This window comes from Diadema antillarum, unplaced genomic scaffold, assembly GCF_040938485.1.
Source record: "Diadema antillarum isolate AM-2024a unplaced genomic scaffold, OU_Dant_1.0 seq00001148_RagTag, whole genome shotgun sequence".
Lineage (NCBI taxonomy): Eukaryota > Metazoa > Echinodermata > Echinoidea > Diadematoida > Diadematidae > Diadema > Diadema antillarum.
Genome location: NW_027271960.1, coordinates 205,530 through 277,618, shown reverse-complemented (window position 1 = coordinate 277,618; position 72,089 = coordinate 205,530). Strand labels below are relative to the sequence as shown.

General features: G+C 36.6%; 1 protein-coding gene across 1 annotated transcript; it reads right to left on the bottom strand.

Annotated features, from left to right (window-relative positions):
• Positions 1 to 17,159: 17,159 nt before the first annotated feature.
• LOC139744232 (protein artemis-like) lies at positions 17,160 to 71,842 on the bottom strand. The gene is made up of 14 exons (XM_071654675.1): positions 71,796 to 71,842; positions 70,344 to 70,488; positions 66,793 to 66,848; positions 64,194 to 64,295; positions 63,524 to 63,596; positions 62,210 to 62,247; positions 57,849 to 57,951; positions 56,896 to 57,003; positions 55,417 to 55,508; positions 54,011 to 54,065; positions 46,912 to 47,000; positions 45,780 to 45,904; positions 19,296 to 19,951; positions 17,160 to 17,390 (listed from the first exon to the last, which is right to left on the bottom strand). The coding sequence occupies exons 1-14, from the start codon at positions 71,840 to 71,842 to the stop codon at positions 17,160 to 17,162; spliced, it is 1,920 nt and encodes a 639-aa protein (XP_071510776.1).
• Between the last annotated feature and the right edge of the window lie 247 nt (positions 71,843 to 72,089).

The window sequence follows — 72,089 nt, the reverse complement described above, 5'->3', positions numbered from 1 at the left end:
ACTTCTCCTTGAGACTGGTGCACTTTTGCTCAACTAGGTCAAGGCGCTGGACAAACTTTGTTGTTTGTTTATTCATGGCTTTCTCAACAGCTTTTTTGATGGCTTTAAGGAAATCAGGACTCTGGATATACTCTCCAAAAGCCTGAATGATTGCTTCAGTACTTGTGGCTTTCCCTTTGCGGGTCTCCATATTGGGGTATCAGGTGCGACAGACAGTGTGACAGTAGTACTGGAATCTGGAGTGATGACTATTAGTACGGTGCTATACTCAGTGACGAACAGAAATGGCGAGGTCAGGCATACTGACTGCAGAGAAGCAGCCAGTGGACTGTAGCTGTATTAAATCCACATTGGCACTCTGAGACTATGATTGTAGAGCATAAGTCAATTCATCTTCACTTCGAGGTAGGTCTAATACTCTTATATACCGTCACGTGAAGAACACTTGTGATAGTCATTTGGTGATAATCACGGGAGGTTTTGAGTTCTGAGAAGATGAGGCTTAACTTCAGATGTCACATGAGATACTCAGTATAGTCTACAAGCAGTACACTGTGTAGCTAGGCGACTGAAGTACGTACAACTTGCTTGCACATAGCATTCAGCACCGCTACAGATATAACACGTATGCACAGTACACAGTTCGGGTAGCCGTAGGACATGTATATGTAACAGTAACACTCAGTATCAGTTTATCCAAGCACACTGTGCATTGACATTGATTAAGTTCAGGGTTTCCACGGATATAAGGCTGAGAGACACAGGTCACTGTAGCAAGAGGGCATGTAATATTGGTCCTGTGGTGTATGCAATGTCAGAAAAAAACTTACAGCAGATCGTCATTGTCACTGCAATTTCTGCATGATGAACTGGTGGTCAATGACACGAAGATGAATGTGTGGGACTATAGCGCGAAAGACTGTTGTTTGCAGCGGTGTTTGCAGCAGGGACAGAACCACAAAATTCATGTTCAGCAGGTCCAGATGCATGAAATCACAGATAAATCAGTTGCATTATGTCTTTAGCTCTCAGAATGTGAGGCAGAGGCACAGCGATGGCATGTCCATCCGTGAGATTGTGATTTTCTGGCATACATAGGCATACACAGGCATACATAGGCACACATACGGTTAATATGGTGAAATCGGTGAAATTCACCGAAAAGGGAACATGTACGTACGTGAGCTACTGCTCGATAAAGACAATCTGTCCTCCGTAGACAGACGGAAGGTACCAGTACCTATTGCTGTGTGGATATTCTTAACCACTGTCTCTATGGAAAATTGGGTGAGGTACCTCACCCTTCTCGATTGCGTCTAATTCACTGCCCTAGGTCGGCAAATTTAAGCTTGTACAGTTAAATCAACTATTCAAGAATAGACTTCACACACCACATTAATGAATAATCCAACATTTCGGTCGAATTTTCAACGTAAAACACACATCAACCAGCCTGTTCCGTCGTCACGTTCAAACTTGTTTGAATGTAAAAAAGCTGTCAGAAATTTGGTTTACAACGACGTTTGATCTGTGCGCGATGCTCCACACAGGAGCCGGGATCATTGACTTCGGTCTGTATACGGAGGGGATCCGTGATACAGACCGATCTTTCGGTCAAGTATTCACCAAGATACAGGATGAAACACTAATTTACATACCCAAGACGGTGTCCGATCAAGTAGTTGTTTTTTATGAAATAATGTACGTGACATGAACTAAACATGTGCATAATATGGGGGCGATAGGGGCTGGTGTTTTTTTTTTAGTTATTGCAAAGAAAGTTGCAGAAAGAAAGAAATATCTCAATACATCGAAGATAAGCTTGAATTTCAACCAAGTTTTTTGACGTGATCCCGACATCGTATGAAAAAACAAAAGGAACATTAACGATAGCCCAAAGTCTCAGCTACAACATATTAAAATTTGGGAGAAATTTACCAAAGTATAAGTGAGCTAGTGCTCGATAAAGATAGTCATATCAATTTTCATTTCCAGAAAAACTGCACTCCCATAGAGATAACACGTAAACTGGTCAAATTTGACAAGGTGACTTTCAATCCATTTTTACGAGGTGATGCCGTCATCCAATCAAAATGTTGTAATGATATTAATGAAAGATCATTTAATAAGCTACAACATACTGAAATCTGGGTGTAAATTGGCAAAAGATAAGTGAGATAGGCTCGAGTGAACTTTAAATTTGATGACGTCATTTTGAAAATTTACTTTTTTTACTTTATTAAGAAATTTGATATCTTTTAATCATTTTGCCAGCATTGCCAACCCATGAAATAACATGTCCAACTCATCAGCTTTCAGAATATGTAAAGAAAATGGGGGGTTACCGTCCATCCTGACGAGTAAAATCGGATTTAAAATTGGCGTTTTTTTGGCATAGTTGCACTGTATATCGCCATTGACGCGCGCGCGGAATTTCAACTTTGACGGGCCCGTATGACGTCATATTGAGTCGGATTGACTTGAAACTTGGTAGAAATATTTCTTGACATTTCAGACATCCGATGAGTGTAAAAAAACGGGAAATTTCTATTGCGTATGAGCTGTGCGTGCGTATATGCGCGCGCGCGTACGCGTCCGTCCGATTTTTTCAATTTTTCAAAAAATGCTCTAAATGGTCTGAAACGTGTGCAAAAAAATTTGGAGCTCGATTTGAGCATACAAATATTTCAACGCGCGCGTACGCGCACGTTTTAAGGGTATAGATGAATTTTGAAAACACAAGTAGAATCAACTTGATTTGAACTATATGTGACGTAAATTTCATTGAAAAATTCCATTCCATTAATGAGATATGAATGAGAATGTGTTTTCATATAATGACGTCATAGTGACGTCATGGTCGACTGATCACTATGATTTTATAAAATCTGTCGTCTTTGGGACATGATACATATATGGTATGATTTTGAAATTGATAGGAAGAGCACTTTCTGAGCTAATCGATGCACAACTTTTGAGGAGAAATAAAGAAGAAGAAGAAGAAGAAGAACCAAAGAATCCGTACAGATACAGAAGGTGATCCGAGAGGATTCTCGGATCACCTAACTAGAACCGGAATTTGTCAACACTGACAAATTAGGTGATCCGATCTCTTCGAAAATCAATGATTTGAGTCCTGATCCAAATATTCATGACCATACAGGTTTCATCTGTGTTGACGGGACATTGGCCGTGTGATGTTTGGATTCTCATTTAGAAAAGGGAGTGAGACCTGCCATCTTTGGTACCGAATTCCGTATACACTAACGGAAATACAGAATGAAGTATATTTGACCTTTGACCTCACTTTGCACACCCAAGATGGCGTCTAAGCAAAAAGTGATTATCTTATGAAATGATTCTTGTAACATGGTCTTTGCGTGTGCAAAATATGGGAAAGATAGGACATGTATTCACCAAGATACAGGATGAAACATTTATGACCTTTGACCCTAATTTACATACCCAAGATGGTGTCCAATCAAGTAGTTGTTATTTTATGAAATAATGTACGTGACATGTACTAAACATGTGCAAAATATGGGATTGATAGCCATTGTTGTTGTTCATCTATTGCACAGAAAGTAGTAGAAAGAAAGAAAAATAAAGAAAAAATTATGTTATTTTATAGAAATTTGAAGGAGAAGCATAAAAAAATCAGAAAAAGATAAAGTAAGGAAAGGGAGATTAAGATTAACTAAAGAAAAAGAAGAAAAAAAAGTGTTTAAAAAAATTTAAAAAAATATATTGGCAGGAGTGAGCCTCGAACCAGGGACCTTGGGATTACGAGTCGGATGCGCTACGCAATGACCTATTTCATTCTCCATAGGCCCTGTGTATTAAGCAAAATGACGCTGCATCGAAGCCTCGTGCCATTTTCAACCAAGTTTTTCGACGTGATGCCGACATCGTATGAAAAAATAGAGGGCACACTTACGATAGCCCAAAGTCTCAGCTACAACATACTAAAATCTGGGAGAAATTCACCGAAGCATTAGTGAGCTAGTGCTCGAAAAAGAGAGTCATGTCAATTTTCACTGCCAGAAAAACTGCTCTCCCATAGAGATAACACGTAAACTGGTCAAATTTGACAATATTACTTTCAATCCATTTTTACGAGGTGATGCCGTCCTCCAATCAAAATGTTGTAATGATATTAATGAAAGATCATTTAATAAGCTACAACATACTGAAATTTGGGTGTAAATTGGCAAAGGATAAGTGAGATACGCTCGAGTGAACTTGAAATTTGATGACGTCATTTTGAAAATTTACTTTTTTTACTTTATTAAGAAATTTGATATCTTTTAATCATTTTGCCAGCATCGCCAACCCATGAAATAACATATCCAACTCATCAGCTTTCAGAATATGTAAAGAAAATGGGAGGTTACCGTCCATCCTGATGAGTAAAATCGGATTTAAAATTGGCGTTTTTTTGGCATCGTTGCACTGTATATCGCCATTGACGCGCGCGCAGAATTTCAACTTTGACGGGCCCGTATGACGTCATATTGAGTCGGATTGACTTGAAACTTGGTAGAAATATTCCTTGACATGTTAGGCATCCGATAAATGTAAAAAAACGGGAAATTTCCATTGCATATGAGCTGTGTGTGCGAATATGTGCGCGCGCGTACGCGTCCGTCCAATTTTTTCAATTTTTCAAAAAATGCTCTAAATGGTCTGAAACGTGTGCAAAAAAAATTTGAGCTCGATTTGAGCATACAAATATTTCAACGCGCGCGTACGCGCACGTTTTAAGAGAAAATATGAATTTTGAGAATATGAGTAAAATGCCCATAACTTGAAATGTATGTGACGTAAATTTCATTGCAAAATTCCATTCCACTAATGAGATATGAATGAAAATGTGTTTTCATATAATGACGTCATAGTGACGTCACGGTCGACTGATCACTATGATTTTACTTGATCTGCCGTCTTTGGGACATGATACATATATGGTATAAGTTTGACATTGAATGGCAATGCACTTTCTGAGCTAACCGCTGCACAAATTTTGGTTAGAAATAAAGGAAAACTAGAGATTGTAATTTGTCATCACTGACAAATTAAGGTGATCCGATTTTTCTTTTATCAATGATTCGAGTCCTGATCGCAATAGGCATGACCATACAAGTTTCATCTGTGTTTAGAGACATTGGCCGTGTGATGTTTGCATTCTCATTTAGAAAAGGGAGTCATATCTGCCATCTTTGGTACCAAATTCTGTATACACTGAATAACGAAGATACAGCAATGAATACATATGACCTTTGACCCACCTTTGCACTCCCAAGATTGCATCTGATGAAATAGTGGTTATTTTGTGAAATGATTCTCGCGACATCGTCTATACGTGTGGAAAATATGGGAAAGATAGGACAGGTATTCACTAAGATACAAGATGAAACATTTATGACCTTTGACCCTAATTTACATACCCAAGATGTTGTCTGATCTAGTAGTTGTTATCTTATGAAATAATGTACGAGACATGAACTAAACATATGCAAAATATGGGGGTGATAGGGCGTGTTTTTCTTGAGTTATTGCAAAGAGAGTTGCAGAAAGAAAGAAATATCTCAATACATAGAAGATAAGCTTTAATTTCAACCAATTTTTTATCGTAATCCCGACATCGTATGAAAAAAGGAAGGAAACAAAACGATAGCGCAAAGTCTCAGCTACAACATATTAAAATCTGGGAGAAATTCACCGAAGGGTAAGTGAGCTAGTGCTCGATAAAGACAATCATGTCAATTTTCACATTAAAGAAAATTCCCTCCCATAGAGATAACACGTCATAACGAAGATACAAAAAGAAGTACATATGACCTTTGACCTCAATTTGCAACGACAAGATGGCATCTGAGTAAAAAGTGGTTATTTTGTGAAATGATCCTTGTAACATGGTCTTTGCGTGTGCAAAATATGGGAAAGATAGGACATGTATTCACTAAGATACAAGGTGAAACACTTATGACCTTTGACCCTACTTTACATACCCAAGATGGTGTCCGATCAAGTAGTTGTTATTTTATGAAATAATGTACGTGACATGAACTAAACATGTGCAAAATATAGGAGTGATAGAGGCCGTTTTTCTTGAGTTATTGCAAAGAAAGTTGCAGAAAGAAAGAAATATCTCAATACATCGAAGATAAGCCTGAATTTCAACCCAATTTTTTGACGTGATTCCGACATCGTATGAAAAAACAAAGGGCACACTTACGGTAGGGTAAAGTCTCAGCTACAACATATTAAAATCTGGGAGAAATTTACCGAAGCTTAAGTGAGCTAGTGCTCGATAAAGATAGTCATGTCAATTTTCATTTCCAGAAAAACTGCACTCCCATAGAGATAACACGTAAACTGGTTAAATTTGACAAGATTACTTTTAATCCATTTTTACGAGGTGATACCGTTATCCAATCAAAATATTGTAATTTTAGCTTTGAAAGAACTTTAAATGAGCTACATCATACTGAAATCTGGGTGAAAATTGACAAAGGACTAGTGAGATACGCTCGAATGAACTTGAAATTTGATGACGTCATTTTGAAAATTTACTTTTTTTACTTTATTAAGAAATTTGATATCTTTTCATCATTTTGTCAGCATTGCCACCCCATGAAATGACATGTACAACTCATCAGCTTTCAAAATATGTACAGAAAATGGAGGGTCACCGTCCATCCTGACGAGTAAAATCGGATTTAAATTTGGCAGTTTTTTGGCATAGTTGTACTGTATATCGCCATTGACGCGCGCGCGGAATTTCAACTTTGACGGGCCCGTATGACCTCATATTGAGTCGGATTGACTTGAAACTTGGTAGAAATATTCCTTGACATTTCAGGCAGCCGATAAGTGTGAAAAAACGGGAAATTTCTATTGCATATGGGCTGTGCGTGCGTATATGAGCGCGCGCGTACGCGTCCGTCCAATTTTTTCAATTTTTCAAAAAATGCTCCAAATGGTCTGAAACGTGTGCAAAAAAAATTTGAGCTCGATTTGAGCATACAAATATTTCAACGCGCGCGTACGCGCCCGTTTTAAGATATAGATGAATTTTGAGAATGTGAGTAGAATGCGCTTGACTTGAACTATATGTGACGTAAATTTGATTGAAAAATTCAATTCCATTAATGAGATATGAATGAAAATGTGTTTTCATATAATGACGTCATAGTGACGTCACGGTTGACTGATCACAATGATTTTACAAGATTTGTCGTCTTTGGGTCACCATACATATATGGTATAAGTTTGACATTGATAGGCAATGCACTTTCTGAGCTAACCTCTGCACAACTTTTGGGGAGAAATAAAGAAAAAAAAGAAGAAAGAATCCGTACAGATACAGAAGGTGATCCGAGAGGATACTCGGATCACCTAATAAAAAGAAGAACAAAGAATCAGTACAGATACAGAAGGTGATCCGAGAGGATACTCGGATCACCTAAGAAGAAGAAAGAATCCGTACAGATACAATAGGTGATCCGAGAGGATACTCGGATCACCTAAAAAGTTAGATGTTGATCCAATTAAAAATTTGGTGTTACCTACACTGCATCAGAATGAAGAACGATTCATTGGTGGAAAGATTTCAGAGAAAGAATGTTATGAAACTATAATGTCGTTTGCAAACGATAAAACACCGGGATCTGATGGTTTACCCATCGAGTTTTACAAAATATTTTGGTTTCAGATTAGAGATTTGTTATGTTCTATGTATAATAAATGTTTTGAGGAAAAATCTCTTCCACATTCAATGCGAAGAAGCATTATAACTTTGATTCCAAAAAAAGGTAAAGACCTGTTACTTTTAAAGAACTGGCGTCCAATATCACTTCTTAATAGTGACTACAAGATTTTGGCAAAAATTCTCTCCCAAAGACTTAAAAAGGTTTTACCTTATATAATAAGTAGGGATCAATATGGTTTCCTGAAAGGTAGATACATAGGAGAAATTATACGGTTGTTCATTGATATAAAACATTATTGTGAAATGCATAACATGGAAGGTATTGCTTTAAGCATTGATTTTGAAAAAGCCTTTGATATGTTAGATTGGGATTTCTTATATTATGCTCTTTATACCTTTGGTTTTGATCAGTCTTTTATTCAGTGGGTCAAATTGCTATACTGCAAAATTGAGGGTTGCGTAATAAATAATGGGTTTTCTTCGAAATCTTTTGATATACAACGTGGAGTGAGACAAGGTTGTCCTTTATCTCCATATCTTTTTATAATTGCAGTTGAGTTACTTGGCTGTTTAATGCGACAAAATGAGGAAATCAAGGGATTAAGAATATACGATATAGATGTGAAAATATGTCAATATGCAGACGACACAATTATGTTTTTGAAGCCGAATGAATTGAATCTAAGAAAATGTCTTGGAGTGTTGGATAGTTTTAGAGAAATGTCAGGCCTAAAAATAAACCTTGAGAAATGCAATGTAGTCAGACTTGGAGGTTTTTTAGAAACATTGTGTCGAGACATTCCATTTATTTGGCCAACAGATTTGTTTATGTATCTAGGAATAAAGATTCCCCTCTCTGATTGTACCAACGATTATGATTTGAATTTCAAACCTAAAATTGCAGAAATAAGAGCACTTTTGAATTTGTGGAATTGTAGATCTTTGACACTTTATGGAAAAATTGTTATTATAAAATCTTTGATAATTCCAAAATTGATTTATCCTTTAAGTATATTGCCAAATCCTCCTCCATCTTTCTTTGATGAGGTTCAAAAATTATTCTTTGGGTTTTTATGGAGTTATAAGAACGATAAGATAAAACGTTCTTTGTTGTATAATGATTATGATGAGGGTGGTCTGAAAATGCCGCATCTGCAATCTTTTACCTCTGGTATGAAAATAACTTGGGTAAAGAGGTACCTTGATAAAGAAAATGAGAGTAAACACAAAGTTTTTCTTAGAATGTATGTAAAAACTATGGGCGGTGATATGTTCTTTAAATGGAATCTTTCACCTTGGCACCTTATTCTAAATGAAAATATTGATATTTTTTGGTATGATGTTCTCTTTGCATGGTGTCATTACAAGTACTACAATCCAGTTAAATTCAAGGAAATTGTTTCACAGCCATTATGGTTTAACTCCCATATTTTAGTTGATGGTCAGCCTATTTATTCTAGAAATTTGTTTGAATCAAACATGATTTACATAGGAAATATTATCAACCCTGATGGTTCCTTCATGAATTATGACCAAATATTACAGAAATTTAATCCAGGGTCATTCTTGATTTATTTTTCAATAGTATATGCAATTCCTCAAGAATGGAAATTCACCATAAAACAAAATATGGATTGTCAAAGTGTTGTATTACTTTCGAATCCTTGTGATCTTCTACTGAACAATTTTCTTAAATCCAAAAGAGTTTCAAATTTTTGTTACCCATACTTTGTAAAGAATCATAAAACCACACTTTCAGAGACAGACCATCAAGTAAAATGGGAAACTGATTTACTGTTGAACTTACAAGATTCTTTGTTATGGAAGTCTCGATTTTCTTTGATCTATAGATCATCGATAGAGAACAGAATTCGTAATTTTCAATTTAAGTTCGTACATAGAAAAATCGCTACTCAATACTATCTATGTAAAATAGGTATCAGTGATTCTGCACTTTGTAATTTTTGTGACTCTCATCCACAGACATTATTACATTTATTTCTGAAATGTACCCATGTGTCATCCTTCTGGTATGAAGTATTTCTTTGGCTCAAAGCTAAAAATGTCTGCAATGTTATGTTCACAGATGAAGAAATCTGTTTTGGAACTTTGCATGTTGGAAGGGGACATTTCGTGAATACAATTATCTATTATGCAAAATATTTTATATTTTCTTGTAAAATCAAAAATATCATTCCAACTCTAAATCCGTTTCTGTTTTCTATGAAGCATTTGGAAAATACAGAACGCATCATAGCTATGAAAAAGAATCGTCTAGATTTTCATGTGAGCAAATGGCAAGCTCTTATACCATAGTTTTCTATGTTATACATGTATGTTTTTTCCATAATGTTCTATTCATTATTTTGCATGTATTTGGTATATGAAGCAGCATGTGAATTGGGAAAATAAAGTTGGAAAAAAAAAATCTTCCTGGACCAATTCAAATATTCAAAATTTTCACCATGAATATTCAAAAACACTCCAAGATACTTGACCGGTTCCTCAGACCATTGTAAATCATCAATACAGTCATCACACTTTCCATTTAAACATATAGCTTGTGTTTTTATATAATTCAATTTTGGACCAACATATGCACCAAACGCTTCAATTTCTTTCATCGCTTCATTTCCCGATTGGATAGAATCAACATAAAGCGTTGTATCGTCCGCCAATTGAGATATTTTGATTTCTTTTAAATTTGACTGCTCACATTGAGGAAGTGTGACTAATACTACAAGATGTCTAAAAAAGCAAGCAGCCCGCAAAACTCTCATTTCTGGCTCATGTATAAATCCCCGAGGAATGAAATTTCCACTAAAATCAAGGAAGCCAAAAATTATTACATAAATGCACTATTAAGTGAAAATGGTGGTACTCCGAACGCCATGTGGAAAACATTAAAGCTTATTTCATCATCGAAGAATGAAAATCAAATAAAGCTTGAGTTAAATGGTGAAGAAGTGTCTGATGCAGAAGAAATAGCTCAGCAATTTAATGATTACTTTGTAAATTCTGTTGATATGTTGTTTAATCCAACAAACTTTGATATCTGTGAAAATAGCGATGATATTAATCAGTTTGATAATGAAAGGGCTGTTGGTTATGTTCCCCCTGACATCTCATTTGATCTCCCTGATGTAACAAATGAATTTATTGTTAATGAAATCGACCGTATTCCAGTTAAAAAAGCCGCTGGTCCTGATGATGTTTCTATAAAATTATTGAAATATACTTGCAATGCCCAGAATGTAATTCAAAGCTTAACGCATATACTTAATTTATCATTGGACCAGGGTGAATTTTGGGAAGATTGGAAAATCGCACGAGTTCAACCCATACACAAACAGAGCCGGAAGTAAATCAAGCGTTGAAAATTATCGACCTGTCTCATTACTTTCAATATTCTAAGATATTAGAAAAAAAAATTGTTAATATATCATTTCAAGATTATTTAATCGGAAATAAGGTATTATCAGATAGACAGTTCGGTTTCCGACCTAATCATTCATGCGAAACCGCCTCTCTTTGTATGGTTGATCAGTGGTCTCAGAATGTAGATCACGGATACGTAAATGGTGTTGCATTTATTGACATGAGAAAAGCCTTTGATGCAGTGAACCACGAAATATTGTTACTGATATTGAAGTCTGTAGGTTGCACAAATAAAAGTGTACGATGGTTTACTTCATATTTGAAAGGTAGAAGTCAATTTGTATCTGTAAAAGGGAAAAAATCATCCATTAGAGCAATACAACACGGAGTTCCACAGGGTTCAGTGTTAGCGCCATTACTTTTCTCCATATTCATTAATGATATAGCCATGAGTATCCACAATGGAGAAATGTTTCTTTTCGCAGACGACGCGACTTTATCTGTGCGAGGAAGAAGCATGGATGAAATTCAGTCAAAACTGAACCATGCTCTTGAGGTTTACATATGGACCCAAAAAATAAACTGCTTCTGAATATTAATAAAACTAAAGTAATGGCAATTGGGTCTAGGCAAAAAGTCCAAACTTTAAATGTCAGCAGATTATATGTGCAGACAAGACCAACCCCAGTCGAATGTGTTTCTCAGTATAAATGTCTTGGAATTATGATGGACGATAATTTACAGTTCAACAAGCATGTTGATAGAGTCGCCCTGCAAGCAAAGCAAAAATTAGGTATTTTTAGAAGGCTCAAGGGAGTGTTCAACACTCGCTATCTCAGCCTATTATACCGGGGTTATATCCTCCCACATGCCTTGTATTGTTGCAATGTATGGACCAACAGGTCACAACAAAATTATGAAACCATCAGCAGGTTACGCAAGCGAGCCGCTTACATTATAGCTGGCTGTTCATGGGAAACCCCATCCGAGCAAGTGCTCAACCAACTTACTTAGTAATTGGCCAACGTTACAAACATTGTATTCAAAAGCAATGGCATGCATGACATTTAAATGTGTGCACCATCTTGCACCCTCTTCACTCGCAAATAAGTTTGTTATGCATGATACAGTGGCCCAGCGCGTTACACGCAACTCGGGTCAGTGCAAACTTGTGATTCCGAGATGTAATACCGAATTTTACAGGAGATCATTTATGTGCACAGCGGTATCTCACTGGGATAATTTGCCATTAGAGACGCGATATTCACCCAACTTAGGTTTGTTCAAAAGCAGATTATGATATGTGTGAGCCTAGAGACACGATGTTCCCCCAACTTAGAATTGTTCAAAAGGAGCCTATGATATGTGTGTTTTAATATCGAGATTTTCTTTTATAATCAATGACTAACACTTTCACAGTTTTATCGGTTGTTTGAATTGTGCAATAAATGCTATTGTTGTAGTTTTTCCCAATTCATTATTGTTCATTTAGAAACGTTGTAGTATTTACATGTCTTTGAAATTGTTCTATAAGCGTTATATGTTTGATTTTGATTGTATTGAATGTATATAATATTTTTTCATTTTCTTTGTTTGTTAGTAACCGTAATTCTGGAATGTTTTATGTGTTGTGTTTTTAAAGGCCCCCGATAAAAACCAGCCAGTGCTGACTTGGGCTACCCTTTTTAAAGATGCGAAATAAATAAATAAAAATAAAATACTGAAGTCGTTTTCATAATAAGTCCTATCTTCTGCCGGTAATTTTTACTTCACACAGGTACAGTGTAATTTGATTTTTTTTTCTTGTTTCTTTTCATTCATTATTGCATTGACTCATTATAAAAGTTGTTTGACATTTTTATGACTCTCAAATACCCTTGTATATCATGTGCCAAATCAATTAAAAAAAACAACAACAACAATCAGAGAGGACTACACTGTACTTGATGTTTTGCCTGGGGATGTTCATGGAGGTCCCATCTACCACCCTGTCTGGTCAAACCTTTTCTGCGGGGTGGGTTGAACGAACTCCTTAATAAATCCCCTGACAGGAATTAGTGCCTTGACTAAAAGAACAATATGATGATATCCATTAATCATTTATCAACTGGAGATGCACAAAATGCATCTTCCAGTACGGTTCCTTCGTCCTCATCTACTTAACCCAAGAAGAAATGTATACATGTAATACAGTTGTACCACTGTAACAGTATTGTACTATACACGCACTAATAAAGTATCTACTGAACGAAATGTGGATATTCGTGAAAGCAATTTTGTTTTAGAGAGTGGAAGATTATGACTTGATTCATAAAGAGCGAAACCGCAGCACAGTGGAAACGATCTATTAAAGATATTTCCAATTCATAAATCTGGTAATAAGGGTGTACGTCACGAGACTGACACCCACGAGTCATACAGTTCACAAGTCACACAGACCATTAGTTCGACACTATTAAAGCTAACACGGCCCATGAGACCGACACATTAAGCCCCGTGTTGTACCTGTTTTTACCTAGTGTCGAACACACGGGCTGTAAAACTCGTGAGCTGTAGGACTCATGGACATGTTTTCAATGTCGGACTCGTGGGCTGTATGACTCGTGGGTGTCGGTCTAGTGGGATGACCCCGGTATTAACACATCTGCCAACAATTCAATAGGCCCATTTCTACACTACCATCTGCATCCAAGGTTACAGAAAAGCTCGTTCAAGTTCAGCTCTGTCAAACTATCTAAAATGTAACAATATTCTGTCTGAAGCTCAATCAGGGTTCAGAAAAAAAAAAAATCATTCAACAATTTCTGCTTTACGTAAGTTTACCCTGAAAATGAATGGTCTAATTTCCTAAGAATGTGTATCTATTTATAGTTAGTCTAATACAGATGTACATGTAATATCTGTAGGTATAGTAAAAAAAAAAAAAAGATTATCAAATACGGTACACCAAGTGTTTGCAATAGTGGCCCTCTACTGCAAGCTGACAAAATATCCCGAGCCATAATTTTTTATCACTCTTAAATGAAAATCAAAATACACATAACACGTACAGGAATCTGAAATGAGGAAAGTTTATTTCAGTCCAAACAAGGATAGTCACTAAATAACTTTGACATCAGATGCTGTCAAGTATTACATTTTTTTTTTTTTTTTGGTTCATTTCTGTTGAAACATGTTCATTCTTAGTGAAATTCAGTTGAAATATCTCATTGCAACAATCTCAATTTCATGCCTATCAAATAACAACATTCCACATACAAATACATGTACACCTGTATACGTATTATAAATAATGGTAACATTAACAGTATAGCAAAGTCTGAAATAAATGTACATACCCTGACAGGCTATATCTGAATAAAAATAGAATTTTAAGCAGGCTAAACCTTCGTACAGACAGACAGACACGTACACACACATTACAAGTATGCTCCCTGAATGATACAATTTTAGCACACTATGTTTCAATATACAGCTGACTGTAAACCACATTTAACATAAAGAAGGCCATGTTTCCTTATAGGCTTTGTATAGCGGAAATATTTCATTTTCCTATTCTTTTTTTCAGACACAAAACAGACAGGACCTGATATGTAACCAATAAGAGTGAATGAGAGCTATAGAATATGAAATAATTGGACTCAACATGGAAATAAGCAAACATGAGTGGATAAAATGTACTACACGTAGTAATTGGTAAACAGTGACTCTCAATATCCTATAGGGATGAATGAGACTACTACATTCCATATCTCTAATCCACACAACCTCTAACAACTTGAAAGGAAAGGACAAATTTAGTTGCCCGTCATCTGGTACTATAGTTGTTATGATGTGAACAACCATTGACTCTTAAGCAAGATAGCTGTACTTAAATCCGCATGTAAATATTGAATAGACATCATGCATTGGTAATACATGTATTTTAAACACAGAACCTGTCATAATCAGAACTCTCATTGAAAAGTAATGGTACGACATTTCATTTCATTTAATATCATTTCATTTACATTTCATTTTCTAAGCTTACATTATTCTCTGCAGAGTGTTGAACTCTTGAGTTCAGTGGTCGAATAGAGACAGCTTCTCCTTGATCCACACCATGAAATATGAAAAAAAAAAAAATTATATATATTCTGATATATTCTGATACAGTATGAAGAAAAAAAAAACATATTGTGAAGCTTCAACCCAGGCAAGCTTTTGGCTGACTAAGGCACATTATTATTTTTTTTCTGCATCAAGATATTCAAACCTCTTTGTAACAAAACCTGGCACAATAAAAAAAAAAAAGACTAGCAATGTCGCATTGGTATGCCTCCGCCATAATGCATGGTTCTCTCAGTAGGTCTACAGTATGTTGTTGACAATGTGTGACAACAGTTTCACATAATTGGCCAAAAAAACCCAACAAAATGATATATTTGTCACAAATGTGTCAAGTGTTGGCTTTCCTTAAACTAGGTTCGATTGGATGATTGGCTATATTGGTTATGAGAGCAAGTATTTAGGGATTTGAGGTTCTTTTATGACTTTTGACCATTTTATAAGTGTATGCATTGAGTAATCTTCAAGGTATGGAGAAAAAATAATTTCAGCATTAAATAGTACAATTTTAGAATTTTAACCTGGTTATCGACATTGACCCATGACCCTTAAAATCAGGCAGCACACGCCTATGATGAAATACACTTGACCTTTGGCCTTTTGATTTTTGGGCAAGAACTTTCCCAGAGAATCTCTATTGGGTAATACATGTTTACACTAGGTTTGAATACCAATACCTTCAGACATTGCATACACTGTAGATACAAGGGAAATAATGAAATTTTGAGGAGTTGACATTGATCTTTGACCCTACGATCCTATAATTTTCATAAAAAAAAATCACTGTTGGGCAGTACATGCATATGTACTAAGTTCCATGAAGATGCCTTGAACCATTTGTGAGATATTGTATGGTGAAGAAAGTGAAAATTTAGCATTTTCACTTGACCCATGACCTTTGACCTCATGGCCCGATCGGGTAAAACATGCATACACTAAGTTTAAGAAAACACCTTCAGGCATTGCATGAATATGGGGCAGGGGAATAGTAAAATTTTGAGCACTTGACCTTGACCTTTAACTTTGAGCATGTGCACCCAAAAGTTGTTGCTTTGTCTGCTCATATGTAAACATGCCAAGTTTTATTAGGATACCTTAAATGATTTTTAGTTACGCTGTCCACAAAATTGATTAGGTACATATGGACAAGCTGAAAACAATGCCTCCAGTGGCACTTTGTGGTGGAGGCATAAACAAAAAAGAGAAGGAAAGATGGGAAAGAAAATCTTTCTGGACTGCCAAAGATATTGGCCATTACTAAGAGTCATAAACTTCAATCAACCATCAGAGAGTCCTAAGGCTTGGCTGTTGTAACATTAGACTTATTTTACTTTCTCCTCTGACATTTTCCCTCATTCTTTAGGGCTCAAACAGAGTAAAGTCAATGTGGTATTATCTCAGTGACCTCAATCACAGATGAGTCTAAGGCTCAAGCCGAAAGAACTCTGGTGTGGTACACAAAGTAATATCTCAATGACCTCTATCATAGACGAGTCTTGGGCTCAAGCAGAGTGAAATTTAATGTGGAAAAGTGGAAACTCAATTATAAAGAGTTGTGATATAACAAAATACCAGATATAACAAACTCTTTTTTTTTTAAATCCCAATGACTTAAATTTGCTTCATTCTAAATTGACTGCTGGTATTTGTTACTGCTATAACAAAATATCTGATATAACAAGAAAAATGTCCATGGTCCTTAGGACCTACACATGAATTATCTAAATGACCTCAATTACTGATGAGTCTTTTGTTCAAGCAGAAATGAAGTCTGGTATGGTATTTTAAAACTCACCGACGTCAATCACAGACGAGTCTTGGGCTCATGCAGAGTGAAGTGTAGCTCAATGACTTCAATCACAGACGAGTCTTCTGAACCTACAGTCTTTACCAGGTTAATCACACACACAAGTCTTGGATCAAGCAGAGTAAAATCTGATATGGTATCTTCTCAATAATCTTACGGGCTCAAGCTGAGTGAAGTCTGGTGTGGTATTGTCTCAACGACCTCAATTACAGATGAGTCTTCTGAAACTACAGTCCGCTGAGAGCAAATGTTTGTGACATCAGAGTCTGAATCATCACTTATGATCACCAGAGATAATGTAGTATCCTTTGCACCATCTTCTCGGTTTCTTTCATCTTCAGTTTTTGAGCCAAAGTTGTTGGTTCTTTCTTGTACTGGAGATTTCTGATAGAAATACAACAGTAATTAAACACCTCGTTTGCTCTTGTATTACTTTTGTACTTTTCAAAATCAAGGTCTGGCACAGACTATGTAAAGATGCTGCAGTGCACACACAGAGTGCTGCAAGAGATATATCATTAAACAGTATTACATCTAACTCCAAAATTGTACCTCCTCAGGATAGGTACCCTTCATATTGTGTCAAAGTTTTGTATGATCACTTCATAGTGTATGTAGAAATATCGCTAATTCTATTGCTTTTGTGTACAGTGGACTCCCATTGAAATAAAGTCCTTGGGACCAGCAGCTTTCTTTCTTTATATCAAAATTTGGTAATACAGTGTACAACTGAACAAATAAACAATAAAAAACATAGAGCTGATAATGTTGCAGGGTTAATTTTTACTTTGTTGTAACTGGACTTGCATTATAACTGTGTTCATTATAATGGGAGTGCACTGTATCGTGTATTTTTTCACGCAGAATGAACGATTTAATCAAATTAATAGAGAATTAATGAAATGAATACTGACATGAAAAAAAAAGTCATTACTCATATTTCTAACATAAAAAAAAAGATGTCTTCCACCAGGAAATATATGTTGTGGTTCAACCTTCATTGAAAACAATGGCAGAGTTACACAATGTCTGTCACACTTCCTGAATGTGAGGCAAGGATAATTTCTGTTCACAAAAATCAAATGGTGACCACAAAATCATGCTGTATCTTGGCAGGGAAGAGAGGGAATTATTAGGGAATAATCAAGCTACTATTTGGAAAGAGAATCCTATTTTTTTTCATTGCATGTTCCTATAAATTGTTACTGATGTTTATAGAATGGGTAGCGAGAATCCTGCGATCTGATTGGTCGAGAGCTATGTGTTCATTTTTACTGGCCGCACGCTGAGTCACAGTGGTAAACATGTTATCGCGCACTTAGCAAGAGTACGCGTACTTGTAACAAAGGTTCGCGCACTAAAGCAAGCGTTCGCGCACTCAGCTTGGCCATGCATCCAGTAAAAACGGTAAGTACGGGTATGCATGCCCTTTACGGAAAGCCAAAAGGAAATGCATCCAGTAATTTTGTCATCGGGTAACACGATAGAAAACTGGGTTTTTGACAAGAAAATTACCCATTCTATAAATCAAATGACGCACATGTCTTTTCGTGCGTCAGTCGGAATACAGTGTGCATGCGGTAACTATGGAATTTAGCCTAAACCCACTCGGCTTCGCCTCGTGGGTTAAGCATTCCATAGTTACCTTATGCACACAATTCCGACTGACGCACTCAGACCTGTGCGTCATTTGTATAATGTTAAGGGTATTATTTCCCCTGCCTTCTGATAGAGGCAACTCAAGTGCTATTTTATTATGTGAGAAAAGTGAAAAATATATTAAATTGTCTTTATATTTTTTCTATAATTGTTCTATGCATGTGACATCATAAGCTGTAGTAGTCTTTCCAGCCGGCGATGGTGGCACTGAAACTTAAAAAAGTCATAACTTCTGAAAGGATTGTGCGATTTTCCACAAACGTTCAGTGATGTGTACAATAAATATTACTGCATTCACTCAATCCACATGTATACATGTACATACAGTATCAGTATACCGGGTATGTACATATTTATCAAGGTGAACTTGTCCTTTAATTCTAAAACTCTGTGACGTTTTCTGTTTCTTAAATGCTGCGTACAATCACTACCATGACGTTGACCCTGCCTCAAACTGATTTTCCATACTTTATCTTTTATTAAATGTAAATAAATGTACAAGTCCATAAGTCACTGATGCCAAACTACATACACATTGGTTAAGACAGAGGTCAAACAATGAGAAACCATTGACTGAAACCTGAAATTGAATGTCAAAGCTGGGAGCATGTGGTTGAAGACATTCCTTACCTGAGTGTGTGGCAGGTACTGCAGCCAGTTACTGGTGGAATTAGTACTTTGTTGGCTCCCTCCTTGTGAGTCATCAGAAAACAATGGTATGCTGCCCTCATTGATTGATGACTGAGAAGGGTTGACTACTTCTCCACCTTCTTCTTCAGCTTCATCATCACCATCATCATCATCGTCATCTTTTCTTTCTCCCAGTGATCCTTCTTGATGACAGTCTTTGTCAATCAGTTCCTTGTCTACTCTAACTTGTAGCGTAGAATCACAGCTCACTTTTGAGCTCTGATGAAAATCCTGACTATCTATCGTCAAGTCGACACACAGTTCCTGCTCTCCATTTCTCTTGATTGAATCATCATGCTGACTGAGTCTCGATTCAAAGATATCTTCAGATTCCTCATCAAGGTCAGAGTCTGAGAGGACACCATCACTGTCAGCAAAGGTGCATCCATACAAACCTTCATCTCTTCTCTCATTCTGCCATCCACTTTCTACTCCATCACTTTTAGACCCATCTGCTCTACCAGTCACGTCTGCATAATTTAGGGGCTCTTTGTCTTCCTGTTTGATAGCACTGGAATGAAGAGGTGGTTCCTTTGCACATTGCTTCAGCTCTGGACTGCTGTCAAAGAGATCTGTCCAGTCTTCCTCCTCATTGCCTAAAACACACACAAAATCAATTCATGAACATTCTAAAAACAAAGTAGTGGCAAATCTTTCTTGCACACAATGCAAACACATTTAAAGGACAAGTTCACCTTCATATACATGTGGATTGAGAAAATGCAATAATATTAGTAGGACACATCAGTGAAAGTTTGGGGAAAATTGGGCAATCCATTCAAAAGTTATGAATTTGTAAACTATCTGCACAGTAACTGCTGGATGAGAAGACTACCACAGTGCATGATGTCGCATGCGTACAACAATATAAAGAAAATAAAAAGAGAATTTCACAAAACTTTACTTTTTTAATAAAGTGCACATTTCTTTGACTTGTTACTGACGTATGTTAAGGGCAATATTATTTCCCCTGCCTTCTGAAAGAGAGAAGTCGCGTATTCTTTTGTTATGCGAGAAAAGTGAAAATATGTTGAATTTTCTTTATTCTTTCTTTGTATCGTCGTACACATGTGACATCACAAGGTATAGTAGTCATCTCATCCAGCCGTGACTGAGCAGAAACTTCAAAGATTCATAACTTTTGAACGGATTGTCCGATTTTCCTCAAACTCTCACTGATGTGTTCTACTATTGTTGCTGCATTCACTCAACCCACATGTCTATGAAGGTGAACTTGTCCTTTAAGTTTGGCTGATTAAACTTTTGCAAAGCTTAGGGTCAAAGAATTTCTTCCTGCCAAAGGATATTGTGCACTAATTTCCACTTAGATGATAGAGTGAATGATATTTTTCCTGCTTCATGTGGTCACACAGATTACAATGCTCATCTTTTATCACCTGAAAAATTAGTATTCATAGCAACTGCCCTATTTGCATATTTGCTTAAATACAAACCAGAGCCATTCTTTTGTATATTATTAATGCATGCATATCCCAATCTACTACAAATGAATGAATAACATGCGGTTGGATAATAAGTTCCTGTTTTATTGCAACTGACTGACATATTGCCCTACATCAACGTAAATGATTTACGTCCATGTAGGGCAATATGTCAATCAGTTGCAAATAAAAACATCTCGACGGAAGAATTTCATGAATTTAAAATTCCTATTTCTTTTCATACAAGAGGGATTTAAATCTTTTGTTATTAGAAATTCTGACTTGAAAAATGAATAAGGATTGTCAGTTAAAATGAGAGGGAATGAAATACATCTACATGAAGCTACTTTGTACACTAAGTTATGATCAACTGGAACTGTCACTGAATGCAATTAATACCTACATATTCAATTCAATTTCAATTTATTCGGCAACTGTATGATACAACATAAAAAAGTGCACATTATAAAAGACATAACATTCAAAGGCCGGGACCCCTTGTAAGCAACTAGTGCTTGTTATGGGGCCCCTTTGCAGCAATCAAACAATCAATAACAAAAAATGCAATTAAGCATATATCGAAATTTCTGTCATTAGTAGTAAATTAGAAAATACAGAATTACGTTACAATAACATAGACATACGCAAGCATACACTCAGTAAAAAATGCAATGCAAGAGATTGGTAAGAGGGTGAAGAAACGAAGATAAAGAAAGAAGAAAAAGTACAGCTGTTGAAGTCTACTCAGTCAAGGATGATAGTTTTTTAAATGTAATACGTTTGAATAGGGTTCTGAAACGAGTAAGTGTAGTACTGGATTTAAGATCAGAAGAAATTAAATTCCATTCATGCGCCCCTGTGAATCGAATAGAATGAGACCTTGTTGTTAAGCGACAACTTGGAACTCGAAGATTATCTTTAGAACGGATTGAGTATGCATGGAATGACGAATTTGTTCTAAACATGTTTTGAAAAATGGAAGGGAGTATCCCTTTATGATACTTAAACATGAATACCAATACATTAAGTTGCACAAGTTCAAATATAGGAATGATTTTATTTTTAATGAAAAGAGGTAGACTCGGACTTCGAAAATCACTTTTTGTTACAAGCCGTACCGCACGTTTTTGTAATCTGAACAGTTTGTCAATATGAACTTTGTATGTCTTGCCCCAAATTTCACTGCAATAGTTAAGGTGAGGTAATATTAAAGCATTGTAAATAGAAAGCAATATTTTTCTTGGTAAAAAAGATTTAAGTTTAGATAGAATTCCTATACTTCTCGATATTTTAGCGGTGATGTTTGTAATGTGACACTTCCAATCGAGAGACTCATGGATTAAAATACCTAAAAAATTTATTGATTCAGTTCTATCTATAACAGCACTTTCTATCTGTATTGGAGAAAGATTTTGTGGTATTTTCTTTCTTTTGGAATGGAACAAAACATACTTTGTTTTCTTAAAATTCAAAAACAATTTATTGCATTTAAACCACTCATTTAACATACAAAGTTCTTTATTCAATGTAAGTACAAGTGAAGTAACATTTTCATGAGAGTAAAATACCACAGTATCATCTGCAAAAAGTGAAAATCTCAAAGTTTTTGAACAATTGATTATGTCATTTACATATACAAGGAATAAAAGGGGCCCAAGTACAGAACCTTGCGGTACGCCAAGAGTTACATCTAATTGAGTGGATTCGACACCATCGACCACCACATACTGCCGTCTATTTGATAAATAACTACCAAACCATTGCAGAGGTAAACCTCTTATTCCGTAGAGATGTAGTTTCGTTAGCAGGATGTGGTGGTCGATGGTGTCGAACGCCTTTGAGAGATCCATAAATACACCACAGCAATAATTACCTCTGTCAATTTCTTGAAGAATATAGTCAGTAAAACAAATAACACTGAGTGAAGTAGAATAATTTTTACGAAAACCAAATTGCTCAGAAATTAATATATTATTTTTAGTAAGGAACTCATAGAGCCTGTCATACATAAGTCTTTCTAGAAGTTTAGAAAAAATTGAAAGAAGAGCAACAGGTCTATAATTATCAATATATTTTGGATCATCTTTTTTATGCAAAGGTACAATCTTCGCTGTCTTTAATTTTTCGGGTACAAAGCCAGTGCTTAAAGATTTATTAAAAATATCGCATAAGGGGTCAACTATGTAATGTATGCAATCCTTGACAACACGAGGGGATATATCATCAGGCCCACTTGCCTTTGAAATTTTTATAAAAGAAGACAATTTCAACAATTCATAAATAGTGGTGGGTTTAACAAAAAATGATTCAGCGTTCTCACATGAAACAAACTCTTGGAATGAATGTGATGGGCTGCATACCGATTTTGACAACTTTTGGCCAACATTAATGAAATAAGAGTTAAATTGATTCACAATGTCTTGCTTTGAGGAAAACTTACAATTATCAAAATACATATTGTTTGGCATTAAATTATGTTTTTTCTTACCTAAGATACTATTTATATGACACCATGTTTTCTTTAAGTCACCTTTTACAGACGAGAACAATTCATTATAATATCTATATTTAGAATAACGAATGGTGTTTGTAAGTTTGTTTTTATAATCTTTATAAACAGTCTTATGTTTTATGTCTGAATTCTTTAAACTTGCTTTATATAATCTATTTTTACGATTTATAGACTTAAGAATACCTTTAGTAATCCAAGGTTTCTTACACTTATCCACCTTATTCACATGAATAATCTTAAAAGGAAAACAATCATCATATATATCATAAAATTTTTCAAAAAATGTGTTATAACACTCGTCAACATTTATACATTCTTTTACATTTGACCAATCGACATTTTTTAGTTTCTCACGAAATGACAAAAGGTTTGTATCATTAATAATTCTTTTACGTACTTCTTTTTTCTTTGAAATATTATGTTTAATACTTATTCTGTTTTTTACTATGCCAAATACTGGAAAGTGATCAGAAAGGTCATCATAGATGATTCCGCTGTAAATTTTTTTTTCAGGGGTGTTAGAATATATGTTGTCAATTAAAGAGGCTCTATTTGCTGAGATGCGAGTTGGTTTTGTGATCATTGGAAAAAAATGAAAAGAATACATCATGTCTAAGAATTCATTTGTTTTGTGATGGGAACCAGAATTTAGTAAGTCGATATTGAAGTCGCCCAGGAGATAGATTTCTTTCTTTTCATTTTCCAGTATTTCAAAAATATCGTTAATTCTGGAAGTAAAATCTGATATGTCAGTGTTTGGTGGACGATAAATACATGCAACAACAATAGATTTGTCATTAAGGCTAACTTCTATAAAGAGCATTTCATAATTGTTTGATATACATGATAAGTCGGTTCGTAATACAAACTGATATTCATTTCTTACATAAAGAGCTACACCACCGCCAACCTTTCCAGCTGGTCTACATATATGAACAAGAGAATAATTATCAATATCATACAAACCTAAATTCACTTTTGTGTTAAACCATGTTTCAGAAACTGCTATAACACTGAAATTAAAATCAAGGGAGGATAAAAGTGTGTTAAAAGAATCAAAATTTTTCTGAAGACTTCTTGCGTTTATATGGAAAAGGGAAAAATCCGAACACTTATTTGCATATTTTGTATGAAAGTCTTCAATAAACATATATTCACAATTATTTTCGAAATAGTTCTGTGCGTCAGCAGTTTCATTATTGTCTGTATGATGTACGGAATTAATAGTAAAAGGGTTAATCTTTAATGACTGTATTTTGCTGATATCAATCTCAGTAGACAAGTGAAAAAAGCTGCGTAAAGATAGAGAGAATTCATTATCATCGGAAATATGGTTAAATGGTAGGGCATCTGAAACACAGTTTACACACAACCATGACTGAGTAGAGGAAGAAGCATTGCAATTCACACACGCATACATTCACGTACAGAAAAACCTACTGTTAACTAAAGTATACAAATATATATTATCAAGCTGGTACGAGGAATAAATTGTAAAAATGAATGCTGGGATAACTGTTGTAGTGCCCAGCAATGTAGCCTTATTTCTTCCCAGGCAGTAACAATTTCAGACTTCTAATTACAAAAAAGAAAATATACAATATGAATCCAGGCGAGTGCACTGTTGTATGTTAAACCATATGGGGAGTAGGCTGACGAGCGAAATCCCGCGCGTTTATGATCACGTGGTCACAAAAAAGCGGCATCTCGCTGGCATCCAAGGGTTCCGCGTAATCTGGCGTCCTCCACACACATACTATACGCACACACACATACACACACACAAAAAAAAAATCCTTGATGCCCTTGACTAAGTGGGTAATAGCTTTTGCTTGAACATAATGTGAAGAAGGTTCCACTGACAGAGCTCAATGGACGAGAACAACTCGTCGAAGGATCGACCGTGACACCGGAATGAGGGGGGGGGGGGTGCGATCCACTCGAGTGCACCGCTGTTAGCATCCAAGCCATACATGGACTGACGAGCGAACATGGTTGACTGAGCAAGTAATAGCTCCTGGGCTGGACAAAAATGTGAAAAAGGTTCACTGGCAGGGCCCAGTGGATGAGCAAGAACCGTAATTAAGGATGACTTTCCATGCCAACAATAACCCAAGATAGGCTGCAATATATAAACAATGACGTGAAAAGGGAATCGCTTAGTGAGCTCCATCTCAGAATCAATGACAAGTTGCGTTCTCATTTCAACTTTAACGGACTTGCACAGCCTTAGGAATTTCCCATTAGGTTCCTGAGGTCGTCTTTGCTCTTAATGGCGACCCTTCTCTCCCCCTGTTTAAGCAGTGCATAGATTCGGCCATCTTGGGTCCAAGCGACCTTTACAGCTTCTGATGATTTGACTGCCCAGAAAAGCTCACTTCTCGTTTTGGTGAGGCTTTCATGAATGAAAACAGGGGTCCCTTGGCTATTCCGGAGCACTTTCCTTGCCCGGTAGATTCTGTCACGAGAGTTGTAGGTCGCAAATTTAGCTATGATCCCCCTGGGTTTTCCGCCATTTCGGCGTCCTAGTCTGTGGCTCCTATCAAGATCTTTACAATCAACTTGTAGATTCATCTTTTCCCTGCATAGCTTTATGATAGTTTCATCAGTATTTTCTCCTTCTGTCTCGGGTATTCCATGAAAAATTATGCAATTTCTCCTAGAATATTGTTCTGCTTCCTCATTTTGTTGGCTCACTGATTTAAGTTTGTTTTCGAGAACAGCAATTCGGTCGTCACGTAGCTTTAATTCATGTTCGAGAGTTGCGTTGAAAGATTCAGCCACTTTATCAGTTATGATTGGTGTTAGTTCAGAAATTACTGCTTCTTTGATGGCACTCACCAGTTTATTAATAGTTTCGTCGTCTTCGATGGCTTTGTGTAATTCCTCGCGTACGGTGCTCGTCAGGCACTGGGGCGCCGGGTTTTCCGCTTGAAGTTTTGTGTTCTGTCCGCGAGTCGGCATGGTATCCGCAGAGCATTAATTCAACTTGTGTTACAAAAATGAGTAAAATCCGATGTCCAGGATCATGAATTGATCAAATCAGAGATATGTAGACGTAGATGACTATAATGATACTCGTAAGGAAAAAAATTACACGGAGAATGATGTGCAAAATTGGTGACTAGGCGAAGTAGCAAGCATAAAAGAGGAGCTCACGCAAAAACACGTCCGTTCATGACCACGGTCACTTCGTCTAGACCTAAAACTGAGGGAATAAGCTCAATCCACAGTACTTTGTCTGCTTTTTATTAAAAAAAAATGCTGTTGCCATGACGATACATTATTCAGCATTGATGACACAAGTGTTTGCTCATAGCTGGTTACATGTGCCAAATCTCAAGTCAAGTGATCAAAGACTGATGGAGCTAATTCAATTCGAAATATTTTTGCATAATTCAAAAATTCAAAAACACTGTTACCATGGATATGCATTGTTCGACATTTAATGGAAAACATTGGCAGAAGATGAAGCTTGCACATCTGCATGGTACTGCAGTCACATTTGCTAACTTTCAAGCCAGATGAATAATATCTGAGGGAGTTGGCTCAATCCATAATATTTTTTGTTAACTGTTTGTTCAAAAAAATAATGTTACCATGGCAATGCATTGTTCGACATGTGTTTTGCCTATATAAAGACCATAGCAGTCATGTCTGCCAAACCTAAAGTCAAATGCTAAAAAAATGGAGGGAGTTAGAGCAATCCACAATATCTTTGTCAGATTTATATAAAAATATAAGGCAAAATATTGCTCAAAGATGAAACTCACATATCTACTGCTGTATCAGGCACATGTGTCAAATTTCAAGTCAAATGCTCAAAAAGCCAAGGGAGAAAGCTATTAAAATCCACAATATTTCACATAATTTGTGTGTAATTGTTCATATAAAAAATGCTGTAACCATTGAAAAACATTCTGAAAAATTCACAGAAAATGAAGATTGCACAAAATATCAACATGATATACTGGAAACTGCAAAATTTTATGTCAATTGCCCAAAAGATTATATGGAGTTAGGCAAATCCACATATCATTGTAAGAAACAGATATACTGACACCCACAAAAAAAAGTCCCGCAGGATAACATATCATAGCAATCATGATATCATATGAGTTTGGACTCAAAACCTCAAAAAGGGAGAGAGATTGATTCACTCCACTAGATTTTGTATGATATGTTCCAAACAGCTGTTGTCATGGCAATTGATTTCTCAACCTCAAAGTGATTCACTGTATACCCCCATACACAATATGCGTGGGTGGGTGTATATAAATGACACATGTTAACAGCAGATTCTGTGAAACCAAAAATGTCTGCATTCATGAAATTTTTGGCAAATTTGCAAGGAGTAAAAATTAAGATACATGAAGGTTTTTGTCTACACAATGCATTGAATGGCAATGGCGTTTCGTGAAAGCTTCTTGGAGAAAAAGGCTGTCTGCTCCGATTTACGTCGGTTTCATGCAGCGAATGTTTCTGCTTTTACAATTTTCATGTTAAGAGTATCATGAATCAATACACGTCAATGTGCACTTGCATTGCATAATTCCTTTAACCTGGCCAGTGGGAAACAGTAAACTCTCACAAAATTGCTCCATTATGATTTATGTTGTGCATGTATATTGTACTACAATGCTTTTTGTTTTCCTATTTTGAAGGTTACCATTGTATTGTTCCTGTTGGTGGTGGTACACGGTATTTGTCATGACAACATTAGGCAAGTTTTTACAAGACACAAGTTTTCTATGACAACTGCTGTGCTTACAGTGCTGTGTGTAAAGGTTGAAACATTTTCTAACATGGCATACGTGCAGATTCAATAATGTGAGCAGTGAGCAGTGATCTTTGAAATATTGTTCTACATAGATATAGAAGATTGTACACATCCTTTTATGCAGAAAAACAAGTAGACTTAGTTTGCTTTACATACAGTGTGGTTGTAAACAGAGTTAGAAGCAGGCAACTTGGAGGTCAACTATTAGCATTACACCCCAATATGCATTTTCTGGGTGAAGAAAACATCTGTGTTAATGACTTTACCTGCGCTTTACTTTAATACAAAAAGCATCCAAAGCATGAAGTCCAAACATATTCATACATTGTACCTTTACACAAGGCCCCTTGAATTCAGTGAGAGGTGACAAACATATATTGTAATATCATTTATACCAGCTACATACTTCTGTGCACATATGAAGCAGAGTAGATGACAAATACAAACATTGAGTTATTATGTGAATGACTCCCCTATCCTTGTCTTTGCCTAATCATACAATTTTTCACAGCAGGGATGCTCTGAAGGGCTATTTTCACTGAGCAGGTGAATCATTTGTGAAAGATGTGCATGGCACGACTAACATGCTGAGAAGTTTTTCCACCAAATGTTGTTTTTTTTTGACAAAGGCGCTGAAACCATTCTTGTGCAGTTTGTGTGTAGTTCTCATGAATGTAAGTGTGTATGTTGTGTGCACCATTGATGAACTATGACAAGTCATATACAGGAAGAACATGTGACTTAATGCAAATTTTCCAATATTCGCAAGCAAAGCCTGTCCCATGAGAGTTGATAGTTGTCTTATGTTGAAGTCAAATGTGTTCTCTTTTGTTTTTCCTTTCTTTCCCTTATATTTTTCTCTATTGTCTGTTGGTTTTTGACCAAGTGTATGTGTCTGTGTGTGTGGTTGCAACTTCTTTTCTGAGTACCTACATGTATCCACACATGCACCTGCTATTCTGTAAAGTTTAACACATTATGATATTAATTTTCAAACATAAATACTGCATACTCTAGAGTCATTTAAGTGAACTACAACCTTTAGTTATCAAACTTTTCATTCTGTCTGGTTTTCAAACATTTTTGTTAAATTATTATATTATTTGATGTGTAGATGTGTGTTACAATTTTATTTCGTACAAAACCTACGAAATGAAACAGAATGAAAGGAAATGAAATGATACTATTAAAGTCACTATGAAGTTGGATGCCTCGGCCATGCACTTCATAGAGGTCAGAAATCACAATCATGGTGCAGATTTGCCCCTGATGCACCAAACATTTGTGAGAATGTCTTGCAAAGTACATGAATGCAAATAATCTGAAGAACATCAAAAGATGATCAGAAGAACCTTCAGAAAGATTTTTCCAACATGGTGTATGTCTTGCAAAGTTCATGCACAAATGGACTTTTAAGACATTTTTTATAACAAATCACGGGCAAATCATGGGCCAAAAAACATTTACAAGAAATTTCCATTAAATAAAAATTCCATTGAACTAAAAACCACGCCCACAAAAAAGTTGGTAATGCTTCTGAACTCCAATAAACTTTGCCAATCTTTTGCACACTAAAATATGAATGTTGACTTTGCTAGTTTTGTTTTTTTCCCATATTCACACCCTCAGCAATTTGTTCGCATACTGTGTGAAACAGCCCTTAATCTTTCATTTCTCCAAGAATTTTCTAGATCTGTTAAAACCAAAATATAGTCACTAGCAATCTCCCTTAGGCATCATTTTTAAAATTTTACTCAAATGTCAATAGCCAATAAATTAAGTCTCTTTCACATAAAACTCAGTAGTCTACTTAGAGCACATAAACAGGTATGGATTAACCCGTTGAGGACGAGTCTCGACAGGGCCGAGTATACTCAGGTAGGTGTCTATGGGAAATGCGTGTTATATCAAAATCAGTCCGTCCTCAACTGGTTAAAGTGGACAAAACAAAACAAACAAAAACCTGTCAGTAATGTATGTTCATGTCTGAAACCATCCCATAGGCTCTTACAAAGATTACCATGTAATCTGTCACCACACACCAATCTTACTCAACATCCCTTCAATTTCCTGTCAACATGCTTATCTTGCTTCTGGCAAACCCTTTGTCTGAGAATGGATAGGACCATTACCACAGCCTTGAGACCCTCTCTACTATACAAAATGAATCAGATGGCATGGAAACCATTAGCACTGCACTGTATGTTTGAAGGAATTTCTGCCATTCACTGGAAAAAAAAAAGAGCACTGATATTTGAGCATAAAAACAATGTATCAAGCATCATCAACACATTCCAGGACACTTGTATCCCAGTGAAGAGACCAAGGAAGATTCTACATTTATACTGTCTGTCACAGCAAAGTAATTACCAAAGACTTTGAAAGTAGAGTCTGGTGAGGGAAGGGATATGTAGAATGCTCCATCTGAAGAATTTGACATGGCGGACTTACCACCTTCTTGAAATAGAATGATCCACAATAAGTCATATGTCATACAATATTGGTTTAATAATCTGAACAGCACTCTGAGAACCAAATACCATCGATTAACTTTTCATAGAAGCTACTTTGATAGCTGCTTGAGAGAAACTATAACTCACTCAGGTCAACATTGCATGATTTGACAAATCACGGAAGTCAGCTTAGTTTTTTGTTTTTTTGTTTTTTTAATCCCTCATTTAAGGTTATTCTGTGTGAAATTCTTTTAACTTAAGATTCTTTGAAGTTGTCATGTTCAAAAGTCGCCATATCAGCTTCGTCAACATGATTTCTCTGTCCCGAAACCTTGAATCAAAGGCTCGACAGCCCAAGGATACCATGAAGTGGCAAGAGTGGGAAGACTGGCCTGGCTTAGATGTGCTTAACAAAAAAAAAAATAAATAAAAAAAAAATTACAAATTGTGTACAGTTTTATCTCTGACCTCTACATAAGTACACACAAAGCTAAAGAAATGGAATAACTTATGAAAATATGCATTTGCTTCACAACAAGCTAACACACATGCAAACAGTCAATGGGACTGTTATAATGGATGCAAAAGGCCATACAGTCCACATAAATGTACCTGTTGCAAGGCAGCACAGGAATTAAAAAAAAAATATTCCATTAGTATTTCAGAGCAAAAATCAGTGTACTGAACAAAGGGAAAAGTGGAGATATAGATAGCATCTTGACTACCTAACCCTAACCAAGTCTGATGCAAATTAATGCTGTATTCCATTGAAAAACTGACCAAATTATAAAAAGAAAAGGTACTTTGTTATTTTCAGGTGGACAAAAAGTTTTAATCTTCTATATTTCTATGAAGATTGGTTCCTTTGAAAACTATAAATGCTGTTTCTAGGCACTCACAGATATACACTGTACAGTCAAACCTGTCTAAAGCGGCCAACCCAAGGGAGATGAAAAAGTGTAGCTGTTACTATACAAATGATACACAGGATAGAGTGCATTAGTGGAGATGTAGTGCACTCGAGGGTATTTAGAATTGTGAAACAATTGTAAATACAGTGTACCCGAGAGTGAGCTGCATCTCCACTAACGCCACGAAATAATCCTGTGCATCATTTGTTTTATAAAATGGGTCGAAAACTAACAGCATTTTTCACGTACCTTTGTGGGTCAATACCAGTCAGCTACATTTAGCACTCGCTCAAGAGTCAAGATGTCCGAAGATGTTCGTCCCAAACATTTACGCACGTCGCACTCGGAAATCCCGCACATATAAGTACTGTACGTATAAGAGTATACATGTACGTACGCCACACATGTTATGCACACAAGAAAGGCCGGCCGGCAGCCTGAACTAGAAGTTGTTTACAGGATTGACAGCGTGTATAGTAACGCGCGACGCACTTGTAACAACTGATTGAGTGCGTGCTGCTAGCGTAAACATTGTGATGTCAGGTCGTGCATGCTAGTGAGAAATTAATGCACGCACACGTGACTCATTTCAGCGCTTCCAATTGGCTACATTCTTGAACCCATTTTATAAAGACAGATAGCTGCTATAGACAGGTAATCCAACATTTTGTGTGTAGTGCATACATGTACATGTACTTTCAATGCATACACCTGTAATACTTCAAATGTGTATACCCTTGTATTATGTGTATATACATCTGTAATACATGAACAATGCCATTATTGATTGGTGGCAGCTGGCCATGTTCAACAGGTGGCCATTATGCACAGGGTCTTTGACTAAAAAGGGCTTTTCAAATGTTTGAATTATTGTCAAGATATTTTTGAATGCCTTATAATGAAATAACTAATTATATTATGTCATTACATACTGGTGGTTCATTGGGTCACACTTGCACTTTTTCTAATGAACTCTAGGCACTGTGGAAATTTCATCAGGTTTTTGTTGACTCATTCCTTGTTTTGCATAACTAAAGTAAGAGACCAACAGTTTTTTTTTCCTAGTGGATATGTGTTATCAGGAACTGTGTACAATCCTGCTATACTCAGAAACCAAGTTTGTGCAGTGTCATGGTGGCATACACTGATATGACAATAACTTTCCAGTTGAAGGACCTTGATAGGAAACAGCTTATGGTCTATCGCACGCACATATCAAGAGTCTATAAAAGAAGTGAAAGCCAATGAACTGTTGCACCTCTTCTCTTTTCAATTAAAAAATTACATGTTTAAAGACAAGTTGAAAAAGAAAGCAGTTTCTTGTCCTCATCCAATTTTGGCACACCATTATTCATTTCTTGTATTTTTCCAAATGTTGATGAAAATATGTGACCCTGCAACACAAAACAAACAAAAAGTCGCCAGACACGAAATTTCAGTTAGGAGCACATTCTGAAAGAGCAGACTTCAAGCTTTAAAATGATGTATAACTCAAATCAAATGGATTCTAAAGATTGGAAAGAAAGTGTGAACTGAGAAAAGAGGCTCTGAAGTACAGTGTCTATTCAAGCGCTTAATCCTTACCAATCCGTGCTGGCTGTGTGATGAATGGGAGAAAAAACAGGATGTAAGTCACCTGAGTAACAGCAATGAAGGGATTACAGATCAAATGGAAATTAAGCTTGCCTTATTAACACACTCTGTCCTTAATTAATGCCAACTATCAAAGCAGTAGCATCATCCTTTCAAAAGTTATAGGAGTTGAAAGTGGAGAAGGTGTCGAGGTTTTTAAGAAATGAAAAGAGGACTCTAAAGACACACTTAATCACACTTTTCTGCCAAATACACCTTGTAAATGTTCGAGATAAACTGCTAGAAAACACACTTTTTTGCCCGTTTTATGATCCCAAATTTTAGCACAATGTAAAAGAAGACTTGCTCTTCCAGGAAATATGAAAAAGTCAAGATCAGCTCGGTTGACCCATTCCACCTATTTTCAGTCCCCACACAAAATTAGTGTGTGCAACTTTTTGTTCGTTTTGTGATGCACGGTCACATATAAAAACATTTTGTTTCTTGCCCAAGTCACACTGACTTCTTTTGATATTTACTACTCTTGGGCTGCCATTAAAAAAATTGAATGTCATGCATGCACGCATTGCATTAAAATTTCCTCAAGTACAGTGTAAGTGTGAATTGACTATGTTGTCACTACGCAGGAATGATCTATACACCAGCTGCTGTAATCTTGGCCTGGACGTGGCGTAAATCATCAGCACGCATAAGTCATAAATTGACAAGTTGTCTTCTCACACTTGTGCATAATGCATATGAGCCTGGCTTGCTTTCAAAGTTTATGGTACAGCACTCATCCGTAAAGTGCAAAATGCTTTAGCGGGAACCCCGCATAGGAGCATCAAAACTTGATGTAACAAATTTTTCATGTGTTATTTCAACTATTTTGAAATACTTCCATTGTTTGTCACTAATTTCCACAATAAATAAATAAATCCCTAGAAATAATTGCAGGGAATTCATTTCCTGACAAGAAGGATTATTTTCTATCCAGTTCCCGACAGATTATGCAGTCTTAACATTTGCTGTTAGGCAGTGAGATGTGAGCGCATCTCATCAAGCATCGCCATCTTACTCACGCACTTAATACCGTACCATCCCTCAGTGTAGTGCGATACGGAGAATCATCTTCCAGCTGTCAGTACAATACTGGTACATACATGTATAGCAGCTCAGTATGTCTTTCGAAATGTGAAAAAGTGTCAAAATTAATTGCCAATATTCACCTTCTACCAAACTTTGAAGACTCAGATGTTTGTATTTTAGGTTGTGAAATACAAGTGTTTAGGGTGAGTTTATACATGTTTGAAAATCATTACACAAGGCAATGTGAAAGTACACTTTCCTATATTGCCTTGTGTTAAGTTGCAATTGTCCCTGGAAGTAGCACCTTCAGATTAGTAACTAGAAATGTCGCTATGGCGACTGATGCCTCCGCCATAATGCATGATTCTCCCAATAGGTGTACAGTACAATGTCTTTACAATGTGTGATGACAGTTTCACATACTGTAAAACATGATATATTTGCGGCATGAATTTTTCGCGAATTGGAGCCGACGGCTTTTTTTAGCGGCATGAAATTTTCGTGAACTGGAACTGGTATTCAATGCATATATAGAGTAGAAAAGAACTTTCGCGTGCATTTTAATTTTGCGAATCTTCGCGCTCGCGAAATTCGCGAAATTAAAATGCACACGAACATTTCTCGTTTTACAGTAACTGGCAAAATATCGAAATGACAGGTTTGTCAGAAATATCTTGAATGTTCACTTTCCATGATCTGAGTTTGCTATAATTGTCTATTGAAGAGTGCAGGTACACATATTTGGGGAACTGAAGATTTTTACTGGACTTCTGACCGACCTTATTATAAGTTTATGCATTGAGTATAATTTTCAAGGTATGAAGAAAGAGTGTAATTACAGTACAAAATATATCTTGTTTTTCATTTAAACCTGACCTTTGACCCTTAACCTTTGACCTTTGACCTTCTGGCCGGAAATTTCCAAGAGAATCTCCATTAAGTAATACATGTACATATATTGAATTTAAAACTAATAATGCAATCATTGCATAAACTAGTATATGAGGGAAATAGTAACATTTTGAGGAGTTGACCTTGACCTTTGACCCCTGACTATTGACCCATAACCCCTAAATTCCCTAGATAATCCCTGCCAGTCAGTAGATGCACATGTACCAAGTTCCATGAAGATACATTGAACCATTTGCGAGAAAAGTGATATTGCAACATTTTCACCTAACCCTTTGACCTTTTGACCTTTGACCTTATGACATGAAACTCTCTCTGGAGAGTCTTTACGCAGTAGTACATGTCTATACTAAGTTTCAAGAAAATAACTGCGAGCATTGCATAGATATGGGGGAAATAGCAACATTTTTAGCATTTGACCTTGACCTTTTGACCTTTGACCTCTTGCCAATGTCACTAAAATCTACTCAACTAATTTTCCCATCATACATCATCCTTGGACCAAATATGGTGAAAGCTGCTTCATCCAGTTTTGACTTATCACGTAGACAGATAAATTTTAGGATTTGACCTTGACCTTTGACCTTTGACCTCTGTCCGATTTCACTGAAAAACTCATCAAGTAATTGTCCCATCCTACATTATCCTCCAACAAAGTTTGGTGAAATTTGCTCCATCCAGTCTTGAGTTATCGCGTAAACGGATGCAATTTCATGATTTGACCTTGACCTTTGACCTTTAGCCGATTTCACCCAAAATCTTATCAAATCATTGCCCCATCATACTTCATACTTGGACCAAGTTTGATAAAATTCCAGTAAATATTACTCAAGTTATTGCGTAAACGAAAGCGGACGGACATACGTACGGATGTACAGACGTCCGTACGTACCGATGTACGGACAACCCGAAAACATAATGCCTCCGGCACCACTTCGTGGCGGAGGCATAAAAATAGTAAGATACCAAACAGTAAAGGACTTCCTGCATCATCTCTCTCAGAAAATCCAGATCAGAAACTACTTTCTGTTTTTACTTAGCCTTGTGAGAATTACTGGGGCACACTAAACACAAGAGCATGCTAAATTGAGCCTTCAAAGACCCATAATTACATACATGTATCTACATCAACACTTTTTAACAACTTGTCTACTTTTGCTGATTTTTTTTTACCTGTTGCTGCCTTTGTTTCACTGTTCAAGAATTACACCTCTTGTTCTGGCTGTGCACTTTCTATAAACTAAACATTCTATAGTGACCAGTGGGAAAACTCCTGTTTAAAAAATGATGGAGTGAAGAATGTAAAATAGCAAACATTCAATGCTTGTTTCTTCAAACACATCATGTAATTACACAAATATTACAAAGTCACAGAAATACATTTGTAAGGGTCACACTCTTTGTGTCCTTCACACACAAACCTGCTAGAGATATACGATGAAACACACACTGAACTTTGTAAAGGTCTCCTGTAATTGTTATTCCACACCAATGGCCATTAATGAAGGTAGGGATGTACGTAATACTACTTGTTTCCTTTGTACCTGTGCACATATTGACCTTGTACACGCTGGCATTACTTCCTCATTACAGGGAATAACAGGACAAAAATAACCAACCATAGAGAGATTATAAACCTGACTGGGCTCTTTTCATGATGCTCAAATGACTTGGTTGTTTCAGTTCAACAGACTATCATCCTAGGTGAATGGCAAGCACTCCTGCTATTCACAGATAACGATATTAGATATAAAACCAACACCCAAGACCACATTTCACAGAGGGTGCTGGACAAAACCAGTACAGACTAATCTGACAACATGTACAAGGTTTGTACTATTATACAAATAGTGAATGAACACAAGTGCGATGCTACAAAATTTCACACGAGGTGAAAGATAGAGGCACTAGATTCAACAAGGTGAAGCCGAGCTACATAGTGCAACTCATCTTTCACCGAGTGCAAGAACTTGTTCCATTGCATGGTTGACAGAGACAGTGTGCGATGGAACTTTTAACTACACATTCCGTGATGGGCAGTCAACCAATCAGATAGCTACATTCTTTTCAGGTGTTGCACAAAACAACATTTATATACAAGGAACAACGTGCGTGAGATTACAGTGTCTAAACCGTGACCATGCAATTTTTAAAATCTTTTTCAAATGATAATGCCAAGGATTGCTGAGAAACGTTTACATTTTAAACAATACCATATGTAACATATTACACTATTGTATTGTACTTTCACACAGGTGTGCCAATTCTCTTTTGTTACTTTATTTTGTATGAAATGTAAGACTGTGTTTCTCTGCTTTTCTTTCCACAGCCACAGAAACACTGACATATAGCCCTGGCTGATGTGAGTGTCCACATAGCAATGAAATGAATGATTTTCTTAAAATGAAAAAGTTTAGTCACAAAAGCACTGAAGAACAATATAAACAAAGAGAGGAACCCATTTCCATTTTGTAATCAAAGACCCTCCCACACCAACCACTTATTACAAAAACAAACATGTTTTTTAAAAATCATTTTACTGTAGAAACACTGTATATCGACATGAATTTACAATGACTGTTATTTTTTTCAAAATGCATTGATGGAAATTCCTATCAGCAAAATGGTGCAAAATATGATGCAGAAAATCCCCTTGGATTAACAGATAATGAAAAAGCAAATTGAATATTCATGACCTCACACCACACTACTCAGGAAACCAAGTTTCCTCCCTTTATGTTTGGCAGGAACTGGTAGAAGGCCACAATCTTGCCTCTCTCTGAAGTTACTGCCGTCATTGACGGTTATCAGGATTTCACACCAGCAATAGATAAACAACCTCGTCTGATTATCTTTTGCCTTTTTTTTTTGGGGGGGGGGCCTAATTGTTGCATTCATACTGGCAAGAAATAGCGTGCATATAAGAGATTTTGCCTTGTGAATGATTCAATTGGTGGTCGAGATGCTGTGGTCACAACACATACTGAACTGCTAGTTGAATGAAACTCGCAGCATTGAGCCAAAAACTGTCATTCCATGGTATGCTGGTTTTGTTTTCTTACGTCAATGAAAAGTTTTTCATCTGCTTACAGCTTGGTGCATCCATTTGGACCTTTTCATCATTATCTCTCTGTTTTTGGTCAGTCAAAGTAAGAGCTCTCTTGAGGAATTCCATCAGTCAAGATGGCTGTACTGAACACTGCCTTCACATTTCTTCTACAAGTTTGTCTGTTCTTTGCTGGTGTACAGCGAACGAGAGGGAGCAAACTGGATGCCCAGGCCCCAGCCCAGGCCCCACCCATTCCTCTAGCCAGCTGTGACATCATCTATAATGACATACCACAATCTGTGCCAACTCACTGTAAAACCCTCATCATACGGAATGCCAATCTGGATGTTCTAACAGCCACCACTTTTGATCATCTCAACGTTACTCACATCACGACTTTGAATATCAGTGGTAATGAAATTGAGGACATCGAGAGATCAGCCCTTCGTCACTTCACATCTCTGTCTGTGCTGGATGCTTCTTCTAATGACATCACTTGTATCTACAGTCAAAGTTTTGAAAACATGACTACCCTCTCTCAGCTATACTTACAAGGAAACAAAATCGACAGCATTGATGATCATGCCTTTGATCAACTGACAGAGCTGAGAACTCTGCGACTAGATGACAACCGCCTAACAAGCATCCAGACTGCTTTTCACTCTACTCCTGAATTGGTGTCTCTAAACCTGACCCTGAACAGAATTAGTCATATTGCACCAAATGCCTTCAGAGAAACGGCAAGGATGGAGGAATTGCTGCTTGGTTACAATCATCTCACTCAGATTCCATCAGCCATCACAAGCGGTAGCATGCGCAAACTGAAAACTCTGAATCTCATGAGTAATGACATTAACACTGCACTGACAACAGAAAGTCTCAATCTGGAATACCTCCATGAGTTGTACCTTAGCAACAACCATATCACTACAATATCTAAGGATGCTTTTGACCAGCTTGACATGCTAGAGGTGTTGCATCTTGACCTAAATCAACTGACAACATTTGAGGTGTGGGAGCACTCCAATCTGCCAAACTTGCAGGTACTGCTCTTGGACCAAAACAGGTGGCACTGTAACTGCAGTGACATGGCTGCTTGGGAGTCACTTCAACGGACGATTGACATAAGCGACCTGATGCTTGTGAATCCCAATAAAACCACCTGTTTTACCCCGCTGGCATCAAGAGGTACAATGACTTTTGACTTCATAGCAACGTGTCAGCAGTCAGACAAAAAGCTATCACCTTACATATTCATAATCATAGGGTTGGTGGGTATTTTAATTTTTCTGGTATGTTTGTCATGTTGTTGCTACTGCCGGAGACGAATGAGATCACACAATGTAACTCCCACTGCAATGGAGGCTCAAGACCTATCACAGCAAGGTAACTGCATCCCACCGTTAAAGCATGAATACATGACCTCAAATGGACGACCACCTACCAGTGGGACAAGATCAGTGGATGGAAATCACAATCAAGGAGACACAAGTACCATTCGCAGTGCACACATCTATGACTACGCAAAGGTACAGGGTGAAATCTGCAGGGATCCGTCATACACGTATGTCAACAGTCAGCTTTTGAGACTAAAGATGGAGCGCTCTAATCTTGTTTCAACGTCTCCTAACCTGCCAAAGCCAAACAGGGAGAGCAATAATTATTAGTACTGGGCTCCTGTGAAATAAACATGTGAAGAGGAAGTATTACTATAATTACTACTAAAATGCAAAGTGGATGAAGCATTTGTTGTCTTGCAACCTTCAGAGGCAGGTCACTTAAACCTAGCATAATACATCTCTCATGAAGAAAAAAGTAGAAGTGATTTTCAGGAGGAAGCTAATTGACATCCTAGCCAGCCATCGACAGGCAGAGCAAGTATATAAGAACTGAACGATGATGTACTATCCCCTGCTACTTCTGCTTCATTAAGAGGATGGAGATAGGCTGTATCTATATATTTATGTATACTACTCTTGAAATGGCTTTGGAGCATTTACATCTATTTTGATATTTCCATAATCAAAACAAAACAATCACAAAGACTTGATTAGACTATTTTCATAGAAATATCATTTAATGCTCTTGGTAAGCAAATTATCATAACGGCTTATTCACATTTGTTGATGGCATAAAGTGGTAACTCATCAATTACAAGCATAATTTCAGGAACATATGTACTGTATACATAATATATGTAGGGAGTCTAATTCTTCATGAATTGGGAGTTCCTGTAAATTTCGCAAGAAGTTAAAATTGCGATTGTGGAATACAGTACTGAACGGAGATATGTGCGCCTGTCAATTTCATGTTGGGAATAGAGTTAATGTTTGGCATATCATACAGTATTCTCTCTCCCTATCTTCCTCTATCTTTCTATCTTTCTGTCTATCTCTATCTATCTATCTATCCATCCATCTATCTATCTATCTATCTATCTATCTATCTATCTATCTATCTATCTATCTATCTGTCTATCTATCTATCTATCTATCTATCTATCTATCTATCTATCTATCTATCAATCTATCTCTCTGCCCCTACATCTGTCCTCCTAGTCTACCTGTCTGTATCACACCACATGTAGATAAAGTGTCAATGTATTGCAGAGTCCTCATTGTGTATCAAAGTGATTTCCATTTTTTGTCATGAAGTATAATTAACTTCATGTGTGTATCAGGAAAGATCAGACTATCAGGCTGCTTAATTTTACTTTTCCTTTTGACAAAAATGTGAGCAAGATTTGAACTCCTGGTCACGATATTAAGCTCCCCATTACCATCTGCTGATAGCCTATTTGACATTATATGTAACTACAAACTTCATAACAATGAATAGCCAACACACTCTGTACTTATAAGGATTTCATGTAGTTCTGGTAAACCAAGGTACTAGATTTCATGAGAAATTATGCCTAATTTATACTGGAGAAATTTCGAGGCACAAAATGTAAATCTTTTCATGTTATGACATGGGATTGGGGTAGACTGGACATTACTGAACAGAAATGAAAATTGAGGTAAGCTATGTCATCACAGAGTTCCTACAACAGATGTGGGTAGGTTAGAAAACATTGGTACTTTCCATATAATTTCATATCATAATTCCACTGTAAATACAATCAGTTTTAAAAGGAGGCAAGTATCCCTGTATTGGTCAATACTCTATAAGAAATCAATTTTCTTTTGTATATGTTGTAAATAGTGATTGATGCTTGACACTCTACAATGTCAAAGCTCAAAATGTTGCAATATGATATATGTGTGATTCACAATGTGTGTATATGGCTATTATAAGAGGGAGAGAGAAAAAAAAAAGAATTTGGTTTCACTGTACATAGTTAGGAGGTATATTATTGTAAATATATTAAAGAACTGAGCATAATTGCAAAAACCATAAAGAATAAAGTATGTAATCGTTGTTCTTTCTCAATGTAATATTACTACAGGACATTATAACCCTATTCCACAGAGATTTCTTCACATCGGTCACTTGTTGGAAGCAAAGTCTGTTGCTTCTCGCCACTCGTTGTGGTGTACCAGATCAAAGTCTGATGAATCTGACTTGTGATGATTGACTATCAGGTTAGTGCCAAACATGTCAAGCGAGATCCAATGAGGCAAGATTATGAGGATCACACATGACATGTCTGATACTTATCTGAGAGTTGATTGACTACTATCAGGTTAGTGCCAGACATGTCAAGCAAGATCCAATGAGGCAAGATTATGGGGATCACACATGACATGTCTGATACTTATCTGAGAGTTGCCCAACACAGGATGGATTAAGTAGACTGTGATCCGATATAATTTGGTGGGTGGCACTTTTGATGAGTGACCGATGAGAAAAATTTCTGGTATTAGCACAGCAGAAAAACATCACTGTTCAACAGACATAAACAAATTGTCAGAAGAAAAAGCAAGGAATGAATGGCACCACTGATAGTTCAGGAAAGAGACTGGTAAATGAGAGAGAATTAAAGGAGAGAGAGAGAGACTGAGAAAAGAATAAAATGAGAGAGAGAGAGAGGGAGGGAGAGAGAGAGAGAGCAATGATGACACAGAAGAAGGAGGAAGATATTCATAAGGTAAGAGGGAAAGAGAAACAGACAGACATGACATTTTGCAGACACGAAACACTTAAGAGTTAAGGATCCTTAAAAAGGAAAGCAAGTAATACAAACACACAGGAAAAGTAGACGTGGAAAGATAACAAAATAAGTGAAACATAACAAAACTTGAAAAGCACTTTGAGAGTGCAGACCTCCACCAAGCATGCAGCTCATTTCAACCACTGATCTTGTTTTTTCCAGAGATATCAGTGAATTCCATCCATAGGCCTACGTAGTTATAACATTGTTTGCTGAAAGTCTCCCTATTTCCCAATGTAGAAGCCTTTGTTACGTCATAAACCATCAGCTGCAGGGCGCGCCTCGCCCTAGCAGAAACTAGAGCACGCACTTTAGTGCGAGCATGCAAACCTCAAATACGCACAGCCTGAACTCCCAAGTTCATTGACCCTACCTGCCAAAATATTAAAAAATCCTTCATAAATTCCCCCAAAATTCTCGGATCACTACCAAAAGTTAATCGTTTGTTACTTGTGTCATTCTCAACCTTTCCTGCAAGTTTCATCCCAATCCGTTATCTACTTTTTTAGTTATTTTGCACATGGACAAACAAACAAATGAACGAACGAATGAACAAACAAACCAATGGTAACGAAAATATAACATCCTCCCCTGGTGGAGGTAAAAATCAAGAGCTAGAGGTATGAGGTATACACATACTGCATGGTTTTCATGTGAACTGAGCCTCTTTCATAAATTCCAGCTAACATAGATAAACTAAGAACCATATGAGAATATTATCTATATTGAGTAATGAATAGTGATGCAGAGCACAATTGAAAGGACTTGATTATAAGCTAGTCACTCAAGAAGTGTGAGCCATTTTCTGAGAAGGGCAGAGTATTATAAAGAATTATTGTATTTTAAATTCTACTTTAGTGTCTTATCCAAATACATGTAACTGAGTACCCTTCATTCTCATCTTACACCATCTGTCACTGTGGGCAAAACACAAAATCTAGACATAGCGAGCATATGTGACCCTGCACCACAACCCCCCCCCAAAAAAAAAAGTCGCCAGACATGGATTTTCAGTTAAGGGCAGATTCTGAAAGAGCAGACTCTATGCTTTAAAATGATGTATAACTTAATTCAAATGGACTCCCCTAACCTACCTAAATACTGGAAAGAAAGCACACACTCTGGAAAAGTGTGAATTGAGAAAAGCACTTTATCTTTTCCCAAGCCGTGCCAGCTGTGCCATGAAAGGAACAAAACACAGGATGTAAACCACCAGAGCAACAACAATGAAGGGATTATCAGATTAAAGATAATATAAAGTTTTGGTACCTCAAAAGTTTCCCTGAGTTTCCTTGTCTTAGTTTGTGTTTCAGGACCTTTCATATAACTAACACTGTGAGACTTACTCGCCCCAAAGTGCTCTCATGTCTTAGTAATCATGCAATAATGGTTTCGTACCAGAGCAGAGCGGGCTCTGAAAAATTCGAACGAGCCGTTAGTTTGACTCGACACGGTACCGCGACAATCAATATACACATATTGTACGAAACCATTATTGCATGATTACTAAGACATGAGAGCACTTTGGGGCGAGTAAGTCTCACAGTGTTAGTTATATGAAAGGTACTTTAACCTGAAACACAAACTAAGACAAGGAAACTCAGGGAAACTTTTGAGGTACCAAAACTTTATATTATCTTTAAGCTGAAATTTGGCATATTCTATTAGCACATTCTGCCCATGATTAACGCTACCTTTCAAAGCATTCTGAAGCGCTATTCTTTCAGGAGTTATTAGACTTGAAATTGAAGAGTGTGCAAAGGATTTCAAGACATGAAAAGCGGCCTCTAAGTCATACCTGATCATTCTACTCTTCCCCAAAAAAGGTAGTAGAAAAACTGTTAAAAACACTTTCCCACTAATGTTACAATACCAAACTGAAGAATAATGTAGAAGCAAAGCTTCATCAGAAAATATGAAAAACTCAAGATTGACTTGGTTGAACCATTTCACCTTTTTTGAGTCGTCCCTTAAAATCAAGGGGTGCAACTTTTTGTTTGTTTTGTGGTGCATGCTCACATATAATACCTATTCAGGGGTTCCACTAGCAGTAATGATTCTATTCCTAGTTTTCACTTGATACAACTCATTTGTACCACTCCTATTTACAGAAAAAAAAAAAGTGCTAGAAAATAGCCATGTAGGCACTAAGGAGCCCAACCACAATGCCTCAAGGGAACAACATTTAATTTGAATAACTGCTACTTTTTACTATTAAGAATGATTCTTACCGAGATTCAATCTCATTGGTGATGATGTGATCATGCATTGTGCTGAAGCACAAACATGCAATTTAACTGGTAGTCCCAGGTGGGGGAGATGTTCATTATTCCTGATGGTTTGTTCAGCCGAAAATGAAATAAGGTTTGTTATTGTGATTGTCTCTTAATCAGAAAATGAAAAGGTTCATTATTCTGAAGGTTTGTAATTCCAATGCACACAAAATCTGTATTAATTGTACCTAGAGGTTTCTTAATCTGAAAATGAAAAAGGGTTCATTAATCTGAACATTTGTGGCAGTGCTCCGAAAGTTGGTTATTAAATCTGAAGGCTCATAATGCAGAAAATGAAAAAAACATTCATTTTTTAGATGTTTGGCTAACATCTGAAAATGAAATAAGGTTTGTTCACCCAAAGTTGTAAAGATGGTGAGTAATAACAATCCTCTGGAATTACAAACCTTACCTCATTTTTGGATTAATGAACCTCTGGAATAGCACAATTCTTTACATATCTTTAGATTAGCATACCTATTTAATTACATACCTTATTTTACTCTCACGTTCAGATGTGACCCCAGATGGAAACCCAAGGAGCTATCATAATGCATCCCATGGAATAGGTTTCGTCTTTAGCCTCCATGTGTAGCTATGCAATATACACTAATAGCATTTCCATTGAACAAGAGAAGATGTTGAACTATTAGATCCATGGTCTGCCAAGCAGCTAATTTCCACCACTGATCTTGTTCTTCCATAGAGATCAGTGATTTCCACCCATACATAATGAGTATGCATGCTGAAAATCGCTTGAATTCTCAATACAGAAGCTTTTTGTTACATCATAAACCCTCAGCTGCGCGGGCGCACCTCGCCCTCGCAAAAACTAGAGCACGAACCTTCGTGCACATATGAAAAACCTAAAACATGCGCCCCTTGAACTCCTAAGTTTATTGACTTTAACTGCCAAAATATCAAAAATCTTTCATGAAATCAATAAAAAATTTCGGATCATTACGAAAATTTAATCATCGGATCATTATGAAAATGTAATCATCGGTTCCTTGTGTCATTCTCAATCTATCCTGCCAGCTTAATTCAAATCTGTGCACAACTTTTTGAGTTATTTTACATATGGACAAACAAACAAATGGCAATGAAAACATAAAATCCTCCCTTGGCGGAGGTAAGAAAGAAAAAAAAATGTTAAAAACAAGACTGGACATCCTCCCCAGCTTGCTATAATAAAAGTACTGCATGCTTATAATGAAAGTTAACATGCACACACACACACACACACACACACACACACATACATACACAAATAAAACTTACTATGTTGCCTTTTTCTGTTGATTCTCTGGATGTTTTTCAAACTGCCCAGAGATTTGAAATTGGCTTGCTTGTCAAGTTTATTCACTCCGTTATCAGTCACATTGTCTCTCAAGAGATCCTGCAATCTGGAAACATAACAGAGAAACTATTCTTTGTGGCAGTTTGACTATCAATGAAATTAACTGCAAAATACCAACTTACAAAGAGACAATAATCTACACAAAAATAAACATTAATTCAAATTAGTTTGACAACCATGATGACCTGAAAATTAAAATGTTTGATTTGGACAACACCTCTACTACACATGTATAATCTTTCAGAGAAATCACATGAACTCTTATCTCAATCCTGACCAACTCATAAAAAGAGGAGAAGCATACAATACCAACCCTAGTACCATTTCAAAGGTTACAGGCGACATACTTCTCATATAAGTTTACAGTTCAACCAAGAAAACAAAAATCATCATACAATGTACTTGTAGGGCAGCATAAACAAAAGGTATCTGATAAAGGAATGATTTGCAGACAATGTTGATATGAAAATTGAATATTGAATCATGTTTAACTCTTTATGTGCCATGTTCGCACGCCCAACTCAGTAGACAGCGTGTGTCAACTTCGTATATTCTGCTCAAACACACAAAGCCGCCCTAAACTGATTGATAAATTGCCAAATGCCACATTATGATGAAAGTCTTTCTCACAATTCCATTCCTGTCACATGTAGCATGCATTCTACAATGTGATTGACAATCAAGCGGTGTTCCCTCCTGGATTTGGGAGTAAATTATAAGTTTCTGGCACTGCTTTGTTATCAAAAGTCATGACTCTAGTTAAGCATTTTGGGAGATGTTTTACTCATTTCTTTTATCATATCTTTCTTCATAGATACAATGTATGTTCTATCTGCCATTCATGATAGCGAATCACAAGTGTTCATATTATCATCATTGTGTTTATCAAAATGTATTGTTTATTATTAAGAGTAATGATGAGACATAAAATGGGTAATGTTCAGGTCTTCAGCCTGCATAACACATGATATGTAAGAGACAAGAGACTACAACACAAACTAAGTTTGTGTGTGTGTGTGTGTATTTTAATTCAATGTACTGATAATGCCTTACCTTTCAACAACCTCTTCTTCACTTGAACAGTATGGGACAACATTAGGATAAACATACTTTGGTCTGATGTAGCCTAAGAAATCCCTAACCTGGAAGGAAATATAAACAGAAAAATCTGTATGAGTCAAAGAAGTATGAGCAAAATAATATCTTCCTCACAGCAAAACAAACAAACAAACAAACAAACAAACAAACAAACAAACAAACAAACAAACAATAAAACACCCCCAAGAGTCATGTCTTTTCCCAAATGCATTCACTTACAATATCTGTGCCTGAGTTAAAGTTGCAGAGTTGAATATTGGAAGAGTAGAAGCAAAAACACAGTCTCCCTTTCACTTCAAATATCAGAGAATATCATTGCATGAGTTGCGGTGGCTATGTTTCTATAAATCTCAATTTTGGTGCCCCTGCACGCTCATATAGAACTTTGGAAATTAAGAATGACCTAAGATTAAGTCATTGCATATCAGTAACAACTGGAATGTACAGTGGCAGATCCAGGGGGAGCGCACCGGGCGCAAGGCCCCCCCCCCCCCCCCCCCATTTTCGTTTAAACAAAAGAAATAAAAAAAATGGGGAAAGGGTGCATGCACCCTCCTTTAATTTTGAAAAAGGCGCCCCCTCTATACGGAATTCCTGCATCTGCCCCTGATGTACTCTCACATGCTTTTCTCTGCTGCCTGCATATCGTCGGCCTTATCCCTAAAGGGCCTTAAAGAACTTCCCCTGTTATGTAAAAAGGGCACTAATAGTGTACAAAGTCTATTGTGTTAAAGGCCTTTTGACGTGAGACCAACGATATCATGTCATTCTCTGACACAGATTCTGCAAACAATGGAGTCAACATGGCTGTGGTGATGTCTGGTTGTGTTATGACTGGCTATGGCTACTTATGACTTAATGCAGCAATGATCAGTGATTAGAACATGATGACACACACACACACATACTGATTAAAGTATGCACGCATCTGCATTAACACTTGTGTTTTAGTATGTGATAGCACAGTGTTTTTCATGTATCATCTAATCAATTGATTATACTCAAAGGGAAGTGCATACAATCCATGGACAAAATCTACATGCGTATGTCATTCACAGCAATGTCCAACAGACGTGCTTTAGCATCTGTTCTTTCTCACATACAATGTGCATATGTCACCCGCTACAACAAAAGGATCCTAAAGTCACTGACGGCTGAGCCAAGAAAATCGAGTTTGAAGTCGCATCATCAAAATTGGTCAAAACAACCGGATTTCTGTTTTTGGCATGATTTTGTAGTCTAATGTTTTGTCTATCATTTGCCGAAATTTCGAAGCTAAATGTTTGAAGGAAAGGCAAGAAATAAGAGTTTTTCTGGGCCATGATTTTCCGACTTTCAATGTAAGAGAAACATGTCCGAAGATTTGGATTTAGCCCCGCAGCTAGACTCCGCCCCTAGCAACGAGGGAGTGATCTTATTGGTCAGGGCGTGGCATCCTGATTACTGATTGGTCATGCGTAGACCGCTGGCACTAAGCTTGAATGAACATCGTGGAGGTCGCTAGGAACATGCCTTCTATAGTCAGGCGGTGAAAACTGATAGCGTCGGAAGGAAAACTTTGAAGGCGTTTTTCTCGAAACTCTGATTGCCTCAACCACTTGACATGCCCTAATAAAATCATCGATATCTCCGTGACCGAGTATTCTTATTAGCTGTGCTATATATATGAAATCAAAGTAGAAGATTAAGGGAATAATGTCATGCCATTTTCCGAAAATTGTCCTTCCCCGACTTTCGGATCCTTTTGTTGTAGCGGGTCACATATAATCATGGCATGATCCAGTAAAAAAAAAAAAAAAAAAAAAAAATGACTCCTCTATTTCAATTGCAATCTCCTAGACTTTTTCATCTACCCACTGATACCATAATTACAGGACAAAGGACGAGATAGTTAAAGGTGGATTAATGATCATTCTTGAAAACTAAACAAACTGGCACTAATTTTGTTGGGCTGGAGGGTTGCTCGCATACACACCATTATAGGTCACAAACAAATGAAAATAAAAACATGATCTCATTTCCCACTTTGCAAAGCTTTGGATTCATGACCCATAAATTCTGAGATTGAGGTTTTCAAAACACAGGAAGAACAGAGAGATCTCAAAGAAATAAAAGTTCACTGCACTTTCTGGAACAGCATCTCATTTTATTGTTTATTTGTTTGTTTGTTTTTTGTTTCCATGCAGAAGGGATACATGAAGTCATGCACTGTACATGAATACCTTAATGTACTTGACAGCACACATATGGGCATATAGAGGAAGTGTGTATTTAATATTCCACTGTCATCCTTTTTAATCAGATTTTGAGTGTTTTGGTGAGTGCTTGCAACATGGAATCAAGCGTGTTAGTGCAGCATTGCAACTGTCATCAGATCTACACACTGTTCATAGTAAATATGAATTGACCAGCACAGTACACAATGTTCATGCTCCTGCCATTTTTTATAAATAAATTACAACATTTCGATGTGAACTATTTATCATTGTGATGTACATGTATATTGAACATATTACCTGAATGTACATACATGTATTACATACTTGTACATTGTAGCTGCCTTGGACTGTTCTTTTCCAATATCCACAACAACTATAAAGTATGTACATTTTCATGTATTAACAAAATCAGGAGGCCACCCACATTATAATACTATCTACAGAACTGTATATTCCAATGTAATCACATTTATCTTTATTATGAGAAATATAACATTCAATTCAAGTGTGCACATGCTCACATAGACTGAATAAAAAATCCATTGGAAACAAAACAAAGTTCTACAATGTACCTTCAGTCTGAGTGTAAGTTTAGCAGATATTACTCATGAAAATATCTATTGGGACAATCCCAACATTGGAGTTCCACTTAAGTTGACTATTCACCTGAATGAGTGTTATATATCCAATATATGACAAAACCACAAATTATATCCTTGAACAAAAAAAAAAGGACAAAAAAAGGGGAAAAAAACCCAAAACATAATAAAGAAATTCAATAAAAAAAAAGAGATTGTGGCACATGGAAATAATATCACTAACAGGAAATAAGTCACCATGTCATTCCTGTAATCAATGGTAAGCACAGAAAATAGAAGTAATTCCCCTTTTCTTTGTGCAAAACAATGAGTCAGTGCAATTACTATTTCAAGAGGCACAATAGAAATAACAATGTCACAAATAAAAAAAAAAACAGTATGAGGGCTACCTACAAAGTACAAAATCACATCCTAAATATGAAGGAAAACATATGAGTACTTATAAAAAGAAACTCTCTGGAATCTCTTACTTTTCTATAGTTGAACTTTTTTTCTGAAAGATATTTTTGTCAGGGATGCAATTGAAATAAGTCTTTACTCCCACTCCTCAAGATATTATAGCCTATTATTACTAACAAACATTTTTTTATTTTCAATGCATTTCTTTTAATAAGTAGAGAAGCACTCTGAGAGTGCAGACCTCTGCCAAGCAGCTAATTTCCACCACTGATCTTGTTCTTCCATAGAGATCAGTGATTTCCACCCATACATAATGAGTATGCATGCTGAAAATCGCTTGAATTCTCAATACAGAAGCTTTTTGTTACATCATAAACCCTCAGCTGCGTGGGTGCACCTCGCCCTCGCAAAAACTAGAGCACGAACCTTAGTGCACATATGAAAAACCTAAAAAATGCGCCCCTCGAACTCCTAAGTTTATTGACCTTAACTGCCAAAATATCAAAAATCCTTCATGAAACCCACACAAATTTTTGGATCATTACCAAAATTTAATCATCGGTTCCTTGTGTCATTCTCAATTTATCCTGCAAGCTTAATTCAAATCCATGCACAATTTTTCTAGTTATTTCGCATATATATGCCTTGGACTGTTCTTGGCCAATCTCCACAACAACTACATATAATCGTCGCTGGGGCGATAAGACCTCGTATCTACAAAATGTCAAATGTTCAGGAGAGCCAAAAAACATGGCGGCCAGAACTCTGTGGCGAATGGGATAGCCTTTCCTTTGACATGCCGTGGTGGCTTCATTTTTGGAGTAAGACAGTTGGGATTTGAACAGGACATCACTTAACCCATTATTTGACCATTAATAAAAAAAACTCATTTTCACCAAAATTGCAGATACAAGGTCTTATCACCCCAGTGACAATATACATTTTCATGTATTAACAAAATCAGGAGGCCACCCACATTATAATACTATCTACAGAACTGTACATTCCAATGTAATCACATTTATCTATACAATTATGAGAAATATAACATTCAATTCAAGTGTGCATGTGTATGCCTTGTCGTGACTAGACATACAGCAAAACTCATGAGCATCATATTCGTACAGGGCCTGCCTACACAAAGAAGGCATAAATTGTAAAACCACCAGTAATTGTAAAACCAGACATTTTCATACGAATGAACCTTCTTGAATTTCATAAGGATTCAAGATTCAAAATTGCACATAAAAGTGTTGATCTACACGATTCATGGAATGCCAGTACTATGCCATACACGGTACGAGTACTGGTAAGTTCCCCTGGGTCGGGCTAGCTCGGCCCATGGGACAACTCAGACCACTCTTCAAAGGTGGGCCAAATGGCCCCAGCTGGTTCGTATCAATAGTGTAGTCCATTGTTGGAGCGCCTTGCAATTTCATTTTGAGAGTGCACAGGTACTAGACTACAGGACTACAGCTACAGGTGTCTTGCATAGACGCTGGGCCGGTTTACTGCATGCATGCCGCACCCACCGGCCTCTCACATGCTGACTCTCTCTCGAGCCATGCATCTGCATGAGTAGATGCTGTCACGGCTGGCTGCCTGGTGGCCTGGCGGCGCAGTGCGACAGCATCAACCTAGCTGCGTACGTCAAGATTTGCGTGTGTTTGCGTGTTTTGAGAGCACTAGTATCGTAGTACACTGAGCGTACAAAAAATTATTGAACTACATTGTACGCAATCGAATGCAGTCGATAACACCAGGCGACTACTCTTAGATCAAGGCGCATATAATTTTTGGCTTTTTAGAGATTGCTCCGTTTCTCTTTATATATTGCTATATCTCTGTATGTGACAAACTTTGCACACTTATATTTGATAGGGATATTTCCAGTACAATAACCTACAATGTCAGAAAAAATAGATTTAACACTAGACAACCTAACTAATGTGTAATTCTGGTTTCAAGTCTCATTCATTAGTATATATAAGCATTAAGTTGCCCCTTGACCCAACCAAGAACCTACCCTCATCCCGCCCACAGCTCCCCATTAAAAAAACATTCCATAGGACCAGTGTTATACTTATAGTGACATACATGTAGGCAGTTCATGTAATTGCGAGTAAATTTTGTCAAACCCCAAATTTAAAGCTTTCACTCCTGCCAGGGAAAAAAAAAAACATGCCTACTTAAAACAGGGTATTACAGAGGGACAGCTTTGACTGCAAGTTTTTCTTCACAGGAACAGTTGTCATCACATTTATTTATGTATGTTTGTATGCATGTATGTAAGGATGTACTATGCAGCCTTGAAATGGCAAAATAATGTATGTCGAAAATTCCTGAAAATTGACTTAGTCTCATATTTCAGCTTATTTTAGCATACATAATATAACTCTTGACCAAACCTTGAAATCAGAACCCATTCCGTAACTGAGATATGACTCCCCCTCCCTCCCTTTGGAAATTGTTCAAATTTTGCTGGAAAAACAAAGAAAGCGGTGATACGCTTGTCCCTTCTCAACACACAAAGGGCATGGAGTTGGCAAAACAATATATCTACATGCGATACATTGTTTCGCCATATCCATGTTTACCCAGTGATAGACTGCGTGCCGAGCAACTGCAGAAGCGCGCACATATTGTAACTGTATTACTGATAATGTTGGTCTTTCTAGGGTAACATATGAAGTTTTGTGCGAAGACAGAAAAATAGCTGTAGGTTTGCAAAACTTCAAACTCGATTTACTGGAAATGAGGTTGGACGTAGATACATTGTTTTGCCATGTCAAGGCCGTATGTACGTATAATTATTATTTATTTATTTAGATTTTTATGTATGTATGTATGTATGTATGTATGTACGTATGTATTCATTCATTCATTCATTTATTCATTTATCTATTTATCTATCATTTATTCATTTATTTACTTAATCATCTAAAGTTTCTTTTTTTGTAGACTTGTCAGAAGCTATTACATGCTCTTCCCCAGTCACGTAAATTGACTCATATTTATACACTGCCTTAGCCCAGGTGAGCAGGTACTGTACGAGCTGAAATTTTCGCGTACAGTTATTTTCGCGAAATGCTACAATGTACTTGAAGGACATTTTCGCGCATTGTTACTTTCGCAGTTGTGAGGGTCTAACTGAACTGAGTTTTTCATACATTGTTGTTTTCATGTGTTGTTATTTTTGCAGTTGAAAGGCGATTCGCAACATTCGCGAAAATAAAACCGCCACAAAAATTTCAGCTCATACAGTAAAGCTGTAAAGCAACTGGCATGAAACAGGTGAGCTAAAGAGAGGGAACATGCAGTAAGACACAATGAGCCTAACTGGTGTGAGTGGTTAATGAGCAGCAAACAAATGAAGATGAACAACAAATGCAAACTGCATATTGAAATGTATTGCAATGAACAGCAGCAAGCTACAGCAAGGTAATAGGTAATCACAGGTAACTATTCGCAGTCTCTGGACAAGTGACATACATGCAGCTTCCTACGATCTAAATACCCAGTAGTGTGCCTACTACCTTCAATTTTCGCTGCGCATTGCTGGGTGCGACTGCAATACTGATACACCCTGCAAAGTGTAGCAATATGCAGCAATATATATACACAGTGTAACAGAGGCATTATGTGAGCAGCCCATTTTTTATTTATTTTTTTAATGAGAAGCAATGAAGATACCTGAACCATGGAGATGCTTTCTCCTTTGAAAAAAGAAAGGAGAAATTTGCAAAGTGTGTCTTTTATTGTCGTCATCTCCACTGATAAAGGAACTGGTAAATACCTCTAAAACTGGTGAGGGCAGACAAACCTTGTATTACTTACCTCACTGTAAGACGAATGAAAAGAAAAGCACAGTCTGTATCTGTTTCCCACTTTTCTGCAGAGATGACAAGTTCATTGAAAGGCCATTACCAACCCACAGCCATTACATTTTTTTCGTGCTTTTTTGTTTGTTTTTTCAATGTACATGTAATTGAATAGACACTATCAAATTAAGTCATTTTTTGTCATGATATTCAAATCCTCCTTGGTTTTAAACAGCATAAGTCTTTGATATCAATGGCTGTACATGATATAGGGGGTTTTTTTTGGTTTTTTTTGTTTTTGTTTTTTAACGTGGGTATGAAATTGAGATCTTTATTGGTTGTGTTTATTAATTTTTTAGATCTTTACCAAGGGTTTGGAAAAAAAAATAAGTGAAAGTAATCTTTAGTGCTTTATACATAAGATTTTGATAAAAGAATAAAGGAAATTTATGCCACTGTCCAAGTAAGCTGTAGGTGACACAGGTTCAAATCCCAGGCTAATTCCTCCTTTTTCATTTGGTGTTCATGATATCAATCGAACATACAATCTAACTGATGAAGAGTAACAGTAAAAAATAAAATCGCTGTGAGATTTTGTTGTATTAGTGATCTTAACACCACAATGAATAAATACAAACACATGAAAGAAATCCCATAATTTAACTACACTCATCCTCTCTCTGATTATGGAACCAAGAAGTGTAATGCTAATTAATGCCCTGCTGTTATAGTCATGGTGGTAGCATAGGCAGTATATGCATGTGCAGTCCAGCACCTGTACAACTGCACTACACATAATCTGTCCAAAGATGATCATAAGTAATAATGGGTTGTGTTTGTGGATCTCTTTCTGAATTACTGTCCAAAATCATAATATTTTGGGGAAATACAAAATTCATCATCATCATCATTGCAATTGCAGTGAACAAATCATTTCGTGTTGCTTTTGTGTTGATAATCCGATTTGCTCCCCCATCAACACATTCCCCCATAGGGGCAAAATTAGGACACCACGGACTGCTACTTTCATGAGCAACTTTCATTCTTCACTCCACAGAGATCTAACTATAACATGACTTGCCTCTACTACATCTAGATCTGGAAGAGCTAAACTCAGTTTGGCCCTTTATCTCCAGAATATGTACAAACTATTTAATGACCCTTTTATCACATGATATACACAAACACAATGCTTGCGACTAATTTACACCAGAACCATGAAGAAAATCTGAAATTAGTGACATTTCATCCAAAACCACTATTATCGAAGGATGTTTAAGCATTACATACTGGTAATTATCAGTCTGCCTATGGCCTAAACATAGCAAAACAAAACAAAAAGAAGCATAATAATGAGCACATTGAGGTGATTCCCACTGAGTAACTTAAAAAATGGATTAAAGATGACAGAGAGTACCTTACCTGACCACATCATCAGGTCTGGCATTGCTTGTAAACCACATGGTGCTTGGTTGGACTAGCATCACATCTGATGCAGACTCTAGAGAACAGGACTGTACAAAGAAAGGAAGCGATATCAACCAGTGTTCATCAGAAAAATACTCAAAGAAAGGAAGCGATATCAACCAGTGTTCATAGAAAAATACTCAATTGTCTACAATTCATTAATCTTGTCCTTAAATCACTGATAGCCTAAACAATTTATCATATCATAGTCTGAAATGGGTCTAGGAATCTCTAGCAATCTGATTGGCTGTTTGCACTGTACAAGTGTTTTTACTTCCAGAGTGTCCATGATCATTTGCATATTTGCTTGTCTCTGTGTGCATCCAGTTACACTGAGCCATGCATCTATATGGTTCTTCCACCAAAATTCTTGAAGTAAATCAATGCATGGCTATATTGCTGTATATTTTCATATGATAACTTTTGTACTAAATGCATTACTCACTGTTACTCAACACATGATAAACAATGCATTTGCCCATTCAATGTTTTTTTACAACAGCATAATATAAGATGCAAAGGTACATTTTTCCAACAGATGTAACTGGATGTTGTGATTTATTTTGGAAATGATATAAAACCCCCTACTGATCAAACTCTGGTCATGACAAAGGGCACAAAATGCTCTAATGATTTATAAAGAGACTTTGTCCACTGAATTTGCTTCTCCATCTCACCCTTTTTCTTTGATAAGACACTAACCTCTATGGCCATCACACAAAGACAGAACTGTCAATTTATGCCACAAGCCCTTATTCTTCTTCTGTATTCTGTGTGACAATACATTCCTGCACAGCACCCTTATCCTTTTTCAATGTTACTATCTGTAATTTTGCCTCCAAATCTATTGTGCTACTGTACCATTTTTTTTTTATACTTCTCGATATATATATATTTTTCTACTTCTGTGAAAAGAAGTTGCTCTGTTGGACAGTTTTCATTCTTAACAAGTTCATGCACTCAGTCATAGCATTAAAGGAAAAAAAGTTGGCTATACTGAAGTGTGACAATACCATATGAAAGCTATTGTGATGTTAAAAAGAAAATTAGAACAAATATGAAACTTGTCACTTTCAGACCAGTTAGGTGATACACTGAGGGTCATCAGATATTGGTCGCCGGTGATCGACACATCTTTAAACGGGACAGTTAGAAATGGAAGCAGTACTATGTATGATTTCATTTATTCAAACGCAATCACACCCTTACATATGGCATACCTCAAGCCAGATACAAAGCACAAGTAAGAATAAATTTTGCCTTGCCCATCCTTTATGTGTGTCCACTTCCCACTTTATTGCACTGATGATAGCCTGTGCTGTTTCAGTGCTGTTGCAACTTTTGTTTTTCTGAAGCATTCAAGGACAACTACTATATCTTGAGAGTAACTAACACACAAGACAGAGAAAAAGAGTTTGAGTAGGGAATGTGTACACTGTATCGGCATGCATGAATCTGAGTTGAACTGCCATCTGTGGTAAGGTGTCTAGCCAGCTCAGGGACACGCTCGTACTGCTTCATCACACCTTCTGAAACATGGACCTGCAGATAAACAAAGTAAACAAACAAAAAACACCCATGTTCAAAATGTTTAGAAACCAGCAGAACATTTAACTTTATCGGCAAATGTTGAATTGTATCAAAGTGCCAGTCAGTTCATAAAGAGTCTTGTTCCTTTATAGCTTATATAGAAAGCAAACTTCTTCACAAGTAATAGCCAAAAATGAGCTTTCTACTTTCCTGTTTAAAATCCCTTGTTGACATTTTTATAATTTGTACATGGTCTCTTCACCTACTGTTACATTTTCCTTTCAAATCAAAGGTATAGAGTAGCTGGTGTATCACACTAGGCAACTACTCCCTGACGTGTTTCCTTAAGTTGGTTGGAGAGGCCCAAGGGTCATAGTGATTTTGATTGCTTTTTTTCAACCTGGCAACTTAGGGAAGCTCACCAGGGAAAGCCTGACATTTTGTTTTCTTGCATTTTGCTTGTTTTGTTTATCTGTCATCCCTTTTATGGTTTTGCAAATGGCGAATAAACAACAACAACGACAATGACGCTGACAACGCCGACGACAACAACAATAACAACAACAACAATAATAATAATAATAGTTATAATCATAATAATATCAAATTATATGAATATTACTAACAACTCACAAAGTTATAAAAATAAGAATTTAATTTATTTCTACGCTTTTCATTTTGTTGATACATGGTTATCTACCACAGAACCTGTCACAGGGGGTTGTAGGAAAGACTTCCACTTGATTGCAAATGATATCAATAGTAATCAAAGTCTTGACCATTCATTGCAAAAAAAAAACAACAACAACAAATTGCAATCCCTTTCTAGAAAAAGAAGGAGTTAATTATAAAAATACCTTCTGATGGAAAGTCTTGCTCATCTCCACAAACAAGAATTCATAGCCATACTTTGCCTTGCAAGCAAGCTTCACCATGTGACCAGGGCTACGTGTGATTTGCCTTTTGTATGGGGAAAATAAGTAAACGGCTTCAAGGAAAGTAACCATCACAGTTGTGTCACTCCTTGTAACGTACATTCATTACTATAAAGTCACAAAATGGTATTAAAATACAGTGTTCAACAGAAGTTTAAGAGCTGTTATTATCTTTTCTGGTCAACGTAAAACCGTTCATTTCGAAAACAACAAATTCACAGTGATCATCTATTATTTGACCTTCATATCCCTGTTGGGCAACAAGACCTTGTACCTCAAAGATGTAATATATTCAGGTGAAAAAACAAACAAGCAAACAAACAAACACGGCAGTCAAAGCACTATGGAATAGCCTATCTTTGACATTCCAGGGTGGCTTCATTTTGGAGGTCAGACAGCTAGAAATTGGACAGGACATCACTTGACTGGTTTTCTGGTAATTGATTTACAACAAAAAAAAAAGAAAAGAAAAAAAAGAATGTGATTTTCACCTAAATTTGAGATGCAAGATCTTGTCATCCCAGCAACAACATGTCAGTACATATGTTCACCCTAAAATTTCATTTTGGCATAAGTTGTAATATTTTGCTTGTTCGTCCTTGTTTGAGGCATTTTTGGGGCAAAGTTGTCTATCATCAGTGTTCCCAAAGATCATTTTGCCTTGAGGTAAAATTCACATTAGAAAAAAAAAAATAAAGCAACATTCCTGAAATGTACAATTTTATCTTGGAAATACCCTTCTGCAGCTGCTTTTCTTGTGCATTTTCAGATTGATTTCTAGTTAAATAAAACACACTTTCATTTTGTGTGGGTTATGTGTAAAGAGGTAGTTGTTTCATTTTTCCTGTACAATACAGGTCTGTATGTCTACCAAGAAGTGAACCAGAAGTGATGATGGGTCATTTGGCTTTTTCTGCTTGTATGACTGTCAGACTACACACTGTTATTCAGTTGTATTTTTCACAATCTTTTTCAGTTTACTTAATACCTGTGACTAAAGAAGAAAATAGAAATTAGGGTATGTACAATAAGATCAGAAACATTCTATTCTAATTCTGCCACTTTGTCTTGCAGCTTTTTTTTCCTTACTTCTTCTCCTTCCCAATGAACAAATAAGAGTTCTTTTACACAGAGTTCAATGCTTTATCATTGTGTACACTGATAGATGTAAATGCATGAATGACTGAAATGAAAGAGTTGGCATATTCTTAAGTATCAAAAACATTTTGTTGATATTTACACATTTTGTTAAAGCAGTAAGGTACAGAATGTCATCAAAGACCTTCACAAGGACTTTATATGCATGTTTGTGTTTACCACTTTAAACAAAGTTCACACGCATTTAACAAAGGCATAAATTAGTTCAATACTGTTTACAAACAAACCCAACTAAAATCTTTCTCATACAGGTTGAATGGTTTGCTAGATACCATGAAAGCAACACCATGGCAAGTGCCAAAAAGCTCATTCAGAGTACTGGTTACAGCACAAATTTACATTTTGCAAACCTTGGCCGAAATGTTCTCTACGATTATTGGTTATCAGTGGAAAAAACCATGACCTTTACCACTATAGAAAGGTTGCTTCAGAAATTAGCTATCAAGGCTACTAACATTTCACCTTCGCCACAAAAACTCTGAAATTTATTGGTTACAAGGTATGATTGAATATAATTCGTCGCTGGGGTGACAAGACCTTGTATCTGCAATTTTGATGAAAATGACTTTTTTGGATTAACTCTTTATGTGCCACATTCGCACGTCCGACTCAGTCGAGGGCGTGCCAACTTCGCATATTCTGCTCAAATGCACAAAGCCGCCCAAACCGATCAATAAATCGCCTAATGCCGCGGTACAATGAGAGTGTTTCTCGTGCTTTTGTTCCTCTCACATACAGCTTGCATTCTATGTGGCCATTGACTATCAAGCAGTGTTCCAAACTAGATTTGCGTGTAAATTGTGAGTTTCTGTCATGGTTTCATGTGCAAAAGGCGTGACTTTACAGTAATGTAGCAACTGGTCATTTAACCCTAACTAGGCTAGGCTATTTAGGTAGATCACAGAGCCGGGGGGGGGGGGGGGGGGGGGGGGGAGGGGCTCCAGATCTCGGCCGTCGACCGCACGATCGCGACGATAATTGGCACACACAATGCCTATGATGTAATCTAAAGTACCACGAGGTCAAATTAAAAAAATATATCATTTATGCTAAATTATGTTAATTTTTGCATACAGAGCTACCAAGTATCACGCATTCTGAGTGAGACTCAAGCATTTAGGGGTCGTCCCACGATCTCACGCATGGCACCCATTTTTCTCATGCATCGGGCAAAGTCTGCAATTTGGGCCACTAATAATGAGCATACTGTAGCTTTATATTTTCCTTTTGTCTTTCAAAATAAGTAAAAAAGAGTCACTTAAGTATGCACCTGATCGCACCATTAAGAGCTAAACATTGAAAAAGCTCCCTACCGTGGGAGGCCACGGGGAGGGGACCCCTCCCACACCCTTGCTCGGGTGCACATTCGCTCGTTGAGATGCCGAGTCATGAAAATCTCACTCATAAGTTTTTTTTTTTAACTTGGCATATTTCTCAAGTTATCGCGTAAACGAATGCGGACGGACAATCCGAAAAAAATAATGCCTCCGGCACCACTTTGTGGCGGAGGCATAAAAACAGAATTCTTTCTCAAAGCACCACTACCTTCATGTCTCAGAATAACGTGGCACACAGGGGGTTTCCACCATGGCAAATAAAGAGTTAATAGCAAATACCGTATACGCTATAATTTTCGCGTACATAAATTTTCGCGAATTGCCGCTGTCACACATTTTCGCGAGTGGTTAAATTCGCGATTGGGGGACCAGAGAAAATATGAAGTGGCAAAGAAAGTGTGAATTTTCAACTTACTAGCAAATAAGAATGATACTAGTTATACACTGCATGAAAAAAACTTACCAGACCCTGCTGACTAGTAAGTTAGAATTCAACATTTTTGAAGTGGTAAATCCATCGCGCTAGATTTCTGACGAGTGGTCCCCTTGCGATAATGGATTGGCTCTCTACAGTATTCGTAGGTAGACGTGGACGTGCTATATGTATGTAAACAAGCTTAGCCAGTACAGTATATGGTCTGTTCGGTAAGCCATGCAGATGACATGGTATACTACTATAGTACTGAAATTTTCGTATCATCAAGGCAAGGGATTCATTTTGGAAGGTAATATTTTCGCGTGTTGTAAAATTCGCGAATAGCTCCCGACTCGCGAAATTCGCGAAAATAAAACCCCGCGAAATATATAGCGTATACAGTAATGGGTTAAGTGATGTCCTATCCAAATTCCAAACTGTCTTACTCAAAAAATGAAGCCACCACAGCATGCCAAAGGAAAGGCTATCCCATTCGCTATAGTGCTTTGGCCACCATGTTTTTTGGCTCTCCTGAACATTTGACATTTTGTAGATACGAGGTCTTGTTGCCCCAGCGATGATATGCAACAAACAAATAAACATGCATCTGTATTCTCTACTCCTGTGAAACACCATTATCTGAAATTATTGCGATTTTACATTTCAACCATGTCTCTGCAAAACACTATTGTACTTCTTAATCAAAGTGAGGGAAAAATCTCACTTTGAAATACCATTCAAACTATTTACAGCAACACACTTTGTAATAGGCATTTTTACATCAGCCCGATAAAAATCCAAAATCCAAGCTCGAGACATTTTTCGCGATCGCAAATTAGCGCTTATTTCATTTCCTATTCACATCAGCCCGAACATTATCAAGAAGCGCGCTAGTTCACATTAATTGTCCTGCTATTTCGGAAATTTCCCGAGTTGGACTCGAGAAATGTTCTCGATCAGTTAGCACACTAATTTGTATTCACATCATCAAGTAACGTGCTATTTCGTGATCGGGTTAATTTCCCAAGTCAGAAAATAGCACGCTATTTCAAAACATAGGGCTGATGTGAAAACGCCTATTGATGATAGAAGTTATGTGATACCATGTGGACTACTGACTAAATGGTCATGGTATGCTATTCATTTACTCCTCTGCAAGCCACATTAACTTCCTGCTCATAGGAATGTGAAATTTTTGCACATTTGACCCATTGGCATAAAAAGGGTACACAGGAACAGTCAATTGGAGGCATTAGCATGATTCAAATATGTATACATTACAAATCAAATGCACAAACTGGGCACAAGTAAAAGTAGACATGGGCATACAGACTCAAAGTGGTAGTTGTACAGAATTGCACAGAAAGTCTCACCTTTCAACAAGTCCCAATAGAGCATCTTTAGAGGCTTCCTGTATGTTACATACAAAAGATATCATTGTTATGACTAATCAATTCTTTATGATTATTTATGAAGTATGCAAACCTTCCATTATGAACCTTTCACTACTGCACCTCTAATATGGGTAAATTATTGAAGAGATCCATGACACATTGTAAAAAGAAAAGATAAGAAAAAGCTCCCATAAAGGGCACACATGTAGTGTAAATTGGCAATAAATGTATGCACTGGCAGTAAGGGCTTGCTCTACTTCACTAAAGTATAAAAAATATGTAAAGTTACATGCAGACAAAAGAAGATGTTATTTTTGGCATACTACGCAGTGCTGGTTGAAATCCTGACAGCCCAATTAATATCTTTCCTGCATAATGCTCTGGTACCACATGTGACCTTTTATCACAAAACCCTCAAAGAGAAGCCACACACACATTAGCTAAGGGCAGATTATTCTGAAAAAGCAAGCTTGAAGCTTTAAAATGACACAAAACTCAATACAAATGAACTTTCCTAACATATCTGAATAATGGAAAGAAAGTAGACTCTCTGGAAAGGTGTTCACTGAGAAATGAAGCTTTGAAGTTTGCTTCATCTCACCCAGTAGTACTGTATACAACAATGAATGGGACAAGGAACAGGACACTGACATCCATGGCAATTACTATGAAGCTTATCAAATTACACGTAAGTCAAAATTTTGCACATTTATACCGGTGTATTCTATGCATGCCTAATACCAACTTTCAAAGCAATACCAACATCCTTTCTAAAGTGAATAGAGTTGAAGTTGAATGGTGTGTAAAGGGGAATGAAAAGGAAATTTGCCTAATTGCACAGACAGAAAAAAAGGTGTTCAAGAAAAACTGAAAAAAGAAAATTCCCCATTCCTTTTATGACTCCAAATTCTTCCATCATATAAAAATTGCTCTTTCACAAAACACACACACAATAATAAAAATTGACTAGGCTGACCCAATGTCACCTATTTTGGGTATTCACCTAAAATTGCACGGAGAATTCTGTTGTTTAAGTGATCAATGCATGGCCACATACTGTATGTTGCTTTTTTATGATCACTGCAGAAAGTTCCATGCATAGTAGTCTGACTACCAGTAAGTACTAATACCAATCATCTCCTGGATAGAACTCATGCAAAGCCAAGAAATGCCAGGGTAGAATCTAACAGTTAATCTATCATTTCTTTTCTCAGCCTAACAAATTGAAATGAGTAACAAAGTGAGAGTAATCTGTATACAAAATGCACATACTGCAATCCCTGCATAACTTACCCTACTGGGTATGTGTAAAGCCTCTGGAACACAGAATGTAGTGTCAAGATATACACTCTTTACATCCTTGACTCTGAAAACAAGAAGATGATAACACAGATGGAATTAACATATTTTCACACAAGGAATCATTACAAGTTAGGTCTTACCCATCAAACATGGGAAAACACAAAGTCTTTTTCACAAGCAAGTACACTGTATGTACAAACATGCTTACGTGTAGATCTGGTAACTACAGCTGTCCATGTAAATCATTTTTTAAGCACCTTTATCGATTTAAAAAATCTCCCGTATAATATATTTAGTAAATACCATAGAGTATACATGTACATGCATTAAATCTCCCTCTTTCCTTAAAGAGTGCTCAATTGGTAATACTGACATCCTTGGCATGAGCCAAAGTGTGCTACAAGGGTATTTTACAGGCACACTTCAAAAAGTGAGACTACAGAAAGGGTTTTGTTGCTCATTGTGCAATTCGTTATAAACTTTCCACAGACTGTACTCCTTCTGGTGATATTCATTTGATATCACAAAATAGCTTTGAGTTGATCTCAACTGTGCTATTTCAGCCCTAAACAGAGCAGAATTTTTTGTCTACGCTAAATTTCCTTTTATTTGAATCATTACAAGAAACTGGTTAGAGATTATTCTCATAACACAGACTCACCTGGATCCAGAGTGCAGGGGTTCAAGCCTCGCTACCTCTCCCTTGGCGAGTCTGAAGTCACCTGTGTACAATACACTGCCCTGCTCTCCTTCAAATAGAAACCTCCAAGAGTGACAAAAATATGAGGGGGAGAGAGAAGTACATGTAGAGGGATGAAAATCAGTATGGATAGATATAGATAGTTAGATAGGTAGATAGATACACATAAACATATTAGCAGGCTGAGCCATTCATTTTAAACCCATTAAGAATGGACTGATATTGCAACAACATGCATTTCCCATATACACTGTCCGAGTATACTGGGGACTCATCTTCAACTGGTTAATGTAATGTAAGGTCATGCCAATACAGTGGGGATGCTGTCATCAGATTTTTGTATTACCGTTAATGAGACAAAAAGAAATTATCTGTCATGCTATAAAAAGAACTAGAGAAATATGAAAATAGAACTATCAGAAATGTCGCTATAGATGGCAACTGGTATGCCTCCGCCATTATGCATGATTCTCCTATACTAGGTCTACAGCACACATAGACAATTCTGTGTGATTACACTTTCTCAAAAATGGCAAAATATTAAAATGACAGGTTTGTCACAAATTTGTTGAATGCTCACCTTCCTTGACCTACAATGTACAGTAGGTTTAATTGGATGAATGAGAGAGCATGTACAGAGCCTGTATTTGGGGATTTTAGAACTTTTACTTGTCTTTGACCCTTTCATAAAATTATACATTTAGTAATTTTCAAGGTACAGAGAAAAAGTGCAATTTCTGTACATTGAACAGTAAATTGCTACCATTTTCAACTGGCCTTTGACCCTTGACCTTTGACCCTAAAATTCTTAAGAGAATCATTGTCAGATAAAACATGCATAAATATGTATTAAGTTTCAAGATAACGCGAGTCACTTCCGAGATACTGAGAAAGAAGTTCAGCACTTTCAATTGATCTTTGACCTTTGACCTTTTTTGACAAAAAAAAAATCTTCCCAGAGAATCTCTATTGGGTTAAACATAAATCCACCAAGTTAAAAAAGAAAATAATCCTCCAGGCATTGCATAAATATGAGGGAACTTGTAAAATTTTGAAGTGTTACCCTTGACCTCTGACCCCATGAATCCAAAATTCCCTAGATGATCACTGCCAGTCAGTACATGCATATACAATGTATACTATGCTTCATGAAGATACCTTGAACCATTTCCAAGATATGGAGAAAAAAAGTTAAATTTTCACATTTTTACTTGACCTTTTGATCATTCAACTTTGACATCATGACCCCAAACTTTCACCAGAGACTCTTAATTGGGTAATACATGTATACACTACCTTTCAAGAAAATATCTTCAGACATTGCATCTATATGGGGGAAATAGCACTTGAAACTTTGAGCATTTGACCTAGACCTTTTGACCTTGGACCTTGAGCATGTGCCCCCAAAAGTTGATAGGCACAACTTCACCTGCTAATAGACATACATGCCAAGTTCCATAAGGATACCTCAAAAGGTTTTTTAGTTATGCTGTCCACAAATTTCATTGACTAGGACAGACGGACAGACAGACAACCCGAAAACATAATGCCTCCCGCACCACTTTGTGGCGGAGGCATAAGAATAAATGAACTTATCTTGCAGTCTAACACTCAAGCATTAATTCATCTTACAACGTGCCATATATTGGCTTACCTTAATGTAATATACATTTTTTATTCATTCAAAATCAATTCATAAATTAAATACAGGTATTTAAGTCTATCATGATCGGGACACAAATTTTAGAATGAAATGATCAGACCCTGCAAGTATATAAGTAAATCTAAGTAAAGAGCAAGAACAACAGATACATTTTGGGATTAAATTCAGGATAAGGGTAAACCTACACTGCCCTACTTTGGCAAAAGGAAGCAAGTGACATCGAGTTCAAATGCTACAAATGAAGAAAATATGTTTTGGGGTAGGCCCTTCAACATGAAAATTTATGAAGAGAAATAATGTTGGTATTTGTGCAAGTCATAATGGTGATGCATTTATGACAATTCGAAGAATTTTGATATTCCCATAGAAACTCATTATGTAACTTGCTTCCTTTTGCCAAAGTAGTTTAGATTTATAGCAAACATGAAAAATCTGGCACAAGGAAGCAAGTGACAATCATATCATGAGATGTTACTTGCTTCTTCTTGCCAAAGTATGTATTATAGTCTTGTAGCAAACATAAAAAATTGACAAAAAGGAAGCAAGTGACAATCCTATCATCTAAGGATGTTACTTGCTTCCTTTTGCTGAAGTATTTTAGATTGTGTGCAAATAAAAATAATTTGGCAAAAGGCAGCAAGTGACAATCATATTATATGAGGTTGTAACTTGCTTCCTTTTGCCACTCAAATATCTCAGAAATGGGCCAAAATTGTAACTTTTGGATTTTTCAGGTAAAGAGAGCATGCCTCAAATATGCCAAATCAAAAAAAAAGTAAACATCCATAAAAATGTCACTTGCTTCCTTTTGCCAAAGTAGGGCAGTACAGTGTATACGAGCATGAATACTAAACATTAATTCTTGAAAAAAAAAATATATATTTTTCAACAACTTACATTACTGACCCAGGACAGTGTCCAGCAGGCAGGAGAGTGACTACCAGTTTTTCTTCCTGTTTGAATTAATGTTTAAATACTAAAACTAATTAATGTAAAATATTACATCACAGCTGGGTTTCAGGGAAATTTGTTAATACATTTCCTCGGATCACTGCTTGGTTATAATTATTTGTTTACTATCTATGTAGAATTTTCACCTTGAGCTGACTTGGAATTGGGCACATCATCATTCACTATATTGTTTTGAATGTCATTCCACGACACAACAAATCATGAATTCTAGCATTTCTGATTCTTGAATGCCATTACACAACACAACAAATCGTGAATTCTAGCATTTCTGATTTTTTCGATAGTTTCTATTAAGCATAAGCTTTAATCAACCATCTAGTGCTCTTCTTTTCAAATGAAAGCTCCACACACATAGGTTGAATTGACTCTTGTCAGGGTCACAAAAGAGTGTGTTGACTGATTATATTTGTTATAATTGAGTCGTTTTGTACACTGTATAAGTTACTGTATAATTTGTACATGAAGGGTTTTTCTTATGTTCTGAGATTGATTTCGTTATGTATAGTAAGCATCTTGTTTTTGTTTGTTTTTCATTCGCTATTTCATATGTAAGAGCGCCATGAGCATCATCATTGATGGACTTTCAGCGCTTTATAAGAGGCCACTATTATTATTATTATTATTATATAACTCACGCTGGTTTCTAAAAATGCATAAAGAACTTTAAATAGATATCAAGATGATGGTTAAACAGCTTTGATTTGAATACAACTTTGCTCATGCTGGTGAAACCAAAACAATGCAATAAGAAAATCCTTGAATTATCAAGGTACAAAAACCAAACCAACATTTGACCTTCTCCCAGAAGACTTTGAAGAGATGGGATTGTCATGTTAACATCAAAGCAGTCTGAGAAGTCAAATGAAAGTATCTAGACGAAATAATTTGACAGTATTCAAAAGGCAGTACTCATTGGTACATTTGTGTACATAACACAAATCCTGTCTATACTGATCTGTACACCAACCACAACATCCCCATTATGTCAATCAAATAGTGATATCCTTTGTGATTTTTTTCAAAATGTAAAGTCTCCAGCTTTCCAATAATAAACTAATTTAATCATTGTAAATGTACAGTGTACTTATCTAACATTTATGTCAGACCTACAACTGTAGCACATTTTGTCGCAATCCCAACAACCACATAAAGATATTTTGAGATAACTAATTTTGCAGAGGTGAGACACAACCAACCATGCTGGATACTATATGAAGACAATACAACTGTACACAATGCAGTTCAATTCAAAACACTGTCTGTAGTAGCATGCTTTATGTAAACTAAAGTTTCATATGTCAAAACAGTATTACATTTGGATTTGGAAGAGGGTACAATATACAGTTTTTACACTATTTGGGGGTGGGTTTTTTTTTGTCAATACCCGTACTGAAGATTTCTGATTTTATAGCTGAGTTTTGAGCAGAGTTTACATGGTAATTCAGTTGCGTTAGCTGTGACTTTATCATGGGTGACAAAGTCTGGAGCTTTACACCTGATCTTTATGTATGATGATAATCTGGACCTTGTTTACACAAGGACGCTTTCTTAGTATTGACGAAGCTTTTGTACAGGGCCTTGCCATTATCATAACAGCCTTACCCAGTACGCATCTCTAAACTAGGATAAAGAGAGATAGTGTACATGAGCAAAAGTGTAGTAATACAATGTAAAACACCTCGTTCAAGGATCTATAATCCCATTATATCCCACATTATTCTGAGACTGCAACAATGTACAATGCAGGCATGCTTTGGGGAAAATATTCTCTCTTTTTTCAGATCCATGTAACTTTTTTAAGATTTTTGTTACGCTGGACATGCAATGAACAAAGTTGTAGAGGAAATGCAAAGCTTTGCTATGATGTAAATTTAATGACAAGTCTATGACCATTTTTCTTTCAAATGACCAGTGCAATAAATACTGTACACTATTATCCTGGAATGACTTTTGTATGCAAAACAGTGGCAGAAACTGAGAATTTACTTGCAAAACCAAGATGAAACATCCCTTGATTTCAGATCACCACATAATGCAAACGACATGTGACAGGAATGGAATCGCTAGTGAAGCTTTCATTGTAGTGCGGAATTTGGCAATTTATTGATCTGTTTGGGTGGGTTTATGCACTTAAAGGTCCTGTTTACCCTTGGGAGCAGTGATTTAAAAAAAAAAATCAAGATATCACATTTGATGCATGCGTGTAGGTCTGTTGTATCACAAAACATCCTTCCATATAAAATTTTTGCAATAAAGCCTGAAATGCAAGGAGATATCCGTATTTTTCTCAATAAACCATAACTGTAGACGGTTTAGTCTGGAAACATTTTTATTATAACTATTGTTGACATTTTGTGTATCTAACAATATTTAACAGCGATTATACGGAGCCAAATTTTTATAGTGGTTGTTTCTATGATCCCTAACTCACATCTTAGAACTATTTTAAAGCACTAATGCTGGCTTTTTATTTCATCTGCAAATAGTAAATTATGCCTATAAGCAAAATATGTGCACCTGGCATGGCGTTGTCCGAGCATGGTGTACAATTTGTATGTGCGAAAGTGGAACATAAAGAGTTAAAGGGAATGCAAACCCAAAGAGCAATGTGGATTGACTAAAAGCATTAACATTAGTAGAACACATCGGTGAAAGTTTGAGCAAAATTGGACAATCGATGCAAAAGTTACGATTTTTTAAAGTTTTGGTGTTGGACCGCTGGATGAGGAGACTACTAGAGGTTATGACGTATGAGTGGACAACACTATAAAGAAAATATAAAAGGAATTCCACAAAAATTTACTTTTCTAGCAAAATGAAAGAGCACTTGACTAAACGCTTTCAGAAAGCAGAGGGAATAATTGCTACCCCTAACATACGTCAATATCAAGTTCATGGAATGTGTAATTTTCACGAAAAATGAATTTTTATTGACTTCCCTTTATATTTTCTTTATATTGTAGTCCACTGATACGTCATAACCTCTAGTAGTCTCCTCATTCAGCAGTTCCAACACCAAAATTGTAAAAATTCATAACTTTTGCATCAATTGTCCGATTTTGCTCAAACGTTCACTGATGTGTTCTACCAATGTTACTGCGTTCACTCAATCCACATTGCTCTTTGGGTTTGCGTTCCCTTTAACAGGTATTAGCAATTATGCATGTAAATCAAATGTCAAAATACTTTTGTGCACTGCATCCATTTAATCTTGCCTTCACAATGACAAACAGAAAGCCACAGTATACATTTCATGAAAAATAACAATCATACTTAATACTTTAGGATCAAGAGGGGCATAATACTCCAAATTGGAATACAAAAAAATGAGGCCTTTGAAAAACTGATGCATGCAAATAATGATGGGGGATAGATTATTTTTTCAAGCAGCAATTTGTTTAATTAAAGCTTTTAAGACTTATATTGTACATCTACATATACATATTACACATCTACAAATACAAAAAAAGTCTTACATTTCCATTGAATTCATCAGCTAGCATGACTGTAGTAGACTGTTCAATGGGCAGGGAATGGACACTCAGTCCCAGGTGAGAGTACTTAGGGTCTGACAAGAGGAACTCTTGAGTGACCTCCGAGCAGTACAGCTTGATCTTGGGACTGATGAACAGGAAAACAAGAATGTCTGTGTTAAAATTCAAATAATGCAGGAGTTATAGACAATTGTACAAATACTTTCACTTTTTGCTACTTGTCAGACATTTCTGTGTGTGGATGATTCCTCAGAGCACTGCAAGGGCCTAGTTATTGTTACACTGTACTTCACCTTTCATTAATATGAATGAGAAACTAGCTACAATATCAGTATTTGTGATGTCAATGAATAAATGTACTTCATACCTAATTGTGATTCAAATCTTGGCTTTTTTATGCTCTTGTTCACGAGTAAACAGGCCAACAACAACAACAAAAAAAAAGCAATCTATATTGCACCAGTTCAAGCAAGGCCATAGTTGGACTTAACTTTGACCAAACTGTCCTGCAGTGTCCAATGTGCATCTTGCCCTAGGGATATAAAAAAAAATGGTACACACCTTGCGACTGTAAAAGTGGTTTCTTTCGCGGTGGTTTTATTTTAGCGCTTTTCGCGCTTTGAGGTTGAACCGCGAATTTAACATCACGCAAAAATGTTTTGACCTCGCCACTTGTTACAACGCTATTGTGCACATGCACACACGCAGACACGCATTGAGTGCATTGATGGTCAACACACACACAGCGATACCGCGCAATGTAGGTACACTACAAGCATGTTATAAAGTACTTGAGAGACGGGATTTTAGGTAAGCCTGCATTTAATTTTAATTTCTCTTTAATAAATAAAATAGTTGGATTAAAGTAAAAAATAAAACAGTTTTTGCCAACTGTGAATTCACAGATCCGCGAATTTAAACACACCAATGGAAACTGCAAAAGTATCTGTACGCGAAAGAAACCACTTTCACAGTATTTGAATCTCACTTATAGCCACAATCAATATGTTCGCATTTAAGAAAAAAAAAATGTTTTTTTTTTTTTTAATCATGTTCGAATCCTGAAGGGAATAATAGCTCCTTTTGGTGGCTGTGTGAATGGGCCTATTATAACACATGCGTTTCACTACTTTCCTACTTTTTATCGTAAAATGGATTTAAAAACCAAAGCTCAACTTCCAATATCAGTAACAAAGCTTTGAAAAATGCTATTTTTCTACGGATAAACTATTCCCAACAATTCTCATTTTTCTCAAAATAATGTTCATGTGATTTTCAGATAGAAAAGACAACACCATATTCTATGCACTTAGTCATGTAAAAAGCAGTTACAGTACATGAAGTTCATAGTGAATTGTGTGAACACTCTGGATACACTGTACTCACTTCAACCTTAGTACATGAAGTTCATTGTGATAATATTTGACTACTCACTTGCATTTCAACCTTTCAGCAAATTTTGCACTACCAAGGCCAACCATGTGATCTGTAAAAAAACACACACACAAATAAAAACAAACAAACAAACAAACAAACAAACAAAACACTGTGGTGATTGATGGCTGAAAGTACAGACAAAATGCTGACTTGGCTAGTGTATTCACATACAACTTAGAACACATAAAACAAAACAAGTTATGAAACTTTAATTTGAAATTATTGTATAATTTATTGCCAGTGATAAGCAATCTATTCAAATGGGGTTGAAGTTAAGATGATTTGTGCCCA

Coding starts and splice junctions, on each gene's coding strand:
- LOC139744232 (XM_071654675.1), bottom strand. CDS start 71,842: ATGGTTGGCCTTGGTAGTGCAAAATTTGCTGAAAGGTTGAAATGCAA. Junction 64,296..66,792: donor CACTGTCCTGGGTCAGTAAT/GTAAGTTGTTGA, acceptor TCACTCTTGGAG/GTTTCTATTTGAAGGAGAGC. Junction 17,391..19,295: donor AGTACCTGCCACACACTCAG/GTAAGGAATGTC, acceptor TATTTCTATCAG/AAATCTCCAGTACAAGAAAG.